The sequence below is a fragment of the Panthera pardus genome, unplaced genomic scaffold (assembly GCF_024362965.1).
Source record: "Panthera pardus isolate Hobbes unplaced genomic scaffold, ASM2436296v1 HiC_scaffold_21, whole genome shotgun sequence".
Taxonomy (NCBI): domain Eukaryota; kingdom Metazoa; phylum Chordata; class Mammalia; order Carnivora; family Felidae; genus Panthera; species Panthera pardus.
Window position 1 is genome coordinate 6168832 of NW_026526777.1, and position 51920 is coordinate 6220751.

General features: G+C 55.0%; 1 protein-coding gene across 3 annotated transcripts; it reads right to left on the bottom strand.

Moving 5' to 3' along the window:
- Window positions 1-1244: 1244 nt before the first annotated feature.
- On the bottom strand, window positions 1245-38217 carry OLFML2B (olfactomedin like 2B). Of its 3 annotated transcripts, none has more exons than XM_019465770.2 (8): window positions 37799-38217; window positions 35123-35386; window positions 32772-32879; window positions 19964-20140; window positions 14596-14821; window positions 12162-12671; window positions 2942-3118; window positions 1245-2322 (listed from the first exon to the last, which is right to left on the bottom strand). In XM_019465770.2, the coding sequence occupies exons 1-8, from the start codon at window positions 37973-37975 to the stop codon at window positions 1721-1723; spliced, it is 2241 nt and encodes a 746-aa protein (XP_019321315.2). In that variant the 5' UTR covers window positions 37976-38217; the 3' UTR covers window positions 1245-1720. The 3 variants fall into 3 exon arrangements, with proteins under 3 accessions (XP_019321315.2, XP_019321314.2, XP_019321316.2); XM_019465769.2 differs by having other exon boundaries at window positions 12162-12674; window positions 37799-38215; XM_019465771.2 differs by lacking the exon at window positions 32772-32879 and having other exon boundaries at window positions 12162-12674.
- Window positions 38218-51920: the final 13703 nt, after the last annotated feature.

Genomic DNA, 51920 nt, shown 5'->3' on the forward strand with positions numbered 1-51920 from the left:
CTGACCGAGCCTCCACCCCTCCTGACTGCCCCCGGTTGCCGGTCCTGTCGCCCGGCCCCGAAGGCCACCCCGTCCCGGAACCCTGGGGTCTGAGGCCTTTCCGGACACCGCAGGGCAGGCCAGCTTTGAGGTTAGGGCCGAGGCTTGGACAGGAAGCAGCCTGGGGAGCCCTGGCATCGTGAGGACAGCAGCAAAGAGCCGAGGCCAAGGGCGAGGCATAGGTCACAGGCCGGACTCGGCCGGCCGCCCAGCGGCGAGGTCGCCAGGAGTGGGTGGTGGGGCGGGCTCCGGTCCAGCAGGCTGGCAACCGTCAGCACGTCACTTTGCAGGGACGGACGGAGAAGCGGACGTTTTCATGCGTCACCCCGGTCCCTCAGAGCAGCCCTGCCTGGGGCTCGAGTCTCTGCTATGGTTTCCAAGCCAGGGCCCGACCAGAACACCTGTGCCCCCCTCCCGCCGAGCGGCGCTCTGGACACGGGCACCAGCCGCCATCTGTTTGAACCCTGGACACGCCACCTCTCTCCCTCTAACCCTCCTGCGGCCGCCAAACCTGACGGGCACCTGCATTTGCTGAGGAAACTTTACCCACGAAGCCCCGGGACAGAGAAGTCACTGGGTGCAAGCGGAGGGCGGGGTGGGGGTGGAACCCCCTGGCCACACAGGGAGGCTGGCCGTAGCCCAGGGATGGCCATGCGGGCCGTGTGTGTGTGTGCGTGTGTGTGTGCTCCTGTGTAGGGGGCACCTGAGGTCTGTACAGAAGGACTCTCCGGGCAACTGCTCCCCCAACGGTGGGGGGCAGGGGAGGTGGGACAGCGTGGTGACATGATGTGCCTGACTTCCAACCTCATCCTTAGGGTCGGCCCTCTTCCCACAAACTCAGGAGTCACCTGTCGAGGCTTCTCCGTCTGTTTTGTGTCATGAGGAGGCGAGCGCAGGCCGGTGGGCTCAGCGGCGTCTGGAGAGGGGCCGGGCCTTCCCTTCCTGTACACGCTTCCCGGCAGGGGGTGGGGGGCTGCTTTCAGAGCGGGGCCGAGTCCCCCCCTCAGGGGAAGGTGGGCAGGGGAGCCCCGCGGAATGGGAACAGTCACCAGGAGGATGAGGAGGGGGAGGCCGACTGAGCAGACTGATCCGGCTCCGTCCAGACCCCCCTCAGCAGGGGAGGTGGCTCAGGGCGGGTATAGCTCCGAGGGACAGGATCAACCCTGCCGGACACAGCCACGAGGAACAAAAACGCGTTTGGGGGGTGGTTTTACATTTCCTCTTTATTTAAAAAAAAAAAAAAAAAAAAAAAAGCATTTTTCTGGGTTTTTAAAACTTCTCCAATAATAAAAATTTTCCCGCCCCTTAACGCTTCTTTCTCGCCTCCTTCACCCCTGCTCCTGGGGCCTTCGGCCTGCAAGACCCGGATGGAGAAACCTTTCCAACGGCCGAGATCCGGGAGCTGGAGGGGCTGAGGGTTTGAAGGAAGGTGGTTCCTGGTCAGAAGGAGAAGTTCATTTGCACAAAAATATAAACCGTGGAGGATGAGACCAGCACATACGTGTATGGATTGATCTACAATCCACTTAAAAAAAATAGACCCAAACTGTCATTTTACAACTGCAATATTATACAAAATATTATATATTTTTTAAACCACACACACCCACCCACACACACGCGCACGCACGCACACAAGGCGCCGGGGGCCCCTCTGCACTTCCGCACGTGGGGACGGGCGTCAGTAGGCGAAGATGACGTGGTAGGTGACCTGGTGCCCATTGTCCCAGGCGTAGAGCAGGCGGTCCTTGGGGTTGTAGTCTATCTGGGTGGTGTACGAATACTCGTTCTCAAACAGCAGCCGGGGCACGATCTGCGTGTTGGTGTGGGTGTCGAAGGCGTAGGAGATGTTGGCGTTGCGCTGGTTGTGGCTGTCCACGGCGTACAGCACCCCGCAGATGACGAAGCAGTTGCCGTACAAGTGCCGCCGCAGCCCCGTGCGCCACGTGGTCTCCTTCTGCGTGCTCAGGTCCGCGGCGTTGAGCTTGCTCAGCACGATCACCTCCTGGCTGAAGCCCTCCTCGTCCAGGGCCGGGTAGATGAGCCACAGGCCGTTCTCGTCCACGGCGAAGTCCACGTCCGAGTGGCCCTGCCACCGCCAGGGCGTGGCCTCCTCGTAGGCCACGTCGTGGAGCATGGCCCAGGCGGCCACGAAGCGCTGCTTCAGGTCGTACTTGATGATGTTGCGGGTGAAGGCGCGGTTGTAGTAGAAGGCGCCGCCGTATACCACGTGACCCGTGCCGATCCAGCTGTAGGGCAGCTTGTAGGAGTTGCTCCAGCGACCTGGGGGGGGCGGGGGGGGGGGGGCAGTGTGATGGGACCCGCCAGCGGCCAGGGGTCCGGGCCCTGGGGCTGCGTCTCCGCTCTGCCACTTTCTGGGGGGCGGGGGGGGAGGAATAGGGGGAAGGGCAGTGTGATGGGACCCGCCAGCGGCTAGCGGTCCGGACCCGCGTCTCCACGTCTCCGCTCTGCCACTTACGGGTTTCGTCCAGCACACGGCGAGCCTCCGCACGCCCGCCCACCACCCGGAGAGAAGGCGGCCCACTCCCCTCGCCTGGCGGGTTCCAGTCCCAGGGCGCTAACCCACGAGAGCCCGGCCCGCACCCCACCCCACCCCGCGCCCTGGGAGGGGGGAGGTGCTGTCACCACCGGCCCCCTCCAGTCCACGACCCAGGAGCTGTGCGCAGGGAATGCGGGGCGGGCAGAAGCGGGCCCTCCCGCGACCAGGAAGGACCTCTCGCCACCGGAAGGCGGAAGGCCCTTCTCATCCGCCCCCTGCTTCCGGAGATCTGGCCGCGATGAAAGCAGGAGGGGGGAGGGCACCCACGAGGGCCTGCGATGGAAGTAGGGGTGGGGGGGGGGCGGGGGGGGCAGAGGCACCCACGGGGCCCGCCGCCTGTACCCTGTTTGAAGTTCTCCAAGTTGCGGAACTCCACCAGCGTGTTGCCATAGTAATAGTTGGTGACGTAAATCCGCTCATCCTTGGCCAGGGGGTCCTTCATCCAGGCCCCTTCGTTCCGCCCGTACGTGTTCTGGGTGATCGGCCCCGTGATGGTGGACAGGGTGTCCTTGCACCTTCCTGACGGCGGAGACAGGGACGAGGGGCAGGGGTGAAGGGGGACCTGAAGCGAGCGCCCCCCTCCCGGGTCTGACCCCGTGCGGCTTCAGCGGCCTTCGAGGTGCCCAGAGCCGAGACGCCTCAACATCGTCCGCTTCTCCTCCCGCCGGTCCTGCGCTCTACTCACTCCGAGCCACCTGCTGCCACCATCCCCACTGCGTTAGTGTCCCCGTGCGGGCTTGTCAGCCCTACAGACTCCTCCCTCAAGGATCTAAGCTCCAGAGTTCTCTTCTGACACCACAGCCTCCTGGGAAAGACCATCCTGCTTCTACTGGATTCCGTCTGTTCCCACCGTGCTATGAACGAGCCTCTCCGGGACGTCATTTCTCTGCCGAGCGACCCTGGTGCCTCCCCCTCCGCCCTCCAGGTCTCCCCCACCTGGAACGCAAGCACCGCGGGAGGCAGGCAGGGGGCTTCCTCCTCCCCCACGGTCCTCAGGATACAGCATCTGGGTGGATACATGGCAGCCGGGGAAGCCCGACCAGAGCTGAGCAACTTGCCTACTGCCTGTGACAGGGACGCGGGGCTCCACCTGCCCCTGAGCTGCCCAGAGGTGTCTGGCCAGGCTGTCTGGGGCCAGGTCAGTCCCGGTTGAGCAGTGGCTGTCGGTGCCCCTGAGGCCCACCCCCTGGGTCCTGGAGAGCTGTCCTCAAGCCCATGCCCCTGTCGCTATGGTGGGCAAGATGCCAGGGTCCCCTTCTGGGGAGCTGGGGGAACAGGGGACCCAGCTCCACGTCAGGAGCTGCTTGGCTGTAGGCGCCCCTTCTAAGCCAAGTCTGCCTTCGTGGGACAGGAGCTCGGTAACATACCCCTAATGGGCTCTCTGGAGTGACCTCTTGTGCCCAGGAGGGGCCCTGAAAGGCCACGGGAGCCACGTTGAGTTCTAAACCAAGTGGAAAGCCTGCCGTGCTTAATACATAGTGTTGTTATGTAGTGAGCACAGCCCTCCCAGACACTGAAATGATGTGCAACCACTGAGAACGTGTGTTCTTTCTGTCCCCGCACTGGTGGGTTGGGGAGGAGGTGGGAAGGTGAATCCGGCCCTCACACCGCCCCCCGTCCTGCTCCTCCCGGCCGAACACCCCCACCTGCCATCAAGACTGGTGTGCGCATGGGCGAGAGTGGTAAGAGTAACTGGTCCCTGACGTTCACCTGGGACAAAAAACAAAGGCCTACGGTTCAGATTCAGGGTGCTCTCGATTCCAGGCCACCCTCATTTCCAAACTGCTCCGATCCGTTCCATCCACCCTGCTTCCCCATTAGTGGTCTGAGGAAGGAGCTCGAGCTGGCAGGACAGGCAGGCACAGTGCCCTTGGCCCCGGGCCCGGGGCAGCAGGCGGCCGGAGGTGGGATGAACATTGTTTCCCAGGCGGGGCCCGCGGTGGGGTGCAACTGGCAGGCTTCGGGTAGCTCTGTGTGGGGTTCATTAGGTCCCGATCTGACAGAGCGGGGAGGGATTCGGTCTCCATTAGACAAACAACAGCCGACCAGCCAAAGCCTCATCCCCCCACATCTGAGCTCATCTGTTCAAAACAATACACCAGAAGGCTAGAGCTGAGCCCAGGCAGCGGCGTCTGATGGAAAATATCTCGTTCCCTGGCGCCGACCGGGGGTGCCGGCTGATAGGTGGGGAAGCCGTGCTTCCTCTGCGCGGAGGTGAGCCCTCGTGTGCACCCCCAGGGAGGAGCACTTCTCGTGTCCCCTCTCTGACCAGACTCAGGAACTGCCGATGAGCTCCCGGGAGCCAGGACTCCTCTGAGTTTTTTGAAACACTAGGGTGCCCTGGGCAGCCCGCTAAATCCCTACAGGTCCCGTCTGAGCCCCGAGGCTCTGCTGCGGCTCCCGAGGCGGGGGTGGGGGTGGGGGAGGCTTTAGAATCTGTCCCAGGTTTGGAGCCAGAGGCCTGGCCTTGGTCTTGGCCCTGCTACTGACCCCAGAGTCTGTGTTACCTCCAAAATGTCATACAGCCTTAATTTCTTCTGCAGTAAAGCGAGCGTAATATACGTCCTACCTACTTCACAAAGGTGCTCGGAGAATCCACTCCGATGACGGCACGGTAGGCTGAGTCATGGCCCCAAAGACACCCAGGTCCTAACCCCCGGAACCTGTGAATGTGACCTAACATGGCAAAAGGGACTGTGCAGATATGATTAAGTCAAAGATCTTGAGATGGGGATATCCCGGATTATCCGAGGGAGTCCCCAATGGCTCAGCAATTCCCTTATAACAGGGAGGCAGGAGATTTGACAGGAGGAAGCATGAGGGACGCAGCCGCCAAGCCAGGAAAGGCACGATATGGATTCTCCCTTGGAGCCTCGGGAAGGAATCAGCCCTCCGACATCTTGATTTTAGCCCCTTGAGACACATTCCAGACTTCTCACCTCTAGAATGGTCAGAGAACAAATTTCCATTGTTTAAGCCACTAAGTTCGTGGTAATTTGTCACAGGAGACATAGACACTGAGGCGGATGGAGTCGGCTTCTGGAGTCAGGCGTCCCTACCTCTGTAGTTAGACGGAGTCCCAGCTGGCAGGCACCCAGGACCTCAGATAGAGGGACACGGGCCGGCAGGAGGGCAGAAACAGTGGGCACACATGCGCGGTTTCAGAGCACTTGAAAACATGTTCAAGGTCAGTAAAACCATGAGGCCCAGACCCATCACCACGGCCTGAGAACTGGGGCCGTTCGGACGCTCCTGCCCTTGGCAACAAACTGTCAGCCTCGGAGGGAAGACGCTTCGTGTTAACAACTCTCTTCAAGGACAGGGAGAGAAAGGCGGGAGGAAGTTCAAAGGAGCCACAGAGGAGACGGGCTATCTGTGACTCATGTTACAAGTGTCCCCCACGCTCAGTGACGGCAAACGTGTACGAAACCCTCTCTAGGTATCAGCCCCTTTAAGCAGACAGTTCAGTGGCTCTCCTGCGCGGGGTCCCAGGGGCTGAAAACAAGGGGCTCCTCCCCTGAGCACATGCACCTGCCCGTCCCTGGCCATCCTGAATCTGCAGAGAGGCCCCCCTGCCATCGCGGGCTCTCAGCTGTGGCGCTCACGGGGCAGGGTCCCCGCAGACACATGGGGGCACCGTGCCGTCCTCCCCGTCACCCCCGACACCTCCGATCGCCAGTGGCCAGGTCCTTCCCTGCCAGCTCTCACCGTGCTCTCCCCTGCCCCCACTCCCTGGTCCTGCTTCCCCAGCTCCCGGGCTGGCCTCCCCCCACCCGACCTTCACTTTTGTCCTGAGAGCTACACTCTTGAGCCTCTCCCTGCTCTTCCTGCGGCCGCTGGGCAAACTCGGCTCCTCCTGAGGACTCAGCCCAGGCCCCGCTTCAAGGCACATCCAACTGCCCGCTAGACATTGGCCTCCCGTGTGCCTTCCTGGTTCCTCAGACTTCACAGGGTAAAAGCTGGAATCCAGTTGCTTATTGACAGCTTGCTGCACTCGCACCTCCCGCCCCCCAGAAAGGCACCGCATACCACCCAGTGGCCACACCAGGGTCCTGGTCCCTCCTGCTGTCTCCTCCTCCCCCACCCGCAGGTGGCTGTCTCCCACCTCTCCCTCTCCCCACCTTTCCCCTCCCCACCACTGTGGCTTAGTTCAGACCTCACTGCCTTTTCCGGGGTCACCCAGTTACCCCGCTGGCCCCTCTGGCTCCTCTCTGCCCCTTTCCACTTCCCCTGCCCCGTGGTCACGAGCTGTTTCTGCTTAAACCCTTAACCCGCCATCGCCATCACCGGCCACCGTGGGAAGCTGACTCAGCCCCTATCCCGGCACGCCTGTCCTCCTGCAGTCTATCCCTGCCCCCGCCGATCCCCACCAAACTCTGGTGGCTCCAGGGACCAGGCGGGGACAGAAACAGGTGAAGCGGGGGGGTGTGGGACGACAGGCAGCAATATAGAGGCCGTGGCGGGTTGGGAGAGCAGCTGACCCGAAGGCATCCAAACTCAAGGCTGTAAGAACATCCTGGGATGAATTCAGCCCTCTGGCCGCCACACTAACTGCTTGTGTTCGCGGGCTGCCCTCTCGGGGTGCACAGGCCTTCGTGGCCTGTGATCTCTGTGCCATCACAGCGGGCCCCTGCTAGGAAGGGGCCGCCCTGGCTTTAACGCTCTGCTGTCGCCATCCTGACGCTCTTGATAATTTTACCTGTGACCTTGTTTCTAGAAGCAAAGTCTAACAGGACCGTGGAGCGCGTGCACGTGTACAGGAGCACGCAACACGTGTGTGTCTGCCTTCCTCGTCACCCGTTTGCACGCGGCATTTGCTGGGCCTGATGGACACAGGACTCCGGGGGGACCCACCGTGCGCGGGGGTTCAGCCAGACTCGGGTGAGCGCGTTGCCCCCACGGCGGAGCCAGGGGGACCCGCGGCCCCAGAGGCCGTGCTTTCCCCGGGAGCCAGGACTTAGCGGAACGTAGAAGACAGTGGCGCATTCAGAAACGTGAAAAACCGAGTAAAGGGCCCCGTGTTATTTCTTGTGTTACTTCCTGGGATTAGCCAACGACCGACAGCCAGTCTTGTTAGCCTTCCCCGCCCAGCGGGCTGGAATGGCGCGTCCTGCCATCACGCGCACCTACCAAGAAGGAAAAAAGAGCCGAGCGGGCTCGTGCGGCCTTGCACCGTCCTGCTAAGAACAGAATCCGCCTGCATGAAGGGGCTGTGACGTAGGAATTGCGTCATTCTGGTGACTTCCACACGGGAGTTAAAAGATCTTATATTCGCATTTAAAACTGACGTTTCACAATGTAAATGTGGTAAAACTCATGCGAGTAATTTGAATTTTTAGTATTTCTTCACTTACACTGGCACGAAATAGCAAAGAAAAACAGCATGAGAGAGAGAGAGAGACAGACAGAGTCACCGCAGAAGAAAGGGAAAAGCTTCTATTCACTACCTCTCGTGACGCCCCACCCCCCGCGCTCTCATTCAGGACGAGGATCCACAAGTCACTGGCCGCCCCGACCATGCCGCTCCCGCAGTCCCACCTTCCACCTTCCTGCTCGGCCCGGCCAGTTCTTCCTCATCCTTCGGGACGGCCAGGTCAGCTCTCTTTCCAGGAGAGAGCCCCTCGGACCCAAAGCACCCCATGCATCCCTCCGCTAGAACTGAAACGATGTTCACGGGCCCCAAACACGAGCGGGGACACTACCTCGCCTGAGTTGTGAACGCCTCCTGCACCTGCCGCCAACCTGCTGAACACCTGCCTTCCGCTGGGCATCTCAGGTCCCGCCTCAACAGCTCCCTACCACTTTCAGAGTTGACGCTGTGATCCCTTTCATCATCAGGCCCCTGTCCCTGTTCCCCTCCAGCATGTGCCCTTGCCTGGGGGGCTTCCTTCACACCCCCCAGGCAGGTGGCTCTGCCTGCAGGGGCTGCTCTCCCCCCACCCCGGGGGGCCGTACGCTGGGGGGCCACGCCTGGAGATGGGGGTCCACAGTCAGAGCTGCTGTCGGCCTTGGCCGGACCAAGAACATCCCCATGTGCACGGCTCCCTCAGGCCACACTAGCCACTTGTCCCCGCCTAGTCCCCCTGGGACGTGAAAACAGCTCCCGCCCTTTCAGGCACCAAATGAGCCTTTTCCTGGCAGAGAGGTGAGGACTGGATTCCTCAGCCCCTTACAAGGAAGCCTCCACTGCATACTCCTGCTTCTAGGCCCAGGGCTCCTGCTTGTGACTGAAGTTCCCTGTGGCTTCAGGGGGCTGCTTGGGTGACTGGGGACAAAGCAACTGACAGCAGAGTGCCCGTGGGGTTGGGGAACGAGCCTGTTAGGTGGCAGGTGGGACTGGGGCAGTTCTTGTCCGGGCGCTGTGGGGGGGGGGGGGGGGGGGGGTCCGGCCAGCACTGCTCCTGGCCCGTCAGCACCACCTTCCTCACGCAGCCCGGACCGGCACCCCCTGATACGTGGCAGGCAGGGCTGGCCACCCCACCCATAACCAGAGGGCCGCCAGACCTCGGGGACTGTTAGTGTCTCGGGCTTGTGGGGGAGACCGGTCTTCACAGATCGGGTTTCCTGGGTTCAACGAGGAGACGGGCTCTCACGGGTACTGTCGTCATCCTGACGGTCGCCTTGTCTGCTCCTCCCCTCTCCTTCCCCACCCCAAACCAGCCCCATGGAAAATCTTGAATCAGGAGCTGCAGCTGTTGAAGTCTGGGGCTCTGCAGAGCCTGGCCCACGTGGCATAGGCTTTTCTTCCTCTGCAGGAGCCTCAACAGCCATCCCCAGGCCCCAGGTTGGTGGCTGACCCCTCCCTGGGCCCCAGGTTGGTGGCTGACCCTTCCCTGGAGAGCTGGCAGCATCTTTCCTCTCCCGGTCCTACAGTGAGTAGACTTTAGCCAATGCTTGTTTTCATAACCAAAAGTTAATTCTGATTTACTTGTTTTTGGAGTTTTTCTGAAAGGTTTACAGTTCTCCTGAGGATCATGGTAGACATTTTAGGACATCACAAAATCAGATTTGGAAAACATGGCATAGGACGTTCCTTTTAAAAGCAGCCCCATTTAAAACTGCATCTCAAATAGCTTAACATCAAAATTGCCAGACTCATTAAACAGCAAACGGCCTCCACGGGCAGCATACTAGTAGCCTGTGTCGGTTTCAGCCAAATGGTTTTTATTTACCTGCAACTAGGACACGTGGGTGCAACCTGGTCGAACTCAGCCGGGCACAGACAAGCAGGGGTCTGCAGAGAAGGTTCCGGAAAGGAAATCTCATCCACACTAACAACAGCTCGAGGGAGCCACTTGACAGCGATAAACGATTAAAAATGATCCCCCAAAACGAGCCAGCCAAGACCACGCCGCCGGAGACACAGAACTTTCCTCTCTCTGTGCCCCCCTCTCTTTTCACCCCTCAGTGTTCGAAGAAAACACCACATGTATGTTCACGTCCCTGTGTTTTCTCTGCAGTGGACTCCAGAGGCAAGGATTTTCTTCTGGAAAACCCTCTGGGCCAGTCTTTAGGCAGACCCTTATATCCTCTACGTGCCGATGTCATTCTGGTTAAACAGAATACTGAACAACAAGAGAAAATGATTTCCCACCTCCGGCTCCCACCAGGTAAATGGCCACGAGGACGCCAGGTTTCTCCCGCCTGGGCCTCAGCATCTCAGACAGGCTACTGGAGGTGGACAGAGTCCTAAGAGCCCCAGAAAGGCACATGTTGGCAGCTACACTGGGGGCAACCACCCGCGAAGGCAGGCACAGCAGAGAACCCCACTCCTGGCTAGGAAGTCACCCAGGGAAGAGCTCTCAGGCTGATAAATAGCATCGCTGAGGGCACACAGGTGTGCAGGTTCACCTGTAGCCTGTCTTCACCGTCAGTATCTGAGCCACCCGTGGAGGGACAAGTCTTCTGGACGAACTGTCCCTCCCACTCAAGGGGGAAGCAGTGGGGGTACGGGGGCACCGGGGAGCTCACTCCATGGTGGGGGCGGGGTGCAGTGCTGATCTCGGGGCCTGTGGTCCCATGAGCATGGTCAAGGCCACCCAGAGCCAGTGCGGAAATGGAAAACTCGGGCTCAGACCCCAGGACATTCTGCAGAAATTGGGTAGGACCCGTGGCTTCAGGATGGACTTTCCACGCAGTAAGGAGCTGCCGTCTACACTGTGGTCAGCTTGCTTCCACCACGGAAGGGAAAGGAAAGGAAAGGAAAAAAAATGTTCTCTCCTGTTCCCACCCCAACTTCTGCGGCCCAAGAACTGCCTTCTTCTCAAGGTTCATGAGATTTTGCCCTGGGGTCTATTTTTCCTGGATATTTCCCTGCTCCCACTCTGCTGTTATTCTGGGATTTTCCCCCAAGAAGAATCTCTTGCCGTATCATGGCCTGATAAACCTACTGCAAACAACAACACAAAGCCATAGGATTTCATGCAGACAACAGTCTTTAGCAAATTTCTGATTTCATGTGAGACCCATAGAAAGGCAGGGATTTGGCCAAGGTCACACAGCTGTCAGTGGCCGGGACCAGACTACAACCCAGGTGTTTGCTCCCGGCAAGTGCTCTGTCCACCACCTGGTCCGACAGCAGCTACCAGCACCTTGTTGGGAGGAGGGAACGGGAAGAAGGAAGACCTAGGCAGAAGGCAAACCATGTCTCCTGCAAAGCTCATGCACTTTTCAACACGCATTTTGATGAAACTATGATTCAACAGTGTTTTCATTCACTACCCGTGGTGACTTAACTAAAGTGTAGTTCTCTTTGGGAGAGGCACCTGTGGCTCCCACCTCTTCTGTTGTCGACTTTCCCCCACCCCGTGTCCCACGGTTCCCAGAGTCCTCCTGTGGCCGCGGAGCCCCCAGAATGGGGCACAGAACAGGGCTGCACTCCTCCATGCTTCTGGGACACGTTCTGCTCCTTTAGGCCCAACAGTCAGAATGTTTCCCTTCTCTGTTTAGAAAACTCCTGTTCATCCTTCAAAACCCAGCTCAAATGCCGCCCTCCTCAGGAAAGCTTCCCCAGCCTTCTTGGCATCCGGGCCAAGCTGGTGCTCCCTTTCCACTCCTCTGTTCCTCCTCTGTGAGAGCATTTGCCACACAGTGCTGCGATGTCCCCACGCTCTCCAAGGCCGCCGCTCGTGAGATTTGGCCCTGGGGCCCGTTGTGCTAGTTACTCCCTGCCCCCCCCCCCCCGACCCCACAAATAGGAACCGCTTGTTATCTCACGGCCTGGTAAACCTCCTGCAGAAAACTTAACTCAGTCATTGCCGAATACCCGGTCCCCACTACAGGAAAGCACACAAGTGTTTACAAAACTGACCAATGCAGGCGGGGCCCTGGCTCCACTGATTTCGATTTACTCCGGAAAGGAGCTTCCCACCGGGCTCGCCGGCCACACTATGAACGCATAAACCCAGGGTCAACCTGCGGCATTGGCCGAAGACGCAACTCCACTCACTCTCCTTTCCGAAGAAGTCTGACCATCTGGCTCCTGTCTCTCCATTCAACCTCTCCCCAGGCTCAGCCTGTTACCGTGCGAGCGGGAGACGGGGGCCAGGCAGAAGGAACTCACCTATGACATTCCGGATGTCATCCTCCTCCTCCGGGCTCAGGGTGGGGCTGGCGGAGGCCCCGCCCTGCCCCATGGCAGCGTCTCTCCCCATCGGGTCTGTCTGGACTGTGGTGGGAGGCACCAGGGCCGTGGGTGGAGCCTCGGTAAATGCGTCCCCAGAGGCCCCTGGCACGGAAGCCGAGGCCGGAGGCTGCTGGGTGGCTGTGTGGGCCACGGTGGTGGCTGGTACCTGAGTGGAAGGTTCCAGGCCTGCCCCCGTCGTGGGACCTGGAATCATGGAGGAGGTCTGGAGCGGGTCTGGGAACCGCGTCACTGAGGGGGACAGGGTGGGGTCGGGGGAGCTGGGATCTGAGGGCGAGGCCGGGGCCGAGGTCTGCATGTGGGTCATGCCGGAGGTGCCCTGGTGGGTGGCCACCGGCCTCCGGGGGGCGCTGGTCAGCAGGTCGTTGTGTCTCAGAAGCTGATCTTCAATCAGCAGATCCACTCCGTTGTCACCACTGAAAAACTCGTCTTCTGGGAAACAAACAGAAGGTCATCTGTGATTCGGGCGGAGGAGCACTGTCAGGCGGGCAAGAGTATGCATTCGGCAGATTAACAACAAGGTTTCTTTCCTCGACATGACGGCCTGATTCAGAGATGCAGCCCGGCTGGGACTGCAGAAGAGGCAGGTGGGAAGCAGCAGAGATGGGAGGGCTCTGCATCTCCTGGAGGGTCTCTGAACAGACCGCCTCTGAGCTCCACCCGGTCTCCGGGGCACCGGGAGGACGCACAGCCACCACCTGAGCTGGAGGAAGTCACCCCACCCCTGTCCACTCCCCTGGCAGACGCATATGGAGCACATCCAACAAGGGTGAGCAGAACAAACATCCTTCCCCTTCATGGAGCTTCTGTCCAATGGTGCAGACACTAAACAATAGCACACTTACAGTGCTTGGGGGAGAAAGTCGAGGGGGGTGAGGCATGCCCCGGAGCAGGGAGGCGAAAGGAGACTTCCAGTAATGGATAAAGTGGTCAGGAGGGAGATGAGCAGAGGCCCTAAGGAGGTGAAAGAGTTGGCCAAGCAGCCATCAGAGGAAGAGTATTCTGGGGAGAACAGCAGCAGTGCAAAGGCCCTGAGGCCAGAACCTGCCTGTGAAGGCTGAGGAGCAGCCAGTGTGAGAAGCAGAGGGTGTGAGGGGAGAGTAACAGGTGACATCAGGGAGGACACAGGAGCCACATCACATTGGGTTTGGCTGCTGTTTGGACTTGAGTTCTTCTTGTGCATGAAATGGGGGACTGTACACGGTTTTGAGCAGAGAAGGAATATGAGGCGGCAAAGATCTCTTAGGACACAAAGTCTAACCACAGATGAAATAAACAGAGAATTGCATTTCATCTGTTTGTTAAAACCACCATTAAGGAACTGAAGCCATGGGCAGGGCAAAAACGTTTGCAGTACATACAATTAACAAAGGACTTGTTCCAGAATATGTAAAAGAAAAAAAAAAAAATCCCATAAGTCAGTAATTTAAAAAGACAGGGGCGCCTGGGTGGCTCAGGTGGTTAAGTGTCCAACTTCAGTTCAGGTCATGATCTCACAGTCCGTGGGTTCGAGCCCCACATCGGGCTCTGTGCTGACGGCTCAGAGCCTGGAAGCTCCTTCAGATTCTGTGTCTCCCTCTCTCTCTCTACCCCTCCCACACTCAGGCTCTGTCTCTGTCTCAAAAATAAATAACATTAAAAAAAAAAAAAGGCAACAAACATGGTTAAAAATGGGCAAAGGGCACCTGGGTGGCTCAGTCGGTTGAGCATCCGACTTCAGCTCAGGTCATGATTTCATGGTTCGTGGGTCGAGCCCTGCATCAAGCTCTGTGCTGACAGCTCAGAGCCTGGAACCTGCTGCGGGTTCCCTGTCTCCCTTTCTGCCCCTCCCCTGGTTGCACGCTCGCACGCTCTCTCTCTCAAAAATAAATAAACATTAAAAAATTTTTTTACATGGGCAAAATGACTATGCCAACAGCTAGGTGAGCATCAACTGTGAGGAGGGACAGGGGAGAAGCCCAGGTACCTGGAGGCAGGAACAGGTGCGGCGGGGGCAGGGGTCTGAGCACATCATCCCACCTCCAAGCCTCAGTGTCCTCATCTGCAAACTAGGAAACCAGGCTGGGGGATGGGAGTGGGGGGTGCACAGAAGTCCCTTAAAGCTCTGCTGTGTGATCTTCTGCAAGCCCAGAGAGGTCAAGTGACTTGCCCAAAGCTGCTCAGCAAACTGTGAGACGATACAGCAGGAACTCTGGATAATTCGTAACCGCAGGCAATTTTCCCATGACCTGGCTGGCCCGGAGAGGCCACAGCAGCAATCGGACCCCAGAAGGGGCGTGTGGCTCAGAGGATGTGCAGATACACAGGGTGCAAACGGTGACTCCCTCCCCACCCCCGCCGACCCCCAACTCACGCTGCTCTTCGATGTTGTTCTCCTCCTCCGGGACCTTGGCCTTGTAGTAGGTGATGCCCCGGATGACGGTGGGCTTGGAGGCCGGTCGGCCCCGCAGGGGGACCTGCCTCTGTAGGGGCCGCTGTGGCCTCACCACCTCGGGCGGGGCCAGGGGCCTCGTCTGCAGGAGCTCGATGGAGTTGATCTGCTGGGACACGGTTTCTTCCTGCAGAAACCGCTCCTCATACTGTTCAGAGGGGACACAAGTTAAGGTCAGGTCACTGGCCAGACAGGCAGTGGTAGGAGGAGGCAGTGCTGGAGCCGGGACACTGTCCTACGTGCTTTACGGACGCCAACCAATCTTCCCCTGAGTCCCACGAGGTAGGAGCTATTTATCACTCCCACGTACACATCAGGAACCTGAGGCACAGAGACGTCAGGTAAATTGCCCAAGGTCCCACAGCAGGTAAGTGGTAGCAGCAGGATTTGAACCCAGGCCCTCTGGCTGCAGCACGTGTCTCTGTAACGTCCACACTGTGCTTTCCAGCCTAGGGCTGCTGCGTGACTTAGATCTTGTCTCAGTTGTTTCCGGGGAGGTCTGTGTGTGGGCAATGGTGTCCAGCTGGGACATGAGGCCGGAGAACCAAGATGCACCCCTCGGGATGAAGCTTTTCCTTCCATGATCAGAAGGAACTGCTCCACAGCCTCCCTGATGCATCCAGGATAAAGTCCAAAGTGCCTGGCCTGGCATTTTCCACCCTCTTAAGCACGGACCCGGACCCAGCTCAGCATTCCCCTGTCTTGTTCTGTGCCCCCAGCCCCAACCCTTCCTTGGTGCTTCAGTCACCTGGCTGACTCCTCAAACTCTCGGCTCTCCTGAGCTGCCGGGCCTTTGCTCGGACTGTTTTCTCCATCTGGAAGGCCTCCTCTCTTCCCCCCTCTAGCTACTTATCATAATGTACCCATTTCTCAAGGCCCCGCTAACCTCTCACGTCCTTAAGAAAATAGTCCCAGCCCTTCTCGTTCATAATTAATCTTTGTTTCCCAGTTCTCACTCTGCACTTTGTGGCAGAAACTTCTAACCGACCACGTAAATCCCGTCTCCTTGTTCCTCTCTAATGGGAAGCTGGCTTTGTGGGAGGGGCCACGGGACAAAGTCCTGGCCAGTGGGGTATAAGGAGAAGTTGGTGGAAAGAGCTTTTGGAAGAGCTCCTTAAAAGGGAGGCTGAGTCAGCTGGAAGGCATCTTTCGCACTCTTCCTGACTGGTCTGGCCTGAAATGCGGACAGGGCGGCTAGAGTAGGGCAGCCCTCCTGTGACCAGGAGGGGATCTGGAGGATGGATGCCACTGACGGCACCATGAAGTTAACCACCCACCACGGTCTGCCTGCCCCTGGAGCCCTTCTACACGAAAGAACAGCAGACTCGGGCCTTCTCCTCAAGATGCTGACACAGCTCCTAAGGGACACAAGTCTATCCCTTCTACCACAGCACCTCTCCCAGCCTGCCTTCCGTGGGCATTATTTAAGAATTTGCCTCTGCAGACCCTGTGGAATAGAAGGACAGCAATCACCTCTTGCTCAGTTCTGATGCCCCCGGCTGGGCGCTCCTTAATATTTACATTGAATTTCCCTTAAGTCATCTCTGTGCCCAACACGGGGCTCAAACTCATGACCCCAAGATCAAGAGTCGCTTACTCTACTGACTGAACCACCCAGGCACCCCCCGTTGCGCTGAATTTTTTAATCAGAACAAATCCCGAGGAACAGTCTACATTTGTGACTGGCATTGGGATTCTGTCAAATGATGCTTTAAAGTAGGCAGCCCATGACCAGGCCTCTTTTTTTTTTTTAAGTTTCATTTATTTAAGTAATCTCCTCACCCAACATCGGGCTTGACCTCATGGCCCCGAGATCAAGAGTCGCACGCCCCTCCGACGGAGCCAGCCGGGCGCCCCGACCTAGGCGTCCCGACAGCACCGAGGACACTGCCGTGCTGGTTCTGGTCCAGCGGAAGAAGCGCCCTGTCCTCCGTGGAGCTGCTGCCCAGGCAATGGCCTCTTGTGTCCACGGCGTGGCACGCTCTCTGGGTCCTGCCTCGGTCCATCTGGTCACGTAGCCGCCCCCAACCCAGGATCCCGATCACCCACCACTGAAAACAACAGACTTTGGGCACAGGTTCCTGGGAGCTGAGTTCAAAGCCAGGGCCGCCCACAGGTGGGTCCAGTTCCTGAGGGGTGTGGCCCTGACCTGCTCTCAGGAGGAGGGCTCCGGGGGCTCCATAATGAAGAGGAGGCTTCCTGTCGCCCCCCGAGCCATGGAAGCCCCCTCCTCACCACGACGAGGTGGGCAAGCGCCCCTAAATCCCGTTACCTGAGACCCCAGTGACATCCCCCCAGAGAAGCAGAGCCCACTGAGAAACAACACCTCTGTCCCCGGAGGCCCAGGGTCCTGAGAGGCAGGGCAGGGCCTTCAGGGTCACAGAATATGAGCTGGAGGAAAGCCAGCCCGAATGGCCAACTTTCTCACTTTGCACAGAAAGAAGCAAATAAGGCTCTTGTTTTGACCTTAAAAATCTGGCCTGGAGGAAACCTGGAGCCCTTCCCAACCACACCCCCAAGGCTGTACTGGGTTTTCCCGTGACAAAAGAGCTGAACCAGGTGACAGAGCAGACATGGCAGCCCCATGCTCCCTGGCATTCCGTGGGGACCGACTTCTCCAAAGCAGGGGCCCCTCTCTGCCAGCCTCCCCTGGCTGGGGCCAGAGAGCTCTCCAGAAAGGGGCAGGCGTGTGCCCAGGGGAGCCCCCACTCCTGCCACCTGCCCCCTCCTCAATTCCCATTTCGGCTGGTGAGCTGAGCTGGACTAGAGATGCAGGGATACGTGGCCTGTGGGGAAGAATTTCAGTGGGCTCCCATTCTGACCAGACACGTCCCTTTATGGCATTTTTTAACCCTTACGACAATGAGGCAAGGTAGAGAGCACTTTACAAATAAGCAAAGAGGGGCTCGGGGTCATTTAGAAATTCGGCTGAAGGTCAATCAGTGAAGTGGCTGAGAGGGGCACTTCCGAATTAGACCCAGGGCTGCTGTCTTTAGAGCCTGCACGCTTCCTTACATTAAGCCACACTGCCCACACCAGTGACCATGGGACTGACTTGTCTGCCATCCAAAAACTCGTCTACACCCCCAAGCCCACAAGGCCATGGTCTGGCTACTGCCCAGCAGACTTGGGGATCCCTCATTTCCCACTGGGAAAGGAGGCTGGGAAGCTGAGAAGAGGCCCCCAAGCGCCTGACTCAGACGCTGTGGGCCGGCTAATTGCCGGACCCTGGCCTCCCTCCGCATTGCAAAAGCAGGTTGTCATTTCTTCATGGTAAACCCCAGGAACTGTCTTTAATTCCAGGCTCTCCGGGACAGGCGGGAACTGCAGTTCCTTCTCCCAGCCAAGCAGATGGAGTAAGACCATGGCGGCCTCTGCCAGAGAACATATAATTTCCCTGGATCCACTGGCGACAGGCTGTGCTGGGCGGCCCGCTGCCCCCACCAAGCTTTGATTTCCTCTCTCTGTTAATCCAAGAGTCTGTTGTATGACTTCAACTCCTGGCGTCCCTGTGTCCCCACTCCCAACCCGGCCCCCAGAGCCCCTTGCCAACCCTCCAGGCAACGACCTTGTTGGAGAGAGGCCTCCAACAAATGGCCATTCACCACGCCGAGAAACCCCAACATCATCGACGAGAACCCTGAAAATAACCACCGAACCCAGCACCCCATTTGCCCCCTTTTGAGTCATGGGGTTCGCTACAGAGACAGAAAGATGAAGCGGGGGGGCAGGAAGATCCTAGCCTTGGCCTTCCCCCCTTCCCACCCCTCCCTGGCCCAGGCTCTACCCCCTGGCACGGGAGGATTGTGCTCACCTCAGCAGCGTGCTGAACGGGGATTTCAGGAGGGGAAAGGGCTTTGCTGAGCAAGGACAAAACGGGTTTGGTGCATTTGATTTGGTTTACTGTTTGCCCCCAGGAAATATGAGCCGGGTTGCTGAACATACCACATAATGTATCATCAAGACAACAGATGGGTTCTCAGGCTCAGCCGACTGGGAAACTGGAAGCCAGAGAGGGCAGGGAATGCCGGACTCCGCCAGGCCCTAGGCCAGCTCAAGTTGCCAGATGGGCTGAGACAGGAGTGGCTGGGTCCCAGGTGCGGGAAAAGGGTACCTCCAAGTTCCCTTCCAGCCCAAATGTCCTCAGCTTTTTGGTTTATTTAGAAGCTCAGATTTGGGGCGCCTGGGTGGCTCAGTTGGTTGACCGTCCAACTTCGGCTCAGGTCATGATTTCACGGTTCGTGAGTTCAAGCCCCACGTCAGGCTCTGTGCTGACAGCTCAGAGCCTGGAGGCTCCTTCGGATTCTGTGTCTCCCCCTCTCTCTGCCCCTCCCCCACTCATGCTCGGTCTCTTTCCCTCTCAAAAATAAACGTTAAAAGAAAATCTGTAAGTTCAGACTTGTTCAAGGATGACCCACTAAGCTGACTAAACACATGCTCAGCAGCTAGTGCCTTGGGGACAACTAAAAATGAGAATAAAAATAATTGCTTAAGAAACATGGTATTTCCAAAAAATCATCAAAGCAGTCATCATGGGCAAAGCCAGAAAATTATTGGCCTTCCTTATACTTATTTTCTGGTCTGGAACTGGTTTTATTTTCAATTCCTTCTTGGGCAGGGTGCAAGCACCGTATGGTCTTCAGGGTTTCTGGCCTCCACAGTCCTGATCTGCCCACTGTCCTGCCTTCGGAATACATGTGCCCAGGATTTCCCCTAACCCACAGCTGCCGCCTGCTTGGCATCTCTTTTACGAGTCTCCAAGCGTTCCGAGCATCGGCTGACTTCCTCTCTTACCCCAGTTCCTAGTGGCCCAGGCAACAGGCTCCTACACAGCAATGCCTAGCCCTTCTCTACGTCGCAGTGCACAGCAACGGCTCAGACGCTCTGAGTGTCCAAGGCCCTGCGCCCTGCCTGCCCCCCAACACCCTGCCAGGGGACACCTCGGCGGTACACCTGGAATCCAGGCTCTGCCACCCACCACCGACTCTTGGCCCGGTGAAACACTTCAACACTCACTCACGGAGCCCCTCTGGGCCGCAGAGTCAACCCTGCCCCATCACACCCACAGAACTGCTATCTAGATAAAATGACACCGTGACCGTGAAAGAACCAAATCCGGCAAAGCTCTGTGCACGCGTGAGAGCCATGCCAGGTCCGCACGGCAAGAGGAAGGTGACCGGGCACCAATGGGTTCCGCAGGTGGCAAGTGTGGGGCTCGTGGGGATCAGAGCAGAGAGGGAATGGGCACAAAGCAGGCTGTGCTCGGAGGCCAGGGAGCCGGGGGCCGTACCTCGGGGTGGGTGTAGGCGGCCGCCGCGTCCCTCTGCAAGGCCGAGCGGACGTCCGGCATGCTGTCCAGGAGGCTCTTAGAGCAGTTCTCTTTCCCCCGCTTGTTCATCTCCGTTCGGATTTCTTCCATGTCTTCTTTGATTTGCTCATTTTCCTTGGTGAGGTTTTTGGAAACTTCCTGAGAAGAGAAAAAATGTAAAAAAGAAAATCCATGATGAGGCGCTGGGTGGCTCAGTCGGGTAAGCATCTGACTTGGGCTCAGGTCACGATCTCACGGTTTGTGAGATCGAGCCCTGCATGGGGTTCTATGCTGACAGCTCGGAGCCCGGAGCCTGCTTCGGATTCTGTGTCTCCCTCTCTCTCTGCCCCTCCCCTGCTCAGTCTCTCTCTCCTTCAAAAATAAATAAATGTTAAAAACAATAAAAAAAGAAAAAAGAAGATCCATTAATGTGCTCTAAAGATGAGCAGAAGGCAGCTGGCAGCCATCTTCGGGTCAGAGCTAGAAATGCAAAAGCAGGCTGAGAAATCGGCCAAGAAGTGACTGGGGCTCTGGAGAGGTCTGGCCCTGTGCTGAGGGCCAGATCCCAGGCAGTATTTCTGGGCCAATACGGCTCTGGGGCGTCCCACTGCTGGACATGCTACCCCCAACTCCCATAGCTTTCCTAGTCATGACACTGCCTTGTCTCTAGGTCACCAGGACACCTGGCTCCTTTTCTGTCATTTGCACACGGTCGTCCTTATCCGGCGAGAACTAACACTACAAAAACTTCCACTCATACCCCATACATGTGTACCAGCAGCTCAATGAACAGAAGAAGGGTTTTTAAAGCAATTTTAGAAGAGGTGGCTGAAGACATCTACTTAACCTGCATTTCTAGTGAACACAAACTAACCCCCAGCACTTTGAAAGCATCATTTACATAGAAAACCCACAGGCTGGTTTTAAACTTTCCTATTTACCCATAAAAACAGATTCCCTAGATGACTTCCACCTGGCAAAGGAATGGTGTTCCAGTCCTGGTTCATACCGGAAGGGACCGAAGGCGCATCTAAGCCAACCAGCACTGGTGAGTACCTCCTGTGTGTCTGAGGAGCAAAGCCTCACGATACCCTGGGGTTCTTGGTCTGGGGGTGCGGGGGAGGTGCCAACTATAAGTGGGAAGAAGGTGCGCGTGGCAAGAGGAAGGTGACCGGGCACCGATGGGTTCCGCAGGTGGCAAGTGTGGGGTTCGTGGGGGTCAGAGCAGAGAGGGAACGGGCACAAAGCAGGGCCCCAGAGGCGGTGACGCAGCACGGGATTTGAACCAGCCTGGGTACCCACAGGCTCAGAGGGGCCCTTCTCCTCTGGTTATTCTGAGGGAGGTTGGTCTCCTGCACGGAGACCCAACACTGTCCTGCTCTGGCCTGCATTCTAGTTTGCATGAGCATCTGAGTTTTTATTTTTTAATTCTTTTTAACGTTTATTCATCTTTGAGAGACAGAGAGAGACAGGGTGCGAGCCGGGGAGGGGCAGAGAGAGAGGAAGACACAGAATCCGAAGCAGGCTCCAGGCTCTGAGCTGTCGGCACAGACAGGTGCCCCGTGAGTTTTCAGATGTGATGTTCTCCTTGGGCCGTGTTTATGACGTGGGTAGAGGAAGCCACCATGTAAAACAGAAGATGCATTTGCTTTCTGTCTTGGGGACCGTAAAAGCACAGACGTTGACAGGCACAGCCCTGCAGCCTGGCAGGATACTAAGTCCTAGAGGAAAGCCGCGGTAGCTCCGAGTGGGGTGTAGAAGTATCCAGGCCGGCAGTAACCCCCCGGCATTGTGGCTCCCATGGCTCCCATGGGGGCTCCCCTGACCAGTCTACTAGGCCCCAGAACCACCCGGCCACGCCATTCTCCTGGCATTTCATTTCACGGCAGATTTCGAGCACTGGAAGGGCTTGATGTGTTCTGTGGGGCGCAGGCTAAGCTCGTGTCTCTAAATGGCAGTTAACTGTGAGAGAGAAAGCCCCTGAGAAAGAAGTCTTCTTTAAGGAATACCCGGAATGAGCAGTCTTACCGGGTGGGCAGTCATTCCCGACAGGTGTTGTCAGGGGCGGTCAAGTGCAATGGTTAAGAGCAGGGGTTCTGGAGGGAACAGTCTGGCTTACATGTCAATGTTAGTCCTACTTCTTTGATCCTAGACAAATCAAAGTCCCTGAGCTGCAGTGTCCCCAGGGGTAAAATGGAGTAATACTAGGATTTTCCCTACGGATTATTAGGAGTAAATAAGTGCATATATATGGAAGTGCATGGGACGTGGTGATTATTTTTGACAGGATGTTACAGCTGGGTGTTCTAGGCCCCTGCGGGATCCCAGAATTCAAGCCCTTCTCAGATGGGGAAACTGAGGCCCAGAGGAACGATGTCGTTTTCCTCAGATGACAGACACAAACGTGGCAGAGCTGAGCCCAGCACCCAGCCTCCTGGCCCTTGCTTCCGCAGTTCACTTGTGGAACCACTAAGACGGCTGGGGGGAGGGTCCTGGAGCTCAGCCAGTTCTCTGAGCAGTGGGGAGCCCATCAGAGGGGCCTGTGAATGTTGCAGTGTGGTCTCAGGGTATATGACAGAATATGCATATGCAGAGAAATGCAGAAATGGTGGATTCCCCTAAGTCCTTGTTACACAAAGCATGTCTCAGGAACCTGTTAGGAGCGCAGTCTGGGGCCCCGCCCGGCACCTGCGGAATCAGAATCTACGTTTTAACAAGACCCCCAGGCGATGTGCATACACATCAAAGTTTGAGAAGGGTTGTCTTAAATGTTGGAAGCTTGGGGTACATCTGCTGGAAACAGGGCCAAAATGTATGAAAGGGGCTGTTTTACCGGAGCCAAATATTAGGATTCACACATTTCTTTTTTGTTTTTAAAGATTTCATTTTTTAAAAATTTCTTTTACATGTTTATTTATTTTTCAGAGCCAGAGACAGAGAGCATGGGCGGGGAAGGGGCAGAGACAGAGGGAGACACAGAATCCGAAGCAGGCTCCAGGCTCTGAGCTGTCGGCACAGAACGTGACTCAGGGCTCAAACCCACGAATTGTGAGATCATGACCTGAGCCTAAGTTGGACACTTAACCGACTGAGACACCCAAGCACCCCGAAACATTTTATCTGTAAGTAATCTCTACACCCAATGTGGGGCTTGAACTCACAACCCCGAGATTAAGAGTCTCCTGTTCTACCGCGGAGCCAGCCAGGCACCCCGGGATTCACGCCTTTCTGTACCTCCACGAGCACCTGCTAAGAGCAGCGTCCAGGCATCTCCCCCATGAATTCTCCACATCCTGAGGCAACACGGCCCAGCAGGCTCAGCGGTTCAGTGTTACTTCTTCATTAATGCATTAATGTGCTCAGTGCTGGGCACCAAGGGGTCCAGCAGAAGCCACAAAGCCCAGGATCCTGCTCTGATAAAGACCACCCTCCACCGAGGGGAAGAAAGCAATAAACAGGAAAGCACCAACTAGTGACAAGTGGAAGGCAGGGCGAGGCGACAGAGGTAGCTTCTGACTCCTCATCGAGGTCAATGACTCTGTCTCTAAGGTGGGGGCTGAGGCCCTCGGACTCCACTCGGGGTGGATCCCGTGGCAGGGCCCGCATAGCCTTACGGCCAAAACAAGATTCCGCCTGATTCCCGAACACCCTGCAAGAGTCCGCATCGGCCTGTGCGCTCACTGGGAGAAAAAGGGGCGGCCCCCCAGATTCACCTGCTCCCTGGACCCCGGGGGTTCTAGGTCCCTGGAGGGGCTTTCTTCTCACTGATGTATGAGTCCCCAGTGCCCTTTCTGATTTCAGTGAGGAAGCATTATTTTGGGTTTCAGCACGGGAGGGTTGACATGGCACGGCCTTGAGCGCCCACGGGAACAACAGAGTTTACTCTCCTGAATCAACACCCGGCTGGCGGTGACATCACCCCACCGGCCAGCCAGGCCGAGCCAGGCGGTGTCCCCCAGGATGGCACAGCGGCTCTTCCTCCTCAACCGCCCGCTGACCCGGCCACCTCCCCCCTCCCCGGGGGTGCTGGCCCTGCAGGGCTCCCCACGGCCCCCTGAGAGTCTGGCTTCCCCGTGGGGCACTTCTCAGGAAGTACGGGGGGAGGCTGCCCACACAGGGCCCTCTAGACTCAGCCCTGGCAGAAGAGTGAACCCCATGACCTCATGCTTGGGCTCTTCCCCCGGGACAGCTGCAACCATGACGTCCGTGGCGAGTGCTGCTTGGCTCACGGGCAGCGCTGGCAATGTGGCTGAGGAGGGAGGCAGGGGGTCTACCTGGCAGGGGCCGGCACACCGCACGGTGGCCGCCAAGGATCCCGGGTGCTATGAGGAGGAGGGCGGGGAGGAGGGCGGAACAGCCAGTGGACAGAAGGCTGGCACCAGAGGCGGGCACAGCCAGGCGCAGCACTTAAAGACCCGAGCAGAGCCAAGGACCTGAGAGGCGCTCACAGAGCAGGCGGCTCGTGCTGGAGGGACACGCGGTCAGGCACCGGGCACGGGAGGGTGCGAGCCCAGGGCGCGAAGGGGACCAGCGTCCCGTGCTGACTACAGCCAGATGCGCAGATACCAGAGGAAGGAACCAGGAGAGGGGCTGGTTGTAGGCGAAGTCGGGGGCACAGCTGGCACGCGGTTGGCCAGAGCCATGGAGGGTCTGGTGCAGGTGGGTGGGATGGGGGCAGGGGCCAGGGCCGAGGGGGAGACTGAGCAAGAGCGTGAGCCGGCGGTGCTGGGACCTGCTGGGACCTGAGGAAGAGACACCACGGCGCAGGGCTCTGGCCGCTCGCTGTGGCCCCACTCCCCCTGCCTGGAGCCCTGGACGGCGCTGCCGTGAGGGGAGGTGCTCGCTCCGAGGACCAGCCCACACCGCCATTGCCACCAGAAGGCAGGTGATGGGACCGCTCTGGGAATAATGACGCTGCCCACCCCCCCCCCCCCCCCAACCCAAGCAGGTCTGGTGTGGAGAATGAACCAGGGGCTGCCTGCACGGTGCCAGGCACGGAGTAGGACTTGGTGCGCCCAGCGAAGCTGGAGTGGGACCCCTGCGACCCCAGCAGCAGACAGGCAGGTGGGAAAGGGCAAGTGAGCTAAGGTTCGGTGGGCTGGGCAGGAGGGAAGGGGACGGCCCCGAGGCTGCTGGGTCTTAAAGAGACGCACCAGACACCTGCAGGAGGAGACGGAGCTGGACTGCGGCTGGGCCAAGCCTGGGCCCCAGGTCATGCAGCAGGCACGTGTCCCCACATCCCAAGAGGCCACCTGACCCCATCGCTCGCTGGCTGGGAGTACACAGGGCCCGATACAGATGGCAAGCCTGAGGGCCCAGACACTGGCCTTCCTTGAGGGGGTGAAGGTGTGGGGGTGACCGGATCCTGGGTGGGGGGGCCCACTCACGGCTCCTGGTCACTCGCCTGCCCTTCCCCCTCTGAGCCGTCCAGGACACAGCGAGGACCAGGTGGCCTGGGACAGCCGCCCCAGCCGACAGCTGTCTCCAGCCCCTGGTGAAAGAGCTGGTGGGGGAGAGCAGCTAGAAACAGCCGGTGCTCCAGCTGACAGGACCCGGAGCGATCCTGGAGCACGGATGACGGAGCTGGGCAGGCCGCCTGGGTGCAGGGGCCACCTGCTGTCGCCTTCAATCACTCCCCCCCCGCCCAGCCCCAGACAGCTGCTGCGCGTCTAGCCCGCATCAGCTGTGGGGCCAAGACCCGGAAACAGAGATGGCTCAGGCCCAGGTTGCCCTCAAAAGTCCAGAGCCTGGAAGGACAGCCAACCAAGCAAAGAACAAGAAGTCCCAGGCCTCTGCTGGTGAACTTGCTTTAGGGGCAACCTCACCCCTTTAAAACAGCCACGGGCTCCTTCACGTCCTGGCACCTACGAGCTGCTCCCAGGCCAGCAGACGGAGGGCGGGCTCTCACACCTTTAGTCTGGTTAGCCGAAAGAAAACCTTTCTTTCCACAGAGACAAATTCGATTTGAAGTACATACAAGCCCAGGAGACAGAGTATATTCACTCGAACCCATATTCAGATGTAATTGAATTAAATAACATTAAAGCCGAAATTTATCTTAGAAATATTATCTCCAACCCTTTCCCCTTTCACAGATGACGACACAGTGGTCGGACAGGGTGGGGGACACTTCTCTCCAAGAGTAGGAGAGGCAGGACGTGACCAACTGCGAAAGCAGATTTGCTCAGGAAAAACAGTGAATCCTGGGGGTGTCTAGAAGGGCATGGAAGGCAGGCACAGAGGGAAGGCCTGGAAAGAGACAGTTCCCCTAACTCACGGCCAGGCCTGCACAGACGAAAATTACATTTTCCTATTAGTTGATGAAAAGATACATCCCCTCGAGTCAGGAATGCTCCTGTGATCTTGCCTTTCAGACCAGAAACACAAAGGCCACTGAATCCTTTGGTTTGAAGAAGAAGCCTCAGCAAAGCCTGTGCTGGCACATTCTGGGGAGCAGGCCAGTTCTGAGTCTGGTAACTACATCACAGAGTTTTAAATTTTTTTAATGTTTACTTTTGAGAGATAGAGCATGAGCAGGGGAGGAACAGAGAGAGAGGGAGACACAGAATCCGAAGCAGGGTCCAGGCTCTGAGCTGTCAGCACAGAGCCCGACGAGGGGCTCGAACCCACAGACCGCGAGATCATGACCTGAGCCAAAGCCAGATGCTCAACCGACTGAGCCACCCAGGCGCCCCACTTTTATTATTTATTTTTTGCATCACAGATTTTAAATCTTACTCGGACACAAAGCTGTCAGGGGAAAAGGCTTCGGAGAACACACAAGGTTCCACGGTGACCATCTGTGCTCACGGACAAGTTTTACAAACCCCGGCAGACGCGTGTGAGGAGAAGAAGAGTCGAGTCACCCTCCCAGAAGGTGCAGGGCTTCCGCAACAGAAAGCACACTCCGGGCAGCTTGCAGGCACGCAGCTGTGTTAAGAGCAGGGGCTGTGCACCCACACATACACGTGGACATACGTATCCACAGTCACACGCATATCCAAGTACTTGGGAGCACTGACAGGTGTCCTGCTGCCACGCGGGGGTGGGGCACTTCTTCACAAAGACCTGCAAGTTGTGTAGGAACGACTTAATCATACTAAAACCCTGATGCTAGAAGAGATTATTTTAATGACCTGTCCCTCTGTCCTTTTCTCCACTTTGATAATCAATCTGCTCCTGGAAGCAGTATTTGGCACTGGGCATAGGACCCCATGACTCTGTCCCGCTGCCTTCAGAATCCATCCCCGGGCCTGGGCAGCCTACGAGGTTTCGGGTCTCCGGGTGCACTCAGAGCTCAGGGTAAAAGTCTTCTCAGCGGAATCACTGTCACTGCCGGGCCTATACGCAATGAACAGGGTTTGCCTTTGGAAGCCACAGATTGTCCTTCTAGACTTCCGATTCCCACCTCTGCTGGCACCTATTCTCTGTGCCCACCCACCCCTGACTCTAAGGTAACTCATACTCCTGGATCTCCTTCCCCTTCCCAGCCACTGCCAGGAGAGGGTCAGCCTTACTCTGCCACATCCAAGGTCCTGGACCGCTGACCACCTTGGATGTTACTTCTCCCTGGACCAGTCCTCGGGGAACGCCCGCGGGGTTTCGGGCCTCCACCAGGCGAACAGAAAAGATGTGTGGGGGGTTAGGTTTCCGGAATACAGTGAAATGGCCCTGCTCTGCTACACTCTCCAAACTGACGAAAGCTAGAAAGTCTGACCACAGCAGGTGCTGGCGGGGACGTGTGTGGCACTTTCAGTCCCCGCTGGAGGGAACGTAAACTTGAACTACCACTTGGGAACACAGCTTGGCAACCCCCCGCCCTACAGATGAAGATGAGCGTAACTAACGTCCCAGAAGCTCCCTTCCTACTTACACACCGCAGAGAGATGCACACGCGTGTGGGCCAGGGACACAGACAGGGACGTGCATGTACAGGGAGACTCCTGGGCTACTGTGAATTATAAAACTGCAAACACACCCCGTATCCATCCTCAGCACAACGGAGTGATCAACCGTGGTGCATTCACACAATAGACTACTACACGGCGATAAAAGTAAATGAACTACAGGACACAAAACCACGTAGGTAACTATTAAAAACAAGGGGTGCCTGGCTCGCTCAGTGGGTAGAGCATGTAACTCTTGCTATCTGGGTCATGAGTTCGAGCCCCACGCGTGGCGTGGAATTTACTTAAAAACCATTGAAAACAAAATTGAGGGGCGCCTGGCTGGCTTAGTCGGTTGGGCGTCCGACTTCAGCTCAGGTCAGGATCTCGTGGTTTGTGAGTTCGAGCCCCACGTCCAGGGCTCTCTGCTGTCGGCGTAGATAGAACCTGCTTCGGATCCTCTGTCCCCCTCTCTCTTTGCCCCTCCCCCGCTCACATTCTCCCTCTCTCTCGAAAATAAACAAATATATTTAAAAAATAAATGTTTAAAAAAAACCAATAAAATAAAATCTTAAAAAAACACACAAATGAGTGAAAGAAGCCTAACACACACGTGTGTGCACACACCGACACACACAATTCTGTAGGGCTCTTTATTTAGAGTTCAAAAACAGACAAAACTAGTATATTTAGGGATGCATCCTTAGGTAATGAAAATGTTTAAAAAAAAAACAAGCAAGGAAGATGATTAACATAAAAGTCAGGACAGAGGTTCACTTCAGGGAGGGGGTGTGAGGAGAGGCCATGTGGGGGGCGCTGAGCCTTCCTGAGCTGGGTGGTAGTTACATGGGCATTTGCTTTATAATCTTTTTTTAAGTTTATTTCTTAAGTTTATTTATTTTGACAGAGAGAGACAGAGAGACAGAGAGGAATGCAAGCAGGGGAGGAGCAGAGAGAGAAAGAGAGAGAGAGAGAGAGGATCCCAAGCAGGTTCCGCACAGACAGTGCAGGGCTCTAACTCACAAACCATGAGATCATGACCTGAGCCGAAATCAAGAGTCAGACGCTTAAGTGACTGAGCCCCCAGATGCCCGGCTTTGTAATAATTTAAGCCGTACCCTCACCATGTATGTACTTTTCTATGCGTGTGTTATTTTCACAATTCAGAACAACAGCTTCACCAAAATCGCTCCAGGAAGCAGAGCTCTCGGAGTTGATTTTACCAAAAGGTGAGACTCGAACGGTTTAGATTCGACTTCTCTCTCCTTCCTCTTTCATCTGCAAATGGAGTTTCCATTCCTGCGTCCTCCTACATCCCAGGGGCGGGGATGCACACGTGTGCCCGCTCCCACTGCCACTGCCAGGCCCTGATCCTACTCTGGGCAAGACGCCCCTTCAATCTGCCCCCTTTGTCCGGTCTGACCTCCGAAGCACTCCCCTTGGGCTTCCAGAATATCCAAAGACCAGGAGCAGGATTGTACTTCCATTCCTCCCGCAGAGCCCGGCTGCAGAAGGAGTGTTTTCCCCATTTACCCAACACCGTGCCTCTCCACCGACTGCAGACAGACAGCCAGAGCCAGCCGGGAGATGAGAGGCTGGATGTCATGCCGGGAGACGGTGCTCTGCTCCGTGGGCCCAGGGCCCGGACCCATCTGTGACGACTGCCACGCCACAGCACCCTGCAGCCTTGGACTGCCTGCTGTGCGGAACCTCTCACTCCTGCTAATCCTATTTAACAGGAATTCTGGGACACAGCCACAGTTCTGCCTAGAAGTTCCCTTGGAAGAGCTATTGTTTTCAGCTCCGGTTAGGAAAAACTGATGCTTCCAGGGCAGATAGCAATGATTCAAAGCAACTTACGGGGCTGATTAGAAAGAGCCCCAGCCCAGGAGCCAGAAGGCCTGAGCTCCTGCCTACGTTTCCCTAGCACTTTCCACAGGCCTCACATCCTGCCCAGCTCACAGGGACAAATGTACGGAATGTATACGGGGTGGTTTAAAAACCATAATTGCTATATAAATATAGGGGATTATTATTATTAATACGAAGGGCCAGTTTTTGCTACTAAACATACCATGGTTTTAAAAAAGAGATCACTCTCAAAAAAAAAAGAAAGAAAGAAAAGAAAAAGGAAAAGAGATCACTCTCAAAAAAAAAAGAAAGAAAAGAAAAAGGAAAAGAGATCACTCTCAAAAAAAGAAAAAGAAAGAAAGAAAAGAAAAAGGAAAAGAGATCACTCTCAAAAAAAAAAGAAAGAAAGAAAAGAAAAAGGAAAAGAGATCACTCTCAAAAAAAAAAAGAAAGAAAGAAAAGAAAAAGGAAAAGAGATCACTCTCAAAAAAAAAAAGAAAGAAAAGAAAAAGGAAAAGAGATCACTCTCAAAAAAAAAAAGAAAGAAAGAAAAGAAAAAGGAAAAGAGATCACTCTCAAAAAAAAAAGAAAGAAAAGAAAAAGGAAAAGAGATCACTCTCAAAAAAAAAAAAGAAAGAAAGAAAAGAAAAAGGAAAAGAGATCAGTCTCGCTGAAAGAACTAGGATCAATTTTGGCAAAACTCCAGTTATTGTGGACTGCACCAAATTCACCCACTAAATCCACTCCTCTCCTGTGCCGGCAGTAAGGGCTCAGCTGCTAACAGGCTGCAAACAGACCACAGCCCTTGAACCAAGCCCTCGGAGGCCCAGCGCCTGACTCTGGCCTCACGAGCACTGTGCTCTCCCCCCGGAGCTGTCTTTCCCAGGCTCCAGGCTGTTCTGCAGACAGAATGAAAACCGGGTGAAAGCGGAAGCGGCTGCCGGCCCTGTTCTATAAAAAAAAAAAAAAAAAAGCGACCCTCTTTTAGAAAGGGCATTGCACATTTGGATGGTGCTAGATGCCAAGGGTTAAAGAACTTTCCAATTTCCAAGGACGACTTGGGTCCTGGTTTAACTTCTTTTGAGCCCATTTGAAAGAATCAGGAGAAAGAATCCCAAGCCCGCACGAAGCCCTTCGATAGAAGGGTGGCGTTGACCATTCCCAGTCTCTCCACGCCAGCCGCCAATGCTGGGGACAGAGAGAGTGAAGGTGAGGCCAGATTCTCTTGGGAAGTGCCCTCAGCAAGAGTGGGTTGATGTGGTCCCGTTGGCCGCCTCGAACTGTCTGTGAAGCTCAGGCTCCAGGGCCCCGACGCTTCTCATCAGACCCGGTAACTGAAAGGCTGGGGACCCACCAAGCCTCCCAGGGCCGGTGGCCATGGTCAGAAAACGCTCATCACAGCACAGGGGGAGTCAAGCCTAAAGACGGGCGGACAAGGAAGCGGTGTTCGCTTTCCGGGAACACTGGGGTGTAAGGAAGGGGCTGAAACCAACCTTCGCAAGGGCAACGTTTCATCACCCGCATCCCAGCGACTCGGACACAGCAGCAGAGAGATGCTGCCCCCACTCACTCCCTGGCCATCCCCCGAGCGCCTTGTTTTGTTTAACCATTTCAAAGTGTTTCCAAGATGATCAGCTCACTTTTTTATCCCCTGAGCAATCATGCAAGGTATGTAGGGCACCTCTCCCGCTTTACAGATGGGGAAGGTGAGACACAGCCGCTTGGGAGCAGCCAACAGACAGGCGTCCGCTCCGTCCTGACTCCCAGCCCAGCGAGCGCTCTTTCTGCCAAACTGCAGAGTCTGACCTTTCTCACATCCTGCGGCTGCTCTTCAGCCATCATGGAACCCCAGCTCCTCCACGAGAGCCCACCCCCAAAGCCCACTTTTTCATGAGGAATATTGGTCTATTAATCATTCCGTTATTAAACTTGCCATTTACGGTAACATTCTAAAGATTGAACAGACCTAATTTTTTGAGTCACCATTTCGGGTATCGGTTCAAGACGTGGATGCCAGTCAATGACACCTATGTAAGCTCCCGACCAAGAAGGGTGAGTGGGGAATGTCCCTTTTCTGGTGATTAAATGACTTACCTACGTGTTAGAGCATTACAGCAATGGAATGGTGTCCAGGTTACTGTGGCGTGTGACGATTTCTCTCTCGCACCCCGACCCACACACCACCCCCTGGAAACCACGGTGCCAGCCACACATCTCCCTGGAGCCCGGTCATAACCATGTGATGCCTGTCTGTGGAAATGACACTATCAGTCCGTTCTCCCAGGGGGTGAAGAGCCTGAATGTTTTCCAGCGGGGAATATTATGCATCAGCAACCGTTTTCACGTCTTTTTCCTCTCACGTGAACCGGAGATGCGTTACCACACAAATGCACGCACACGTACAGAGACAGAAAGCAGAACGGCTAAAATGACAAAGCAAAACCGGAAGAAGAAATGAACAAGCATGCACCCAGAAGGGAGATGCCGCCATCTTAAAACCGGAAGGGAGAGGCTTACTGTACTTTTACGTTTCATTTAGCTCTGAGTTCCCTGGAAGTCAAGGTAAAAACAGAAATACGATGGAGACACCTGGATGGCTCCATGGGTTAAGCATCTGGCTCTTGATGTGCGCTCAGGTCATGATCTCACGGTTCATGAGTTCGAGCCCTGTGTAGGACTCTGCACTCACAGCATGGGGCCTGCTTGGGATTCTTTCTCTCTCTGCCCCTCCCCCTCTTGAGCACACATACGCGCACACACACACTCTCTCTCTCAAAATAAACAAACTTAAAAAAAAAAAAAAGAAATACATTGATTATATGGTTCTTGTGTGTGAAAAAAGAAGGTATTTACATTTATATTTCATCAATTCTTTGTCACCCACGATTTGGCATGAGTTTGAATGGGTGTTTTATGTATATGTTTTCTTCCCAAAGCACAGGATAGGTGAAGTCTAGTCAGGATACACGCTTTCTGAAAAAATATTGTGGGAAGTTGGATATGCTTTCGGGCCTGATGGAGAGAAAGATACGGAAACCCAGAATCTTCCTTACCTCCTCCAGTTTATCCATCCGTCCAACCAGTTTGGTAGTGACAGAATGCAGCTTCAGGAGATCCAGACCATAGAAGGCTCCTTCCAGCATGTCTATGATGGTGGAAAGCTATGGAACATGAGTAGCAGGTTAGTCGAGGGCTGGGGTGTGACGCCCAAGATGAGACTTCTCCTGTCAGACCCCCAAGCCGGAGGCTCAACAGAGAGGCCACTGGCCAGGAACGGAGAGGGGGGGCTCTTGGAAACTGGCGTTTTGTAGGTGGGAAGTATTGTGCCCCCTGCAATACTCAGATAAGAAAATGGAAGAATCCAGGGGCGCCTGGGTGGCTCAGTCGGTTAAGCGTCCGACTTTGGCTCAGGTCATGATCTCGCGGTCCACGAGTTCGAGCCCCGCGTCGGGCTCTGTGCTGACGGCTCAGACCCTGGGGCCTGCTTCGGATTCTGTGTCTCCCTCTCTCTCTGCCCCTCCCCTGCTCATGCTCTGTTTCACTCTGTCTCAAAAATAAATAAAAACATTGAAAAAATTAAAAAAAAAAAAAAAGAATCCTAGAAGAACAAGTGAAACTGAAGTCTACACATCTTCACCCAATCGCTTAGACCCCTCTTCTGCTGTTAGGTGTATGCCTGCTTGTCTTTCCTCTTAGATGCTGAGCTCCTTGAAAGTGGTGCCCCATCTTTGTTTCCCCAAGATCTCTAGCACAGCACCTGGCCCACAAGAGGTGATCTGTAAATACTCAACAAAGTGGCTCATAAACTTCGATGCCTTGAGGATGTGCTCCTGAAATACCCAACCTCGTCGTCTACCCTGGAAGATACCAACAGTTTTCCCTCAGCACTAAAACTAAACTAACCACGAGGTAAAAGAGGCCCCATGACCCATCTCTGCGATAGCATGCCATCGTAGGGCGCGAGCCTTCTCAGTGCTTTTAATGCTGTCCTTCCCGCCAGTACTCTGGGAGGACGGTGGCCGAACATCTGGTGATATCCAGGTCACCCAGAGCGCAGGCAAAGGGGCAGGTGAGAGATGCTTGAACTGGGCCTCCCTGCTGAGGACCAGTCCCTGGAAGAATCTGCTGGACACCCTTCTGCGATTTCTGTTCCCCACCCGTCTCCCAGCCTTGCTGGTAGATGAAGAACTCCATGTCATGAGACACTTGTGTTCAGAAGCCCTCCTTCCTCCCCACCAGAGGAAAGTAGCTGAACCGTGGGCGAGAGCCGCAAAAGGCATCTTGCTGGCACGCACTGGGATGATTTTCTGAGTGGCTCCCAATAGAAAATTTTGCCTGCTGCTGTTCCAGAAGCCCCCAGGAGTCCAATCCTATAACTGGGTGGTTCAGAAAGCGGCTTGATGGTGGGGCTCTGAGGCACACTGGATCCCGGGGCAGGATGTTAAAGCACCGTCCTGCTAACCCCCGCTCTGCGAGAAGGGCATCCGTGACCGCCAGCTACCGAGCGCGTACCAGGCACGGGCACAGAGGCAGCTCTTCACGTTGGTCATTCACGAACAGGATGCGTGTCTACCGACCCTGACTGCGTATCAGGCACCGTGCCAAGTACTCCGTAGGGTCACCCATCGGTTCCCAAAGCAACCCCCCAAAGCAGACGTTGTTATCCCCACTTGCTACTCAAGGAGACCAAGGTGGGGCAAGGCAGTTAGGCACCTTGAGTAGGATTACACAGCAAAGAATAGCAGAGCAACAATCTGAACCCAAGTCTGTGTGACTGCAAAACCAGGCCCAGGCCACCGCTCCCCCCTGCCGCCCCCCACTGCAATGAAGCGGGGAGGGCAGAGATCGGACAGTCCTCAGCCCACCCCTGCAGCAGCCTCAGGCAGGCCTGAGCTTCACCCCCCCCCCCCCCCCCACCGCCCCGGACCAGGATCACGGTCTGATGCCGACCCACAGCTGGCCCCAGGCCCCTCCTACCCTGGGTCACCCCGGCCCACGGGCTGAGGACTGACGGGCTCGCCCCTCCGTGTCTCTCGCCTCTTTAGGGTGCGTGCTGGGCTGACAGTAAATCGTGGCAACAGCTCTCCGGGAGAAGAACACTGAGTTCTTCTGGCCCCAGGGCCTGGCAGTGGCTCCCAGGCCCAGCCTTCCTGGCTCCACAGGGAGAGGCAGGCACACTTTGCTGTCAGCATCCCCTTTAGACGTCCGGATTGCGAACGACTGCTTTGTCACATGACCAGCCTTGGACACACACAGTACTCCAGATGCCAGGGCCTGACCTTTACAGGCTAAGACACGTCCCATTTACTCAAAGGCCTTACAATCCCTGCAACAGCTTCTGCCAGAGGCCTGGGTCCCGAAGGCGTCCTCCCACCCCTGGCCTCGCCCCCACACCAGGTCCTACCTTCAGGTCCCGGCTGTCTGCCGCCCGCAGCTTCTGGAGCCGAAAGTCTCCCTCACAGGGATTGAGGGCCGACGGGGGTGCGACACAGGCACATTTGCAGGACGAGCCCGAGGTGATGGTTTCCACGGTGTAGAAGTCTTCCTTCCTGGAGGTCCCCTCGTTGACCCTCTGGCAGGCGTCTCGGCCCAGGGGTCTCACCACGCACTTGCACTGACAGTCTGAGCCCTCAGACACAGCCTTGACCTTGTCATAGTCTCCCAGCAACTAGACAACAGAGATAAAGCAAGAAAGGGCTGGGTGTGCAAATACAGGTGCCTCTCAGCCCAGCACCTAGGAAGGCTCTCCATTCACCCTGTTGAATGTCCTGCACTAGCCCAAGACCTCAGACAACTCTGAACTGTGGAGAGAAGAGGTCATCAGAACACAATTTGCTGACTCTGAAATTTCCTTGAAGGCACGAGGAGTTCAGCTCTCTTCATTTGTCTTGGAAAGCTGTGTGCTTCTCAGGGGGCCTTAGCCTTTCATCATTTCAAGGAAAAAAACAAATGAGCCCCATCATTCTTCCAACGGCCCTTGCCTTAGCGGACATCCAGATTTAGATTAAAAAAGAAAAAGGAGAAGGGGCTAAAGGGAGGATTGGAAAGCTGATATTCCAGTCTGAAGGCTACTTGCTTTGATCCTTGTTCACTCGGTGACCACATACTGAATGCCCATTCGGGGCTGTGCCAGGTAAACAGACGGGCCAGAGAGCCCACCCGCGTGGGAGCTCTCCGTGCAGGAGGCACACAGATCACAGCCATGCCAGGTAAAGGGTGGTAAGTGCCCCGACGTGATGATGCAGGGCAGTCGGGGGAAGGGGGCGCTCAACCTGGAGAGAGGGGCTCCGGCCAAGCATCAGAGGAGACTTCCTGGAGGAAGTGGTATTTCATCTGGCCCTCGAAAGACGGCTTCAGTTTGGAAAAAGACAGGCTGAGTAAGGTTTACGCAGCCTAGGGATTCACTTGGCTCCTTGAACAGCTTCTGAACCCAAACCCTAGGCCAAAGCCAGGAGAGCAAACTGGCAGCGGTTGCTGCTTCTACGATGCTAAACATTTCCTTCTGAGCCCTGGCCCCTGCCAGCCTCCCCAGGCTGGAAATCACACAGCAGCAGCAGCAGCAGGCTTTCTGGAGCCACCATTCTGGGCACTTGCTCGGGGTGGGGGTGGGGGGGGTGGGGAAGCCTCCTTCCTCCTCTGCACAGATCCCGCATCCCCAAAGCCACGGGGCCCCCCAAAGCCTTTCTAAGCACCGGGAAGGGTTCCCTTCACTTGCCTAATGACCTCGGCAGGCAGGCACAGACCTAGCTGGAGTGGAAATGTTCCTGGGATGCTGTCGGGGTGGGGGGGGGGGGGGGTGGAGGGAGAAGGCTTGTAATGTTTTTCTTGCAAAGGCTGGGTTTCTTCTAACACTAATATTTGCTTTAGAGCTGTTGTCAAATACAGAATGGTGCAGCGGGCTAAGGGGTAGCAGTGCAGGGTGACTGAAGCGGCCGGTCCTCAGGGGCTGACAGTAAATCGTGGCTGTCTGCTCTCTGAGACTCTGCCTAGATTTCTGCCGGAGCCCGCGCTGAGGCCCCGGGTGGATACCTTCCTTTCAGACTCCGGTTTCAAGAACACTTGTGGATGGTCCTCCAGAGCCCCAACATGAAGGGTTTTCATGTCCTTTCGGTTTAGGGGACAATGAGAGGTTATGGGTGGCTCTAGGGATAGATAGTAGCCTAACTTCCCGAGGAAGGGGAACTGATTGTTCTTCCCCCGGGAAGGAGACAGGACCCAGAGCAAAGGCTTCTCCAGATGCAGGCAGCACTGAAGGCACCAGATGCAGCCATCCCTCTTCTTTAGGATGACGGCAACTCCCACCACACGTCATCATGCTGAACGGAACACTCTAGAGAACTGTCCCTTCCAGTCACCTGGGCTGCAGATTGTCAGAAGACCTGGCTCTACCCACCTGGAGCTACAGCCGGGGAACCAGGGCGTGTGTGACCATCGAGTCAGATAAAGCGAGCCAAGTACTTTGTAAAGGGGCACTTGACGAAGCCGGTCCCTATCAGCTGTCACTCACCCCCCACCGACCACGCGCCAGAGGTGAGTGGGTCTGCATTTCCACCCTGCCTTCACCAACACACGGGGTCTCGTCCGCCAGCCCCTCTGCGCGGGGCCACCTGCCACGCGACACACCTGCAGCTGCTGCTGGGTCTCGACCCCGCTTCTCCCTGGTGGGTGTCTCACTCCGGGCCCGTCAAGTGCCTTCCCCCTGGGGCAGCCGTCCGCCCGCCCCAGTCCAGCGTGCCCGCCTGTTGTCACATTCCAATTCCCACGAACAGCCACACAGGCAAGACACGACCACACTTTCGCAACCCTTGAGCTAGAAACTAGGTCTGGATTATTATTATCCGTTACGTCCCTCTTTCCAGGGAGCTGCACGGAGTCTTCCCTTCCTTCTCTCCTTTCTCCCGATCCGGTGACCTTGAAGTACCCGTTCCGTCCCCCGAGAAACGCAGCGAGGAGGGCACCGCGCACGCCCCTCCCTCCGGGAACGGGGCGCAGCGGCCGGCCGCACGCCAGCGACGACGGCCACCTCCGGTCCCCCCCACCCAGCGCCCCGGCCCGGGGGTGGCCAGGGCCCGCCGCCTACCTGCGACAAAACGTTCTCCTGGTTGTCCGCCTCGTTCTGCAGGGTCTCGTCCTCCGTGGGCGCCACCGTCGGCGCGTCCGGCGGCTCGCTCGTGCCGGCGGGGGTCACGCTGGCCCCCCACTGGGCCCGGGCCACCACCAGAGCGCCGCAGACGACCAGCAGCAGGGGCTTGGCCATGAGGGACGCGGGCAGAGGGGCTGCGCCCGTGGGAGAGCGGCGGGCTCGGGCTGCGGGCTGGCACTGAGGCGGAGGGCGGCGCGGCCGCGGCCCGGGAGTGGCCGCTCAGAGCGCCTGCTGACGCTGGGCGCGGCTGAGCGCGGCGGGAGGGTGCGCCCCCGAGCCCCGGCGCATGTCCTCCCCGGCGCGAGCGGCCGCGACTGTGCGGCCCCGGCCGAGAGCGGGGCGCGGGGCGGGGGCGCGGGGCGGCGCGGGGCGGGGGGGGGTGGGGGGAGAGGGGGCGGGGGGCGGCGGCGCCGGGAGCGAGCGCGGCGTCCGCCCGGGGGCTCAGGTGGCAGGCGGGGCGCCGGGCGCGCGGGGCGCCGGGGGGCGGGGCGGCGCGGAGGGAGGGAGGGAGGGGGAGAGGGCGGGGGCGGGGCCTCCATTGTGCGCGCGGCCCGCCCCTCCCGGCCCCGTTCGGCGCCCCCGTGGCCGCCGCGCGCGCCCCCCCCCATCACGCTCCCCGCACCCCCGCCCCGGTGAAGTCTGGGGTCCCCCGTGCGGTTCCGGCCCGCGGCCGCGCGCCCCCCCCGCCCCCCCAGGGGGAGGCAGACAGGCAGCGGGCGCTCGCTGCGAGCCCGAGCCCCTGTCCTCCGCGCGCTCCTTTTATCGCCCCCCGGGGAGAAGGAGCCTTGCTCTCGGCGTCTCTCTTCCCGGACTCGGCTCGCAGCGCGAGCTCCGGCAGCTTTGAACTTAGCGCCACTGGGAGCCTGCCTGCCCGCCGCCGCGTCACACCCTGGCAATACCTCCACCCGGAGGATGGCCGTTGAACTCCCTGCCGGAGTGGGTCCTGGTTTTGCGAATATCGAATACGAAGACCGCGACTGTCAATCGCGGACGCTCTGCGGGTCCCCGGGGCGGGGGGGGGGGGGAAGCGGCTGCCCGAGAAGCCGATGATTGTCCAAGGGAACAGCTCTTAGCTAGCTTCCTGCTTTGGGACAGGTGTCAGAGTCTGTCGCTACGTGATCCCCAAGAGGGCGTCCACTTTCAACAGCGTGCGATTATGTTACAGTGTCCCTTAATTAGTGTCCCTTTGGGGGGCGCCTGGGTGGCCCAGTCGGTTGAGCGGGGGACTTCAGCTCAGGCCATGATCTCACCGTGAGTTCGAGCCCCGCTTGGCGCCCCTCAGGGCTCGCTGCTGGCAGCGCAGAGCCGGTTTTGGATCCTCTGTTCCCCCCCTCCACCAACACTTTGGATCCTCTGTCCTCTCTCTCTGCTCCCCCGCCCCCCCCCCGCTCATCCCCCCTCTCAAAAATAAACATTTAAAAAATTTAGTGTCCCTTTTGTGAACCTACTGTAAAGATTAATACTGCATGAATTCAAGGAAAGGCACAGTGCCTTCCGGGACAACTGTCATCCTGAAAATATTGAACAGAGCCAGACCCCTTCAAAGATGTGAAAGGTGTCAGTACGCATCTTGGGAAGTACAAACACCTTGCCTTTCACACTAAGGAATAAGTTGCAATAGTCAAAGTCATGAACTAAGGAGATTCAGCTCATGTAAGTGATGATAGTTGACAGACATATGATTGTCTTTATTAATGTTTAAATAGGGTTTTGTTTTTGTTTTTTGTAATCTCAGTTTGTGGACAAAAGTCCAAGGTTCTGGGTGTCTGGGCCTGTGGAAACCTCTCTCTCTCACACACACACACATACACATGCAAAGTACTCTGTGTGAGCTAGCAAATGTTTTCTGAAACTAGACGGTAGTAAACATCCATAAAACATAGTTTTCAAATTCAGTTCGAATAAGTGTTGGATGTTGGCTAAGCGCAAGACAACAAACTAGGTTGCTAGATCTTTAATGGGAAGATAAGAATGTCCGTGTTTTCCAGAAGGAGTGGGGTGGAAGTGAGGGGGTAAGCAGAATAAGGGCTCGAGTTGTAAGGCAGGGTGAGAGCATTGGCCGAGGGCGTTCAAGGAGGTATAGGCCACGTGTCGTTGAAAGGTCAGGCCTTCGTGGAAGAGTGACGCTGGAGGTGTCTGGGTGTGTGAAAAGGCTTCAAGGGAGAAGATAAGCCAACGAGATATAGGCAAGAAAGAGAGGGCATTGTGGGCAGAGACACAAGCCTGAAGCGGATATTCAGATCTCAGACTGCTCGCTTCTCAGGGAGACCTTCCTGACTCCACCACCGGGGCCATTCCTACATTGTATTCTCCCGTAGCACCTGTACCTTTGCCCCGCAGCATTATGGGAATTACATTTTTCTACTCCTTCGTGGATTGCTTCAGTGACGCCTCTCTTCTCCACTGGAATGTAACCTCCATGAGGGCAGGGCTTCTGTCCGGGTTTGTTCAGCATTACAGCCCCAGAGGTTAGCCAAGTGCCCGGAACAAAGTAGACACTTCGCAAAACTGGTTGGATGAATGGGGTCTACAAACAGTCCGGGTGGACACATCCCAGGTACTTTCACAAAGACGGCCTTTGTATCGATTAGTGTGCATTTGACCGCGAGTCACAGAAAATCAACGGTGGCTTAATCACATATGCATTTATTTTTCTGTCATTCTAAGAAGACTGGAAGTTGGCCATTTTAAATTTAGTTCAGCAGCTCAATGAGGTCATCAAGGACCCACGCTCTTTCTGTTTTCCCAACTATTATTCTTAGGGTATTGGCTTTTGTACTTAATCACGCGTGGTGGAGGCCAGTCCTCGATACCCCTCTGCCATTCTCTTTGGCCAGATACTCAATTCCCCAATCTTTCTTGCAGCTAGGGGCAGCCACGTGATTCACTTCTGGTCAATAGAATAAAATAAACCTACAGAGACTAGAAAAGATATGTGGCCTCCTGATAAAAGAAACAAATTAGAGAGAGGAGCTTTCTGGTGCCCCCGTTTCTTGTGTTAGATTGTAGTCATGACGCCTGGAGCTGTGGCAGCCATCTCACGACCATGAGGCCTTTCTCCTATTGAGCTGAAATAGATCTCCTTTGAAAGTTTCTTTTTCAGTTCAGTCCTGGGGCACCCGGGTGGCTCAGTCGGTTAAGTGTCCACCTCTTGATCTCAGCTCAGGTCTTGAGCTTGGGGTCATGAGTTCAAGCCACGCATTGGGCCCCATGTGGGGCCCCATGCTGGGTATGGAGCCTACTCAAAAATAAAATAAAGCTCAAGCTGTCTGGGTGGCTTGGCCGGTTGAACATCTGACTCTTGATTTCTGCCCAGGTCATGATCCCAAGGTCAAGGGGTTAAGTCCCAGGTCAGGCTGTGTGCTGAGTGAGGAGCCTGCTTGAGATTCTCTCTCTCCCTCTGCCCCTCTCCCCTTCTCCTCCTCTCCCTCTCTCCTTCTCTTCCCCACCCCACCAGCTCTAAAAAAAAATTATTTTTAATTTTTAATTAAAATGAAGTTCAGTCCCGTGGTCATACACAGACCTTTCCCACGAGAGAGTTTTTCTTTCACTTAAATATAGAAGCTAAGTACCTTCTGAATCTCCTTCTTTCTCAAGCTAACTAACCAGATAACTAACTCACCTTATATACCCATTTTATTCACCTGTTTCTCAGACCACATGGTCTTTTGGACCCCCTATTATTCCAGTTTTTTTTTCTCTAGAGAGGTTTGAGTAGATGTTACAGCATATTGAAACCATTTTTTCTCTTTTTCCAAGCACTGTTATTTTATTACTGTAACCCAAGATTGACTTTGCCTTTTTGGCATTACATTGCACCAATGATTCACATTAATTTATTTTTTTAATATAGTTTTTTTTCCTTTTCTTTTTGTTTTTAACATGAAGTTTATACTGGTTTCCTCCATCCTGTACTTTCCAGCTATGTTCTTTTTTTTTTTTTAATCCAAGTACAGACATTTACATTTTTTCCCACTGATTATCATGCTTTTGGCCCATCTTTTCACCCTGTTGAAATCCTGTCTAAGTTTTCCAAATTAAATAAGCATGATTTCTGTCTTAATTCAAATCATTAATTTATTAAGTCATAGTCATTCGAATACAGCTAGATTCTAGAGCCCTACACCCATAGAAAAAGTATTTCCTTATTGATATTACGTCCTTTGGTGTGTGATTGCTTAGGTAGTCGGAGGTGCTGGTGCCTACACCCCAGGGCTTCCTCACATCTATAAGCGTTTCTCGAGAGACTTTAAAACACCTACAGATTCGACTTCACTCGATCCTTAGCAGATGAGCATCAAATAGGTATTACGCTCCCTGTTTGACAGGTGGAAACATTGAGGCATTAAGATAATGAGGTGGGGACACCTGCGTGGTGCGGTTGGTTAAGTGTCCGGCTCTTGATTTCGGCTCAGGTCATGACCTTGCGGTTTGTGGGATCGAGCCCCACATCGGGCTCTGTGCTGGTAAGCACGGAACCTGCTTGGGATTCTCTCCCTCTCTCTATGCCCCCCTTCCCCCTCAAAAATAAATAAATAAGCTTTAGGGGCGCCTGGGTGGCTCAGTTGGTTGAGCGTCCGACTCTTGGTTTCGGCTCTGGTCATGATCTCACGGCTCCTTCGTAGGTTTAAGCCCCCCGTCGGGCTCTGTGCTAGCAGTGAGGAGCCTGCTTGAGATTCTCTCTCTCTGTCCCTCCCCCAGTTGTGCTGTCTCTGTCCCTCTCAAAAATAAATAAATAAACTTAAAAAAAGTTGACTGGGTGACTCAGTCGCTTAAGTGTCCGACTTCGGCTCAGATCATGATCTCACAGTTCGTGAGTTCGAGCCCCGCCTCGGGCTCTGTGCTGACAGCTCAGAGCCCGGAGCCTGCTTCAGATTCTGTGCCTCCCTCTCTCGGCCCCTCCCCTGCTTGCACTCTGTCTCTCTCTCTCTCAAAAAAAATAAACATCAAAAAAATTTTAAATAAGTAAATAAATAAACTTTTTAAAAAAAGGCAATGAGATGTATTGTAGCTACTCTGCCCAGAGTGCTTCCCATGTGCGGACATTATTTGGTATTCAGAATACTCCTGAGGTAGGTAGTGTCATCCCCTTTTACAAATGAGAAAGCAGGCTCAAAGATGGAAATGTTCAGAGGGTCTTAGAAAGGCCCGAACGTGCCACTTCAGCCACCTGGGACCCAGGACCCTTATCCCGCAGGTTGCCGGGTCCCAGGAATCCCTGGTCAGCGGCTGCATCCACCAGGCCTCCCCAGCCAAGTCTGCTGCTGGCAAGAGTATCTGTTTTCCAGTTTATCTGGGAGCCTCTTGGCCTCGCTCTGAAATGTCTGCCTGCAGAAAACCAAGGCTCCATTTGCCAGGTGGGGCTGGGGTGGCTATAAATGACCTGCCACCTAAGTGGGTAATTTAGCATATGCACCTGCCCCACAGCAGCAGAATCAAAGAACGGGACAAAATCCCACGAGCAACATCATTCTGCCGCCCCCCCTCTCCTGGCTTGCTGCAGCGTGGGAGCCCTGCCAGGGAACTGCCATAAAAAGCTGGAAAGGGGTGATGGAATGCTTGGCTGAAAAAGAGTTCTCCACCACCGCCCCCCCCCACCCCGACCCCCGTTCACCTCGCTTTCCTGCTTTCTCGGCTTCTTAGTTCGTCTTTGATCTTCCACGTTTTCTCTCTTCTTTAATTCAGTTTAGCTCACTTTTTGAACATACGTTAGGAGCCAGGTGCTCTGTGGCCTGCTGAACACACAAAGATAAAGACGGCCAGACCCCTGCTTTCAGGAGCTCCTATGCTAAAGCTTATAGATACGTAACTCTGGGGAAGCACACAAAAGAGCTTTCACTCCCCTCGAGGTATTTTAGCAAAGCAAAACGTTTTTCTTCCCTGCGGGAGGGATGGGAGCGTGTCTGGTAGGCAGGGAGGAGCCGTGAAAGGGTTTGGGCCCGGGAAGAGGGTGCCGTGGTCAGCTGGGCAGACCAGATGGGTTGATCAGGGCGGCGGAGAGCAGAGCGCAGAGGGAGAGGCAAGACGGCAAACACAGTTTTCTGTTTGCAGACCACCTGGCCTCCCAGGGTGGCCCTGCCTGAGCCCGAGTCCTATGCTGGATGGGTCATTGCTCTGGCTCAGAGAGGAGCGCCCTTGCCTTGTGGTGACCTAGGGACGGCCGGGTGGACAGAGGCCCTCTGCCCTCCCGTGGGATTTCCCAGCTCTGCTCTGTGGCACAGCTCCGGGAGAGAGCAGTCACACCACAGTCCATGTGAATGGACCCCCCGCCCCCCAAGAATCAGGCAGGCACAGCCCCCAACCAGGCCAGGTCAGGAACACTGCAGACAGCCCGCTCCTTCCTGCCCACCATCGTATCCCTGCCCTCTCTCACCCCCACCCCAGCCCTCTACCTCCCTCTTCTCCCGGTGCCCCGTCTTCCGTGATCACAAACAGAGCAGTTCTGATGCCGATAATGATAATGTGCGTCAGGCTGTGTGGCTCCCCTGCCTTCTCACACATGCCTAATGTGGCTTTAATAATTCTGCCTCAGTGGGGAGCCTTTACAGGCAAATACTCCCGGTAGAGGTAACTCGTTGCCTTAAACCTATACCAGGAAATAAATAATTGGTAACAGGTTTTGCTAGGGAAGTAACAGAGGGAAGACACTGGGAAGTTAAAAAGACTCATTACAGGGGGAGGCCTGGGCGGCTCAGTCGGTGAAGCCTCCCACACTTAATTTCAGCTCAGGTCTTGATCTCTCGGTTCCTGAGTTCAAGCCCCACATCAGGCTGTGTGCCGACAATGCGGAGCCTGCTTGGGATCCTCTCTCTCTGCCCTCCCTCCTCCCCCACTGTTTGCACGTGCTCTTTCTCTCTCTCTCAAAATAAATAAATAAAAATTTTTTAAAAATCTTCGGAAAAAAAAAAAAGACTCATTATGGGACAATCCCAGAGGTCTCGGACTTTGACATGAGGTCTAAAGGACTCACATTTGTTGCTTATCATTAGGAATGAATAGAAGCTTGTTCAACAGAGATGGGAGAGGAACGTGCCAGATTGGGAAATGCAGGCACGGGGGTTACAGGGAAGGAAGAGAAGGGGAAACAGAGAGAGGTGAGAACAGGGGCCAGATCACGCGAGGCCTTTACACTATGCCGGCAGTTTGGAATTGAAGTCAAAGGCTATGGGGAGAGAGGGAGACGGAAAAACTGTCTCTAGAAGAGAGCATGTGCATGTGCACGGCAGGGGAGGGTTGACAGAAGGCTGGGGATATTGGTAAGAATCCTTAGTGGTCAGTAACAAAGCAAAGAAGGAGACTTATTATAAAGATACAGGAGTGTCTCACAGAACCCGAGGTCTCTAAGGTCAGTAGGGTCCATACAAGAGACTGAAGATGTCCAGGCCACAGTTACGTGAAGAGAAGAGTAAGGCTTTCTCCTTCTCGGGGCCAATTCCAAATGCCCAAAGAAGGGAGTCCTATCTCACATGGTCAGGTACCTAATCCTGAATGAATCACATAAGGTAGGTGCCGAGGGGGTCAGGTAACTTTGTAGAAAGAAAGTGGGGAGAGGCGCAGGCCCCAGGAAGGACCAGATAAGTCAAAAGGGATCCATTGCACTCTTGCCCGTGGCTGGCTGGCTCTCTCTGTGTGTCCCCTCGACCTCCAAAGACGCACTTACTTAACATAAAGTAATCATCTTATAGGAAAGCAGAAATATCTCTCTATAAGAGACAATCCAAATCATCCTGCATAAAAAAAGAGAATGAATCCAAATTAGTATCTAGGAATGTCAAAGGCAACTCTTCTGTGTGTCCACATCTGCAGGAGATATCTTTTCCAGCTTGGCGTGAAACTTGTCCAGATGTGACTTCTCACTAGGTTCAACCATAGCCAATAGCTCTCAGCTCGTTATAGACACTTCACTTGGCAGAAGAGCCCCCGAAAATATTTAATCCACACACGTTCTCTTCAGGATGCTCCCTTTCCTTCACTGGGGCACTTGAACAGCTTCCAATCCTAGCCTCATCAGGCAGCCAGGGGCCGTGGGGAGCCCGGGCTCCGGGCTCAGACAGATGGGCTATGGAATCTGGCCTTTCCAAACTTACTAGTGACCTAGCAAGTAAGTAAGTAAGTAAGTGGACGAGTCACTTCCCCTCCGTGAGCCTTGGTCTCTTCATTCCAACATGGGAATCATGCAGCTACCATCCAGTGCTTACTATGTGCTCAGCAATGTTGCTTTCTCTGCCCCTTGAGGAATGAACCCCACCCCCCAATTCCAATGCTAAAAATAATGAGAAATATAAAAATCGCAGGTGGATCGGGGCGCCTGGGTGGCTCGGTCGGTTAAGCGGCCGACTTCGGCTCAGGTCACGATCTCGCGGTCCGTGAGTTCGAGACCCGCGTCTGGCTCTGTGCTGACAGCTCAGAGCCTGGAGCCTGTTTCAGATGCTGTGTCTCCCTCTCTCTCTGCTCCTCCCCTGTTCGTGCTCTGTGTCTCTCTGTCTCAAAAATAAATAAACGTTAAAAAAAAAATTTAAAAAAAGAAAAAAAAATCGCAGGTGGATTAATAAAGTTCTCGTGTTGAGCATCGAGAGGAAACCCAGACACTGATACGAAGGTGAAGGTTTACTTGGGAGCAAGAGAAGTGATTGTAGCCTGAGCTTTGGAGGGGCTTCAGAAGCACAGACCTGGGTTGATATTAATCCTGCCACCTATCCAGTGGGTGATCCTGGGCGAGTTTTCTCTCCTAAACCTCACTTTTCTAATATTACTAGGTTGTTGCTGCGATTAGAGATACATAAAAAGGCCTAGCCCATGGCTTGCCACGTGCACAGATATTTGCTGAATGGTGAGTGGCTGCTAACATAGGAATCATTGATTAAATGCTATGATATTATTATGCCTGTTTCTGATTTACTATGTGACCTTAGCAGGAACTCTGTGCCTCGATTTCTTTATCTGAAAAAGGAAACCGTCATTTTTTTTCAAATATTTATTTTTGAGAGAGAGCGAGAGAGGGAGCAGGGGAGACGGAGACGCAGAATCCGAAGCAGGCTCCGGGCTCCGAGCTGTCAGCACAGAGCCCCGTGCGGGGCTCGAACTCTTGAACAACGAGATCATGACCTGAGCCAAAGTAGGACGCTCAACCGACTGCGCCACGCAGGCGCCCCAGGAAACCATCATTTTTGATTCTCTGTCCCTTCCACCTGGGGATAATGGTTTAGACAAACTGAAGTTTTTCCCTTTTGGGGGTTTGGTTTGTTCCAGGGACTAAAGTTCAACCAGGTCACTTTCTGAAAGTTGAACGATTCCTGAAGTGTCTTCAGCAACTGGCCTCTGGAGGCAGCTGCCCGCCCCTTGCTTTTGTTGGCCGGACAGCCCAGGCACATCTGGAGGCTGCGGTGGCCCAGGTCGGGGGCGGGGGGGTCCTCAGGGGGGACCAGCAGCATAGCCTGGAGCTAGGCAGTGAGCAGAGCGAGGCACCCCTGGCCTGACACGGAGTCCCGAGTGAAAACCCAAGGGACCCCTCACTCCAGACAGGAGGAAAGCCAGCTCCGTGCTCTGAGAGCCAACCCTCCCGTCCAAGGAGAAGACACCTAAAATAGCAGCAACACGCTTGGACGGAGAGGCAGCGCCACGGGTTTCCATCTCCCCGGACTTTCTCCCCCTTCCTCTAAGAAATTACTTTCTCCCATTTGAAAACGCAACTCAAGCTTGTTCCGATTAACCTTGGGGCTCCCCCGTCCCCCTCTTCCACCCATCGTTCCCGACCGTCCTTCACCCCATCGATGACACCCTGCTTCCCTCCCGTTCTGCTTGCAAGGAAAAAGCCACTCAGAACCATTATCTCAGTGACGGGTGTGGTTTCCTTCCTTCACTGGAGATTTTCAGCGTCTGAGGGTCGATTCTTCTTGACCTAGACTCGCACGTCCAGTGACCTCTTGTCTTTGCGAAACTCCAGGGGGCGCCCGGCAATGTAACGTCTGTCCTCTGGGGTTCAGGATGGTCTGCGCCCCTAAGTAAAGCCGGGTGCAGAAATCTTACGTCATCCTCACCACCGTCCTGCGTTTGGGTGGACGAAACAGAAGCAGGGAGGTTGACCTGCCCAGGGACAAGACCGCACAACTAGTGAGGGGTCCACCAGCATTGACCTCAGGTCTGTCTGCCTCCAAGTTCATGCTGTGAATCACCCAGCACATGTCCTCCCACATTTAACTTTTAAAACTCAACTTCGGCATCTCACCTACACGCAACCTCTTCTTCTAGAAGCCCATATTTCAGGTTCTCTGGCCACTGGCGTGCAAAGTGGCACACCTCTGGGAACACAACTGGCTGCAGCCACAAGCGGGCCGGAAGATGTCCCATCGGGAGACCCCGCTCCCCGTCACAACGCTGCCACTCCAGCTGTGGATGCGAACTCGGGAAGTCCTTGGCCTCTCTGGGAAGTCACGGGCCTCAGTTTTGCCTCTTTGTCAAGAGAATCGGTTGGACTGAGTGATTCCCAGGGCGGTGCCTTTCAGCCCAAACATTCTGGATTCCTCAGTCCAAGCGACTTGATTTATTGATCCTTCCATTGTGTACCGTTCTGAAACACAGTTGGCTTGAACGTCGCTACCGATTCTCAAAGCAGGTGCAGTTTTCTCCATCGTATAGAGGAGACAAACCGACACTCAGAAAGTAGAAGTGATTAGAGCAAGGTCACAGCGTCTGGATTGGAACTCGGTCTTATTTATTCAAAGCCAGTACTCTGAAACACCCAACTACATCCAGGCCAACGTCTAAAGGAAGAGTCTAAGTGCAAAGCGTGAATTAATTTAATATCTATTTAAAGAAAAGGGTTAAGTCCGTCTAAGTGATAGGACAAAAATCGCAAAGGTGGGGACTTTTACAAATGCCTGAGGTTTGGGGACCGCTGAATCAGATAAATATATTCCGATGTTCATTGGTTCCATGAAGACAGAGCAGGACCACGGCCTCTTCCTGAGCACCTGGTACTGTGTCTCCAGCTCTTGGGCATTTGGAGCCCTTTGAAGGGGGGAAAAGAGGGGCGCCTGGGTGGCTCAGTCGGTTAAGCGTCCGACTTCAGCTCAGGTCATGATCTCGGGGTCCGTGAATTTGAGCCCTGCGTTGGGCTCTGTGCTGACAGCTCGGAGCCTGGAGCCTGTTTCGGATTCGTCTCCCTCTCTCTCTGTCCCAACCCACTCGGATTCTGTCTCTGTCTCTCTCAAAAATAAATAAACTTAAAAAACATTTAAAAAAAAAAAGAAAAAGAAAAATGAAGGGGGGGAAAGAAACAAACTGTGTATCCGGAAGACTTACTTGGTCTGGATACTCTCATATCTACTCCCCCAGCCCCCCCTCCCCCCCCCCCCCCCCACGTCTCCTATGCATCCAAGACTTTGCTGTCAGGTATCTGTCAACATATCCCTTAGAGAAGGGCCGAAGTCATAGGTTGCAAGGTGGTTGGCCGAAGATGTATTTAGTTAGGCCAACGCAGTGATTGTTGTCGATTTCTGAGTTTGAATGTCTTCAGGGACGGCACCCAATCTGGTTTGCACAGACCTCACCTCCACGTGAGGTAGGTAACCCCGGGCCCCTGAAGGCATATGAACCTGTGACCCCTGGTTTAAGGCCTTATCTTCCCCGAGATCAAAATCCTCAGTAGGGCGACTTCAGAGCCCAGAGCTCCCAGGAGCCACCAGCAGCGTGGATGTCACTAACACGGTGTGAGTCTCTAAAGCTTCTGTACCAGTCCTGCTGGAGACAAAGTCAGGACAGCAGTCAGGACCAGGAGGTGGCTATAAAAGGTCACAGCTTTTTATGATCCTTTGGGAGCTCAGTGGCTGCTTCGTGATTTTTCAGACTGGGAGCAGAGTGACACCTGCTGTCTGGTGTCGGGCTTCCAACCCAGCGGTTCCCCGTCTCCATCCCCGCACCGGCTGCTCTTCCTCCCCCCACTCCCCTGTTCCGCTGCCTGCAGCCCGGTACTGGGCTGAACACGTCAGGGCCATTGACGATGCTTTGTCCTCCCTCCTCTCCTGAGACCCCTCTGTTGCCACGGTCTGTCAGTTGGACTTACGTTGAGTTTGTGTGCCTTGCCCCTTCTTGTCACTGCCTCTTTGGGACTCATAAGTTCATCTCTGTCTTCCTAGATTGGAGGTCCTCTGATGACAAGGATGATGTCATACTTGTTTTCTTTCCCTTAACAGAGCCTAGCACATTCCGCTGCATTATGATTGCTCGTTAAACGCTTCTTAAATTGTTGGTTGACTCTTTTCCTTGTGATGAGGCTACTTTTTCCTTTATTTTCACTTCTTTATTATTCTTTCTTCTCCTTCAATCTGTCTTGACCCAGGATGTTTCTTTTTGCATTTTCTTTTTTTTAAATTTTTTTAATGTTTATTTATTTTTGAGAGGGAGAGAGACAGAAGGCGAGTGGGAGAAGGGCAGAGAGAGAGGGAGACCCAGAATCTGAAGCAGGTTCCAGGCTCTGAGCTGTCAGCACAGAGCCCGACGTGGGGCTCAAACTAATGAACCGTGAGATCATGACCTGAGCCGAAGTTGGATGCTCAACCAACTGAGCCGCCCGGCCACCCCTCTTTTTGCATTTTCTAGTTTTTCCTCCCCATGTAAACTCTCAGGTGACTAAGGGTGGCCGGGAGCACTGCCTTGCTGATCTAGGTTCTCTTGAGGCTAGGAGACTGTGCAGTTCTAGAATAAATGAAGATCGTGTAACAGTTAGAGATAGTAATGTCCCCTGAACACTCTCTGAGATAGGTCACCAGGCTTCTTACAGAGACAGGGTAACCTTGGCTAGAGTGAGTCCAAAATGGACAAAAGAAAAATCTTTAGTTGCTGCAGACAGAAAGGGTATTTCATTCAATGACGGTCCACAGGGGCCCATGGCATCGTATTCCTACTCAGTTCAATTTTTCTAGGGTTTTCTTTCTTTAGATGTTGTCCTCAAAGTGCCACAACCAGAAGACTATGCTCACAGAATTCAGCAGTAACTGAAGGAATACACACAGACACCAACTCCCTACCCAGGAGACTGAAAATGCCCCTCCCCCTTTACATCTTAATCCGGGGAACCTGTAAATGTTACCTTATTTGGAAAGAGAGGCTTTGAGATATTTTCAAGCATCTTGAGATGAGGAGGTTACCTGGAATCTCCAGGTGGGCCCTAAACGCCATCTCAAATGTCCTTATAGGTGAGAGGCAGAGGAAGAGTTGCTACACACGGAGGAGAAAGAGAGGTAATGAAGGAGCGGAGAGAGATTTAAAGTTACTGGCTTTGGAAATTGGAGGAAGGCAGCCCCAAGGCAAGGCAAGCCAGCATCCACTGAAAGTTGAAAGAGACAAGGAACAGATTCTTTGTTAGAGCCTCTGGAGGGAATGCAGCCTTCTGCACACCTTGATGTGGGTCCAGGGGAGCTGATTTCGGCCATCTGGTCTCCAGAACTGTGAGAGCCTACTTTTCTGTCGTGCTAAGCCGCCAAATGTGTCGCGATTTGTTACAGCAGCCATAGGAGACTAATACGAGACACCGGTGAAAAAAGACAAGCCATTCCCTTGACGATAAGTAACCACTGGTGGTGGGGGTGCGGGAGGCATTTTTGCAGAAGTGGAGCACGAAGAACATTATTATTGGAAGAAAGAAAAATATCACTCCTGATTTGGTTGTGAAAGACCCTGACATTCAAAGTAGAAATGAGCAATTTTAGACAGAGGCTAAACATCAGTTGTGCCTCTGGCAGGAAAGGCACTGATGGATAGACGTCCAGCCCACCCTTCCATGAGGCAGAAACAGCATGGGACGCTCAGAAGGGGATCGGCCAAGCCAGACAATGCTGCTGAAAAAGGGAAGTCGACATTGTTCCAGAACAGGCACAAGCCTTTTAGGCACACTTGGCTAAAGACTTTTCCATCTGCCTCATAAGGAAAATTTTGAAGTTAATATAAACAAAACTCAAATGTTGAGCGATTGTTATTTTATGCTTGACTAATTGTAACACGTAGTCCTTTATTCTTGTTTGCGATGTGAATTCAGTTACTTTCAATCAGTCCTCGTGCTATT

Excerpts from the sequence above, each read along its gene's own strand:
- OLFML2B (XM_019465769.2), bottom strand. The coding sequence starts at position 37,975 with ATGGCCAAGCCCCTGCTGCTGGTCGTCTGCGGCGCTCTGGTGGTGGCC. Across the intron at positions 35,387-37,798 it reads AGGAGAACGTTTTGTCGCAG|TTGCTGGGAGACTATGACAA; the intron begins GTAGGCGGCGGG and ends TCTGTTGTCTAG. Across the intron at positions 3,119-12,161 it reads TGACATCCGGAATGTCATAG|GAAGGTGCAAGGACACCCTG; the intron begins GTGAGTTCCTTC and ends CTCCGCCGTCAG.